This window comes from Amborella trichopoda, chromosome 7, assembly GCF_054954075.1.
Source record: "Amborella trichopoda isolate Santa Cruz 75 chromosome 7, AtrichopodaSantaCruz75HAP2 v2.0, whole genome shotgun sequence".
Taxonomy (NCBI): Eukaryota; Viridiplantae; Streptophyta; class Magnoliopsida; order Amborellales; family Amborellaceae; genus Amborella; species Amborella trichopoda.
The window spans coordinates 41373642-41445730 of NC_142342.1; the positions used below are offsets into that span (position 1 = coordinate 41373642).

The 72089-nt window shown below is 34.2% G+C and overlaps 4 protein-coding genes and 1 pseudogene across 7 annotated transcripts; 1 reads left to right on the forward strand and 4 right to left on the reverse strand.

The window, feature by feature from the left end:
* Window positions 1–13097: 13097 nt before the first annotated feature.
* On the reverse strand, window positions 13098–16398 carry LOC148781430 (uncharacterized; annotated as a pseudogene). Its single transcript, XR_016059991.1, has 2 exons — window positions 14334–16398; window positions 13098–14261 (listed from the first exon to the last, which is right to left on the reverse strand). The product of XR_016059991.1 is annotated as an uncharacterized LOC148781430 (transcript).
* Window positions 16399–24202: 7804 nt separating this feature from the next.
* LOC18422886 (rop guanine nucleotide exchange factor 7) lies at window positions 24203–28830 on the forward strand. Of its 3 annotated transcripts, none has more exons than XM_088871410.1 (8): window positions 24203–24610; window positions 25370–25698; window positions 25847–25963; window positions 26041–26195; window positions 26380–26454; window positions 26613–26894; window positions 26989–27321; window positions 28329–28830. In XM_088871410.1, exons 2-8 carry the CDS (start codon window positions 25404–25406, stop codon window positions 28506–28508), a joined length of 1437 nt encoding a protein of 478 aa, XP_088727536.1. In that variant the 5' UTR covers window positions 24203–24610; window positions 25370–25403; the 3' UTR covers window positions 28509–28830. The 3 variants fall into 3 exon arrangements, with proteins under 3 accessions (XP_088727536.1, XP_088727537.1, XP_088727535.1); XM_088871411.1 differs by lacking the exon at window positions 24203–24610 and adding an exon at window positions 24618–24760; XM_088871409.1 differs by lacking the exon at window positions 24203–24610 and adding an exon at window positions 24685–24873.
* Window positions 28831–33706: 4876 nt separating this feature from the next.
* Window positions 33707–40410, reverse strand: LOC18423026 (RNase P Rpr2/Rpp21 subunit domain protein). The gene is made up of 3 exons (XM_088871412.1): window positions 40222–40410; window positions 37434–37734; window positions 33707–34560 (listed from the first exon to the last, which is right to left on the reverse strand). Exons 2-3 carry the CDS (start codon window positions 37679–37681, stop codon window positions 34002–34004), a joined length of 807 nt encoding a protein of 268 aa, XP_088727538.1. The 5' UTR covers window positions 37682–37734; window positions 40222–40410; the 3' UTR covers window positions 33707–34001.
* Window positions 40411–46519: 6109 nt separating this feature from the next.
* Window positions 46520–49620, reverse strand: LOC18423027 (histone H3.2). The gene is made up of 2 exons (XM_006827586.2): window positions 49605–49620; window positions 46520–46938 (listed from the first exon to the last, which is right to left on the reverse strand). The coding sequence occupies exon 2, from the start codon at window positions 46928–46930 to the stop codon at window positions 46520–46522; it is 411 nt and encodes a 136-aa protein (XP_006827649.2). The 5' UTR covers window positions 46931–46938; window positions 49605–49620.
* Window positions 49621–54918: 5298 nt separating this feature from the next.
* On the reverse strand, window positions 54919–64431 carry CYP715A1 (cytochrome P450, family 715, subfamily A, polypeptide 1). The gene is made up of 4 exons (XM_011627759.3): window positions 64090–64431; window positions 60343–60572; window positions 57072–57680; window positions 54919–55557 (listed from the first exon to the last, which is right to left on the reverse strand). Exons 1-4 carry the CDS (start codon window positions 64364–64366, stop codon window positions 55132–55134), a joined length of 1542 nt encoding a protein of 513 aa, XP_011626061.2. The 5' UTR covers window positions 64367–64431; the 3' UTR covers window positions 54919–55131.
* Window positions 64432–72089: the final 7658 nt, after the last annotated feature.

The window sequence follows — 72089 nt, forward strand, 5'->3', positions numbered from 1 at the left end:
ATTTCATTCCTTAAAAATTTATATCCAAAATTCATCTTTAAAATAGATTTAGGAGAGATGACTCATTTAAATATATGAGTCTCCCGTTGAAAAATGATCATGTGAGCCAGTGGACTTATAAGAAAAGAATGAGCCCCACGGTCTAGATTGAATCTAGGCCGATCTGATGATCATAGATATTTGGTAGTGTTTGAATTTTAATTGTTTTTCTACAGATCCAAATCACTTGAAATTTTAAGATTGTGTTCTTCTCATCAATCTACATCTAATAAAATATAAAAAAATAATCCAAAAAAATAAATTGACCAAAAATACCCCCAAAATTTTATGGGGGTATTTTGGTTACCTTTTTCATGTAAAATATTTTTTTGATATGTTTTTGAAGATTCACCTAGTTTTGATGAATACATGCTTAAAATTTCAAGTGATTTGAATTTGTAAAATAAAAATAAAAAAAAACTTAAAATTCAAACACTATCAGACATCCATGATTCGTCAGATCGGCCTAGATTTAATCGAGACCATTGAGCTCTCTTGTGGGCCATGTTGTTTGATGGAAATTTAGGCCCTGCCCCCACCCCCGGCCCCGCCCCGGCCCCGGCCCCGAATAATGCAATATACTTTTGAGGTAATAATTTGAGGAATCAATCAGTGCTTTATCACTGATGATGACTCAATTACTTGAAAAATTATTGTTCTGTTTGGAATCTCTCTCTCATTCCGTGTCTTTAGCATTGAATTTGAAGTTACATTTTTCTATATCTAAATTTTTGAGTAATCCATCAACTTTTGAAATAGTGACTTGAAGAATCAATCAGTCTTTTGATTACATCTTATGCTTTTGTTTCATTGTTCGTGAAATTCCCCAATGTCTGGCCATTCATAGGACCCTTGTACCCATGGTTTTCAATGGAAATCCAACCCAATGCACTTTCGAAATTAATGACTAAGAAACATTCGGTGTTTTACAAGGACGTACTCTCTAATAATGACTCAATGACTTAGAGAGTAATCGGTATTTTGTAGGGAAATTATCACAAGTATACCTTAATGTATTATCGTGAAGCACAATTACGGTACGTATTAGTGTGAAGCACAATTACGGTACGGTAAGTATCGTAAAAACCCACTCATATTATACCGCAATCTAAGCGCTGTAAAAACTAACCCATGTTATACAGCCTTCAAAATCCCATAATCCTTTTATCATTCTGTTTATATTTATCGATTTCATCTCTCTAAATCTTTTTACTTTTATATCTTCTTTTTCTAAATCTTTTTATGTTTATCTCTTCTTTTTTTCTCTAATTCTTTTTAATATTTATCTATTATTTCTCTCTCTAATTTTTTTATCCATTCTTGGAAGAAAGACTAATGTGATCTGGCCGAGGGATATATTTTTTTATTTTTCTTGTTTTCACCACTTTTCGTTCGTTTTCTTTTCTCTAGGCAAAGATCACTTATAAGTACTCTTATTACAATAACTATTCTTTCAAAGAAAATAAAACTAACAAATTCAAGATCTTAAAAACTTTAATGCGACTAAACCAATTTTTTGTAAACAAATAAAATATCTACTATTCTAATATTTGAGAATATAAAGAAAATATAATTAAATAAAACAAAAAACAAAAACATAGCGTCCCATATTACTTCAACCGGGCTTATTACACCCCATACCGAATCACCACCATTTGATGGCATGGGATCAATGATCAAGCTTCAATTTCAATGAAAAAAGCAAGTTTAGGCCAAGCCCTCTAATTGAACTATCAGCTCTTTAGTCACAAATTTCAAACCCTTACGTGAATCCCCTTAACAACCTAGTTTGAAAGAATTACTTCTATTTTCCACTACAACCTTATAGTCTAAAACCTCAATGAGAGATGAGTAATCATGAGAGAGTTGAGAGATCCCCCATGAGAGAGATATCAAAGATGAGAGAGTAAGGTGTACCCCTTTGGTCTCTTGAGGAAGAAAGAGAAATTTTCTTAAGAAAGAGAGAGAAATTAAAATTGGGGCATGCCCCTCTGTAGGACATGAGAGAGAGATGTGAATTAGGTGTGAGAGATAATGTATAGAGATTTTGAGTAGAGACAATCTCTTTTTATAAGCTTTGAACAAGATTAAAATTTCTTAGGGTTTTTCTTGGCTTTCATGAGATTGAATATGGATGATTGATCTTTGGTGACTTGCAGGGTGAGAGATTTGAGTCATCCATTCTATAGATGAGTCATTAACATTATGATAGGTTTTAGAATATTTATCCTCCATTCTTAAACCCATTTTCCAATCAATAGAAATTAAATAAAATAATTGCATTCATAATGTAGTGCTTACCAAAATTATGCACAAGTCTTCTCATGCTTTCCCAAAAATCATTTGAAAGCTTCTTCAACGCAAAATCTTTCCAAAACACTTCAAAGTTTTCTTTTCAAGCCAAAGCTTGAACTAAAACAAGGAAATTTTTATTAGGGTAAGGTGTGCCACCGTAGGTGGTACTTAATGGGCCCCACCCACATGCAATAGTGGGCCCATTAACATATTGGGCCTCCCATGCAATATTAAATTAATTATATGATTTTTAAAAATCCATAAAATCAAATTTGAATATTTAAATCAATCTAAAATCAATATCTCTACTTTTATAAATCCAAATTTGACAAATAAAATATTCAGAGATCTAGAAAAATTCAAATAATGATTCTAAAAATCATATATCATTAAAACAAACATAATTAAATTCATTAGATGAGAAAATGATCCATATGGTCTAGGAATTAAATAAATAAATGCTGGGCACTCCACTTTTAATTGTGGACTATGGTCTACAATTGCTTTATCAAACCGACCCAGTATTTTCTACGACCCACAGTTCAAACAAGGGCTCATTAGTGGGTCACCAACGTCTGACCAATGAGTGAAGGGATCGTAATCCAAGTTTGTGGATTTCAAGTTCTCCCCTAGAGACGTACCAATGTCGCCTAGACCTGATGTGACCACAGCTCCTACGAGGCATATGGATATCTCTGGCACATGCATAAGCTTCACACTAAAAAGTCCCAAAAACTGAAACGGCTATCATTATGCATGTCGTATGATAGCTTGTGGATGAGGCTTTGACACCGTCTTTAAAGGTCACCATCATACACAAGGGCCACACAGTCCCTCGGCTCACTCGTCCAAACATACTCCGACCTCTTCAAGGGATGACCTATTAGAACCCTTATCGGATAGTTTTTTATACCTAGATAAAAAAAATAAACATAAAAAATTCCACATTGGTCTCTTCCAATCTCCCATATGTTTATCATAAATCCTTCATAAAAAATACTCCATACAAAATGAACCGTACTTCTTAATTAATTTGAAAATTCTAATATAGAAAGGTAACTGCGATTCTAAGTTGTGGAAATTGAGAGCATTTACAGTTTATAAGGAAAGAAAAGCACACCTCAGTTAGATGTATAATAGGTGCAAAACACATGACCATTTCATTAGGGAGAAAGTGGTGGTCAAGAAGGGGAAAAATGTGATCATAACTTGACAACTTGTAGACATGTTATTTACTATTGAAATAAAAGAGAACGTTGCTTATGTCTCGTCCCTTAATGAATTAGATGCTACCCTATGACATATGAGGTTATGACATATTAATTTCAAACGAATGGAAAGATTGAAAAATGACGGTATTCTTCAAAATTACAAGGGAGATTTATCGAAAGTGTGCGAATCTTGTGTGCAAGGAAAATTAATAAGGAAAAATACTACAAGGGTAAAAAACGCTACTAACATATTGAAAATCATTCATAGCAACATATATGGACCTATGAATGTGACCACTAAAAGTAGAAAAAGACATTTCATCACTTTTATAGATGACCACTTACGATATGGCCATGTGTACCTTATTCATACAAAAGCAAAAACCTTAGAAAAATTCAAAGAATATAAAGCCGAAGTAGAGAATCAAACTAACGTGAAAATCATAGTCCTTAGAACCGATAGAGGGGGTATATTTATCGGACCTTGTAAAAGAACTCTGCTTTGAAAATGGAATTATCCATAAAAAAACCATGTATTATACTCCTGAACAAAATGGTGTAACTGAGAGACGGAATAAGACCTTAGTTGAAATGGTAAGGAGTATGATGGGTCATGCAAATATCTCCTTAGGCTTTTGGGGAGAAGCCATGTTGACAGCATGCTACATCCTTAATCGGACTCCCACAAAAGCTGCCCCACTTACTCCTCACGAAATTTTCACAGGTTGTACTTCCTCCCTTGATTACCTGAGAGTTTTGGGTTGCTCAGCCCATGTCTTTATCCCACTCCAAAATAGAACTACATTGTAACTCAAGACTGTCAAATCCATTTTCATTGGTTACCCAAAGGGGTATCGATTCTACAACCTTGAAATATGAGTGGTTATTGAGAGCCACGATGCTCACTTCTTCGAGAAAGAATTCCTTAAAGCAAGGGTGAGTAGAAAACAAGTCAACTTCTTTGAGGTGGTGAAAACCAAGGATGTAGTTCGAGAACCTGAACCTTAAATGTAGTTTTAATATGGGAAATCTTTGTGATCGTCTTAAAATCTATTTTTATATTTATTTATGAAGTTTAAAACTTAAAAAATTGTGTAGATCGACATATTTATTAAAACTTGAAAATCTTGAAAAGTAACGGTCCAAAACTGCTTTATAAAAGGCATTATTTCCAAAACTTGAAATCTATTTTTTTCTCATATCCATGCATCTTGATATTGAGATGATCAATTTGAAGATATTTGAGCATCAAAACAACTTCTTTTTAAGGTAGGTTCAAATTTGATTGTTTAGAGCCTCGGGTCTATATAAACTTTTCCCTTTAATTAATAACTGCTCAAATCATATTTACATCGTACCTAAAACTTAAAAAAGGTAAAACTTTTACTATGTCTTTAGGATATGAAAACTATAGAATGAGACTATTTATCTTTGGTACAAAGTGGTCACAATTAATCTTGAACATTATATATGAAATTTGGTGGCTGCATTTATTCCATTGATTAAGCTCAAGTTTAAAAGAATTTTTTTCAAACTTTGTGACACAACTAAGCTATCAAATTTCACTTCGGATGGTTATAATTAATTATGATCTACTTGTACTAAAAGTAGATGATCTCATTGTATACAATTCTATAATATAATTTGTTACTATACCTCAAATACGACTTTTGAGGTGGGTGTGAGGCCCAAAAGAAAAATAAAACGAAAGAAAAAGACAACCACATATCACAATCCCCATATTCACCAACCTTAAGAAAAACAAAAAAAAATCTGCCATTAGTGCATCAAAAGACAACAAAAATCATTTACATAGCTAGCAATAAAATCAAATAATGGTTTGAATATTGAATCCATCCTCCTCTGAAACTATGAGGGGGCATTTTTTAGTCCAAAGGGCATCAATAGCCATTCATATAATCCTTCAGGATTATAAAATGTTGTTTTGTGAATATCTTCTTTTTCAAATTTTACTTGATGATACCTTAACTTGCAATAAAAATTTGAAAAAAACATTTTTTCTACAACTCTTTGTATCAACTCTTTTTTTATTGGGTAAAGGTCATTTAATGTCTATTGTTACTTGATTTAGAGGAATATAATTAATTATCATTCTATTTTTTTCTGTTTTTTCTTTTGAATGATTTCTTACAATAAAGGCTGCACAAGAATAATTTGATTGGGGTGGACTCATTAACCCCTTTTTTGTCAATTCTTTTATCTGAGTTTTCATCTCATCTTCATCCTCTTTATTGCATTTTATAGGATTACTATGAACTGGCATATTATGAAGAGTTGGTATATGGGTTTTAGGTGAATCTTTGTCCCAAAATTCCAGAAGATGTTCAACACAACATTTTTTAAGATTTCTGTGATTTCTCTAATATCAAGAAAATTTTAACTGGCTTCTAAGCTTGTTTGTTGAGGATTAATATATTGTATTTTGAGGAAATAGATCAGCCAAGGTGGAGTTAAAAAGATGACTCTAGAGGGCCATTAAAAGCTCGAAAGTCTGTAGGGCTTGAGGCCCGGATGAGTTGTTTTCACAGGTTGACTTGACGGACTTGGCCCTTGGGGGGGTTCGAGGGCGGTAGCCATCGAGGAAAAATTCAGATATATCCTTACATGGGATTCGATATATCTGGGACTTGATTTATATCCGCACAAAGGTATTTCGGTAATTTGTACTATCAATCTGAGACTCGATATATATTGTTGCGATTGGGAGTTCATCTAGGGTTAAAGGAAAAATATAGATCTCTTTGTAATTAGTTAAAAACAGAGAAACGTGAGGAAGAGAGCGAATTGTAACCTTATTTTTCATTGACAGTAAAGAAACTCTAATCTCCTGTAGATGTAGGCACGTTGCTGAACCTCGTATATCTTAGTGTTGCGGTTGGTTGTCTCTTTTTTTTGTGTTTGTTTATTCTTTCTTGTTTTTGTGGATTGCTTTTTCGTTTCTACACTCGTGCTCTTTATTTGCCAAATGCTTTCATATTTCTCATGTTCTTTTTCCAGCTTTTGAATATCTTTCATAGTTTTTATTAGAGAAAGGTTTCTATGTTTCCCCTACAGCATAGAAGTTCTATCCTCCTCCTACCATCCAACCGTCCAATTTTGATCAAGAGAGCCACTCAACGTTTGATCTTAGATCCAATGTCTCAAAGTATTTTATTTTTTGTTTTTTTTATGCAAATTGTATGGATATGAAATTTGGTACGTGCCATCTTCTCATTGGGACACACCTATAAAAAATATTAAAAATAATTATTCAATAAAATAAAATGACCAAAACTATCCCTTGAAAATTTTAGGGGTATTTTGGTCATTTTATTTTTATAAAAATAATTTTTTATATATATTTCACTAGTATGAGTTTAATAGAGGAATGAACATAAAACATTTGGTGTCAAAATATTTATAGAAAAAAATTAAAAATCAAATAGTGTAGAGACGTGATATTGTGATTGGGGCAATCGTAGCCCTCCATTCAAAATGGGCGGTTGGATAAAGGGGAGGATATAACTTCTATGTTGTAGGAGAAGTATAGAAAGCTTACATTTTTATTATAAAATGATTGCTTTGAATTTTATTTGTCCTTATTTTGAAAGTTGGTAGAATTCGAGGTACAATTTCCTTTTGTCATTCTATAATAAAAATTATTAGATCTCTCGACACATTGTAAGGGCTTATTTTATCTACTTATTTTATCTAGAGCTAAAGAGCCTCCTGTTAAAACTATTCCCTCCCTCATCGTCCAACCCATTGATTGCACTTGATGAACTAAATGATGATGCTTGTAACCATATCCATATGGCTCATATAGCTTTTTCCTAATGTACTCATTATCAACATTGATTTTGCTAATACTTTCTAGTCATATAATCATATAGTATTAACTAATGTTTGAATCTCTCTTAAGATTTTCATTAATGCATGGTTCCTATAAGCCATTTTTTATGGCCCATATGATCATCATAATACTATGACCGAGGGTTTAGCATAAGGTAGAACCCGTGTTTGCAAAATAGAATCGGAACGGTTAACTGGACATGGGCTCGGAAGCGATTTAACCGGCCTAACCGGTAAACTGGCCAATTTAACCGCTCTAATCAGGCAAGTCCCATGCGATAAAAAAATGTTAAAAAAATAAAAAAGATAAAAAAATAAATTCTATTAAAATATGAAAAGTATATAAAAAATGAGATTAAAACAAAACACACTCAAATGAAGTTGAAAATTAATAAAAAAATAAATAAATTTTAACGAATCGATTTATGCCAAAGGATATTTTTAAAATTTTCTGAAAAAGATGGAAAAATATAAAAGTATCATTGACCAAAATATTTTTTAATCTTTACCATAATGTAAAGGATATTAAAATAGGGTTAAAAAAATCGACTTGACCAACTCTTTTTTTTAAAGAAAATGAAGACAAAAATTAAATTATATATAATATAGGCCCTTTTTTTTGTCAATTAAGTACTAAATGGTGCATTGGTTAGTGGGTCTAATAATAGAGGACTTATTTCAAGTTCAATTCGGGTAGGTGATAATTTTTTTTAATCTACGATAACAATGATAACTTAAAAAGAAAAAATGCAAAACACTTAAAACTAAAAACACCTAGGGAGAACGCAAAACGCTTAACAAGAGCAAGATTCAAACCATGATTCACATGCAATTTAACTGTCAACCATCAAAACTAACCAATAAACCATTCTAATATATGTGATATAAATTTGAAGTAGTACCATATCTAAAGTTTAAAAATATTGGTTGATCACCAAAACCGCCCAAAACTGGAACCCGATCTAACTAGGCGGTTACCGGTTAGATCGGCCGATTTTGCAAACACTCATATCGAGGATTAATTTAAAACAAATACCAACAAAAGAAAAAAAAATAAAGTCATATGTGCTTTATTCGTGCCTATTAAAAAAAAGTAAGGGTGAGGTTTGAAGTAAGTTGTACCTCAAAACTATGCTGAAAATGCAGTTTCGGTGCCGCAAAGCCTTGTGATGATCTAACAATCTATTGTTGCTCCCAATTATGAATTTAAAGTAAAAACTGGAGATGATCAAGTAGATCTATAAACGTTTAAAAATATTGAAAAAAGACGGTACATATTACGCATTTGAAGATGAACTTAAGACTAGAAATCTCATTTTTTCATGTCTATGAATCTTGAAGTCGAGATGATCAATTTAACGATGTTCTCACATAGGTGAACCTTACTCGTACAGTATAAGATCAGTTTGGATAGGAGGAAATTAGGAATCTTAGATATTTGAAATCTAAGGAAATCTATAAATTTCAATATCAAGGAGTTTTGTCATGGATTCCTCAAATTTCTTGTTTGGATAAACTATACAAAATTCATTGATTCTTTGCAATCACTTCTATGTCCATTATTTGCTAACAAAACTTGATACAAATTTTTTTAAAAAAAATGTATATACCATCTCTCTCTAAAACTCAAAATTTGGGATAGTGTATCTATAAAAAATTTGAGATAGTTTCTCTCTCTAAAATTTGATATGGTTTGTCTCTCTAAAATTTAATCTACTTTCTATCTAAAATTTAGAATTTGAAATTATCTATCTAAAAATTTTGAGATAATTTATTTCTCTAAAATTTTTAGGTGCTTTACTCTCTAAAATGTAATATAGTTTCTCTTTCAAAAATTTTAATATGCTCTCGCTCTAAAACTTGAAACTTGAGATTGTTCGCCTCTTCAATAATTTTGAGATAGCTTATCTCTCTAAATAGTTTTAAGTAGTTTCTCTCTCTAAAATATGATGTAGTTTTTCTTTCAAATTTTAAGATACTTTCTCTTTGTAAAAGCTAAAATTGGAGATAATTTCTCTCTAAAAATTTTGCGATGGTTTCTTTTTCTTCAAATTTATATGTACTCTCTCTTTAAAAATTTATATAGTTACTCTCTTAAATTTTAAGATCCTTTCTCTCTCCAAAACTTCAAGTTTGAGATAGTTTTCTCTCTAAAATTTTGAAATAGTTTCTCTATTTAAAATTTGATATAGTGTCTCTCTAAATTTTGATATACTTTCTCTCTTTAATATTTAAAATTTGAGATACTTTCTCTATCTAAAACTTAAATTTTGAGATAGTTTCACCCTCTAAAAACTTCATATGCTTTCGCTATTTAAAATTTGATATAGTTAATCTTGTTAAAATTTGAATATACTTTCTCTCTCTAAAACATAAATTTTGCTATAGTTTCTCTCTCCAAAAACTTTGAGATAGTTTCTATCTCTGAAATTTTTTAGGTAGTTTATCTCTCTAAAATTTGATATAATTTTTAATTCTAAAATTTTAATATATTTTTTCTTTCTAAAATTCAAAATTCGAGATAGTTTTTCTCGAAAACTCAAAATTCGAGATAGTTTCTCTCTCTAAAAAACAATATTTTCTCTCTGTAAATTTTTTAGCCATCTCTTTCTAAAATTTATAATAGTTTCTCTCTAAAAGTTTAAGAATACTTTCTCTCTCTATACTTGTAATAATAATACTTTCTCTCTCTAAAACTTAAGATTTGATATACTTTCTCTCTCTAATACTTTTTGAGATAGTTTCTATTTCTAAAACTTTTTAGGTATTATTTCCAAAGTTTGATATAGTTTCTCTCTCTAAAAATTAAAATATTAGATTGTTTCTCTCTCTAAATTTTTTGAAATAGTTTATCTCTCTAAAAAATTGAGATAGTTTATCTCTCTAAAAATTTGCCTGTATTTTATTTCTCTAAAATGTTATAGTTTCTCTCTAAAACTTAAAATTTAAGATAGTTTCTCTCTCTAAATTTTTTAAATAGTTTATCTCTCCAAAGTTTTTGATACTTTCTCTCTCTAAAATTTTAAGATGCTTTCTCTCTCCAAAATTTTAACATACTTTCTCTCTAAAAGTTAAAATTTGAGATAGTTTCTCTCTCTAAAATTTTGAGATAGTTCATCACTCTATAAAAATTTGGTATTTTCTCTCTCTTTAAAATTTTAACAACTTTCTCTCTCTAAAATTTTAGCATATTTTCTCTCTCTAAAAGTTAAAATTTAAGATAATTTTTCTCTCTAAAAATTTTGAGATAGTTTTTCTCTTTAAAAATTTTAGGTACTTTCTCTCTCTAGAACTTTCATACCTGTCAAATGCTCCCTTTGTTTTGGGTTGAGGGAGCCAATGTGTGAAATCCATGGGCTTTGGAAACGCAAAAAAACAGATTTTGGTGTGGAAATGAAATCATAGAAAAGTAGGTTTTATTTTCATAATTGTGATTTTCTGGATTTTAGGTATCTTATTCATTAAACAATCCAAAAGGTGGATTTTGACAATATCCAAGATGTTAGGAATCCATGTCTTAAAATCCATGCACCCAAACGGCCCAAAAAATATTCAAAGATTTCTTTTTTCTTTTCAATAGAAAACCAAAGAAGCAAAATAATAGTGGAATGTACTTGCTACAGCTTCAATTAAAGGCCGATAGATGGTCAAATTTGCTATAAAATATAGCTAGAAAAAATCCCTAAAATTGGTGGAGTGTTGGTAAAGATCAAAGTAAAAACTTTCGAACTCAGCTCTGTATGACGACCTAAAATCGCCTTGTACTTAACGAACCAAGGAGCGTATTGGGTATGGTGATAGCTAAATCACCATACCCATATTTTTTTTCTTAAGATTAGGGTATTATGGAAAATAGAAAACCAACTTTCTTGCGAAGCAAGAAAGTGATATAGTGATGGAGGACATAATACCATCCTTTTGAGCCGTTTGGGAATTATGAGAATGGATCTCCAATATGGAGATGGGTCTCCAAGAGAGAGAGACATGACATCTGAGAGTGAGACAATATTCTTATGAGTTTTGAGTTGATTAACTTTCACTTCTAGATATTTAAAATCTCTCAATTGCTCTCGATGTTATTTTTCCGATAGGGGTATGATATTGCGGTGAGAAAAAAAATATTGAGCGACGATGTAGCTTGATCTGGAGAGCGGGTTTAGAAGGAAAGATCGGCGATAGTCTTTTACCGATATTTAGAGATAGGTATTATAACTTGTAACATCCTTTGAATTTTTGATGCGCATCTTAATTTAATTGTTTAGGGCCACGTCCTTATATAAACGTTTTCCTAAGACAAACTATTGAGTGCTAAGTGCGAGGGCTGAGTTTGCCTCGTTAGGGCTCTTTACACCACTTGTACTAAAAGTGAGATATTTAAGAGAATTTTTCTGGTTCCACAACTCTGAATACTGAGTGCTGAGTGCACCTCATTGGGACCCTTTAGACCCACTCGTACTAAAAGTTTGATATTTAAGAGAAATTTTCTGGTTCCACAACTCTTGAGAATCTAATGCTAAATGAGAGGATTGAATGGAAAGTCCCTAAATAAATGGGGAGGAATAGAGTAAAGATTAAAAATGTGACCACCATTCCCATTTATATGCGCTTCAAGAACTAGCTTTAATTTGCTTGTGTTATGGACCATTCGGTTTAGATCAGTTTTGTCGGAATTGGACCTCGGTTTAGACCAATGTTATCAAAGTTGGACCTATGCTAGAACTACGATGTGGCTTAAAATCAGTCCAACCCACAATCACTCCAGTTATACATTTTTCTCAATATAAAAATTGTAAAGTTTATTAAATTACCAAAATTAAAAAAATAGATTTTGAAGAGGTGACTCATTTCATGGACTCATAGAAACCGTGCCCATATTGAATAATGACAAAAACAAGAACATAATTTTGACAAATTTGATCTTTTATTTCTTGAAAAAATAAACCAAGGTATATTAATCGCGTTTTTATACAATATTTGACAATAAATGTTTCCATGCAATCCAAATAAGAAACATAGAAAGCAAGAATAAATCATGTAAAAAATTTGAAAAGAAATTTGAAAAAGAGGGAATTAAATTCAACTTTACCAAATCCAGATCGTCCAACCAAAAACCAACGATCAAACCAGTTCGATGGAATAAGGTTCCGGTCAATGATTCCTCTAGTTACAGCACCGATTGGGTCCAATTTTAATAGCTTTGGTTTATATAGCGAATTTGAAGAATTCCAAGTGAAGTATTTTGGATGAATCAATTCTTTTAGTAGCAAATGGCTTCGAGTGTTCCATGAAACGTTAAAAAAAAAATCCTTGTCAAGACAAAGAGAAAGGATCACCACACATTAACTACTGTATTTCATGAACGATCTTACGCTCAGTCGAATTTTTTTTTTTCTTGACAAAAAAGAAAAAAAACTATAAGAAATTTGTAATTCCTATAAAAGAGAATAAGAAATTCCAGATCCTCTTACTCAAGACATGCACTTGGACCATTAAAATCCAAAACCCAAAGTTCCTCTCTCTCTCTCTCTCTCTCTCTCTCTCTCTCTCTCTCTCTCTCTCTCTCTCTCTCTCTCTCTCTCTCTCTCTCTCTCTCTCTCTCTCTCTCTCTCTCTCTCTCTCTCTCTCTCTCTCTCTCTCTCTCTCTCTCTCTCTCTCTCTCTCCGTGCCATATAAAATTTCATTGAACATGAAAAGGACATACAAAACAAATACAAATGACATGAACATATTGGACAACAGACTTACATCCAAACAATACAAGCACCTATTAAGATTACACAACCAATACTACATTCTTACACACTTCTTCACACTCTAATATTCTAAAACTGGTTATGTAACTATAAACTCATCACCTATTTCTTCTGGGAAATAAATGTTGCAATCGCGTGATCAAAATCTCAGCGATGGAGTCCATGACTTTGAGAATTGCATTGTTCCATTTCCTTTTAATGACTAGAACTGAGCACCATCCTCCAAATCCAATCCCAAAGCCCAAGCCCGCACTAATCCAAAATTGCTGGACCTCTGGTGACCCGGTTCTCAAATCCCGAACATTGTTAGATATTGGTCTATCACACTTTTTAGGAAGAGAAGGACCACAAAGATGTTCGTTTCCATAGTATATTGAGGCATCATCGAATGTGCTCATGTGGCCAGTAAAAGGAATTGGACCAGACAAATTGTTGTAGGACAAGTTCAATGCGCCCAAGGCATTCATAGATGACATGCTCAGAGGAATGCCACCAGAGAATAGATTGTTCGAGAGGTCCATCGATTCTAGCTCTTGCAATTGATAAAATCTCTTGAGGAATCTTCCCAATCATGTGGTTTCCAGATAGGTTTAACACGCGCAAGCCTATCAATTTTGTCAATGATTCTGGAATTCTTCCCGAGAAATTATTTCTCGAAAGATCTATGCATGTCACAAGATAGAGAAATTTGGTGTATTCCATCATTGACCCTTTTGCCACTATATCAATGCTCACCATATAATAGAAGCTGTGATTGCGATCGTAATTGTAATCAGCCATCTTCTCTGTAACTTTCATTGCTGTGAAGTTTGTGAACATGTCAGGGATAGTGCCTGAGAGGCAATTTTCAGCAGCATCGAAAACTTGAAGCGAGTATAGACTTGACATAGTCTTAGGAATGGCCCCAATAAGCTTGTTAGATCTCAGAGAGAGAACACGAAGTGCGGTAAGACTTTGGCCAATCCATGATGGTAAATTTCCCACTAATTGATTGTCACCAAGATCCAAAACCTCTAGCTGGGTACAATGTTTAAATGACGATGGGATCTGGCCTGATAATGTATTGCCTCTCAACAATAATGTCCTCAAATTTTTCAAGTTTCCCATGGAAGTGGGAATAGGTCCCATCAATTTATTTTTATAAAGATGAAGAACCGTCAAACCCTCCATATTCCCTATGGAGTTGGGAATAAATCCTGAAATACTGTTATTGGAGAGATCCAAGATCGATAGATTTGGCACGACTTCTCCAAAATTTTCTGGAATACAACCAGAAATTTGATTGTTTGAGAGATCTAGTTGTTCTAAATTAGGAAGCTTGGCATAAGTCTCAGTTGTGTTCACCAGGTCATAGCATGCAACCTCTCGGATTGTCACTGTGCTCGTACAATGTTTCAAGAATCCTGGAAATAATTTCATGCTTTTGCAAATCTGACGGCGTAGATCAGTTGAGGAGCTGATATTTAACATTTCAAATTTTTGTCCAAAACCCAACCTAATATTTCCAGAAAAGTTACGGTAGTTGTATAGAAGTTGAAGTCCTTGAGGGTGAGACGCGGTGTGTATTAATTGGCCTTGAAATCTATTTGAACTTAAATCCATACTAAATATGGATTTAAGATTCCAAATCTCAGGAGGAAGAGATCCCATAAAATTGTTATAAGATAGGTCCAAATCAATAAGCATGAAAGGGTTTCCTATAGAGGGAGGGAGGGATTCTGTGAAGTGGTTTCTAGATAGATCCAAAGTATTAAGCATGGAAAGGTTTCCTATGGAGGGAGGGAGGGATCCTGTGAAGTTGTTTCTAGATAGATATAAGTGAGTCAGCTTGGAAAGGTTTCCTATGGAGGGAGGGAGGGATCCTGTGAAGTTGTTTCTAGATAGATATAAGTGAGTCAGCTTGGAAAGGTTTCCTATGGAGGGAGGGAGGGAGCCTGTGAAGTGGTTTTCAAATAGCAATAATTGAGTTAGCTTAGAAAGGTTTCCTATGGAGGGAGGGAGGGATCCTGTGAAGTTGTTTTCAGATAGATCCAAATCACTAAGCATGGAAAGGTTTCCTATGGAGGGAGGGAGGGATCCTGTGAAGTGGTTTCCAGATAGATCCAAATCACTAAGCATGGAAAGGTTTCCTATGGAGGGAGGGAGGGATCCTGTGAAGTTGTTTCTAGATAGATATAAGTGAGTCAGCTTGGAAAGGTTTTCTATGGAGGGAGGGAGGGATCTTGTGAAGTTGTTTGCAGATAAATCTAAGTAAGTCAGCTTGGAAAGGTTTCTTATGGAGGGAGGGAGGGATCCTGTGAAGTGGTTATTGTATAGAGACAATGTACTAAGCATGAAAAGGTTTCCAATGGAGGGAGGGAGGGATCCCTTGAGATTATTGCTATAGAGTTTAAGTTCTTGAAGCCTCGTCAGATTCTGAAGTTCAGCAGGAATAGGTCCTTGAAAGTAATTACGACTAAAGTCGAGGACTTGGAGGTTTTCCAGACTGGAAACCATTTGAATGGGGATTCCACCACTTACTTCATTTTCAGACAAATCAAGAAGTACTAATTTTTTGCATCTGGAAACAAAGGCTGGGAAATCTATCAAAGCATTGTGATATAGGTAGAGGTGAGTAAGAGACTCCATACCTGTAAACCTTGACCAGTCAGTAGAAGTCAAATTGTTCCTACCAAGGTCTAAATGCCATATCTTTTGCAGATTACCCAGCTGATAAGGGATGGGGCCACTAAGATCATTTCCACTTAGAGAAATGAAGCGAAGCTCAGTGAGATTGCCAATCTCTTCAGGTACCGACCCCGTAAACCGATTGTCTCCCAAATCCAAGAAACTGAGTTTCGAAAGGGAGCCGATACTCTTCGGGATTTTCCCTTGTAAAAAATAGTTCATGCTGAGATTCAGGCCGGTCAAATGGGGCAACAAGAAGAAGTTCAATTGATTGAGAGTCCCTTCCAAATCAAAATTTGGGAGGTTAACCTCGAGTACACTTCCGTCATCGTTGCATTTGATGCCAATCCAACTGCAATGGCTGGTGGAGTTGCTGGTTTTAAGAAACCATGAAACCAAAATGTGATTTTTCAGACTAGTTTTCCAGTTCAGCAATGCTTTAGCTTCTAAATCAACAGTTGACAAACCAGAGGATTGAATCGAAAAAGCTAAAATGAAGGGGAGGAAGAAGAAGAAAGATGGAGATCTCACCACCATTCTCATTTTCATGGCATGCAAAACTTCACTCAATTTGCTTGAGTAATTGCTTGAGATTGGGTTTGACATTTATAGAGTTTTGGTGGAGGAAGTGTGGACCACAGAATCAGTCTCTCTCAAGTAAGAGGTAATCATACTCTCTCCTGCCGCTAGAGGGTCTCATCGTCATTTGGTGAAAGACTTTGACGACCATTGCAATGCTTAGCTACAGGAGTCATTGGCTTTGGAAGTCTTGTTTTTCGTAGTCATTGGCTTTGGGTTTGGCTTTTTGTAGAAATAGGAGATGAAGTCTTACTTTTTGTCGTCCATTCCATTTTTTCTTATGATGCGACTTCTCCGTCTTTGCACCATCCCCAACTTCACGCAAACGTCTTTTTTCTCTCTCTCTTTAACAGTTTAACCTCATAAAGAATTTCTCACTCTCTCTCTCTCTTTATCTTTTCCCTCTCTCTCTAAGTTATAACGCAAACCCACGCAAACTCAACACAAAATTGGGGACAAAACGAAAGACCGGCGCGTGTAAATACTGCATATATATATATATATATGAACCATACTGTATATCCGCTAAAATCTAACGGTTTCGTAATTTATTTGGGGTAAAACAGGCAAGTAGAAAAAGTGAAAACTCATGGGAGTTAGAGGCGGTGCAAATTTAGTAGGAGGGATTGAGGGAAAGCAAATGGCAGCAAAATAAAAAAGAGGGAAACAATAAAGTTGATGGAAGGCTCCAACCCAAGAATTCATATCCTTTTTCCACGAGTCTATAAATTTGGAAACGGAGTCGTGAACTCAGCACAAGCTAATTCAATAGCATTTTCTTTGTAATAGGGTTTTTAATAATAGTAATAAGAATTTTATTTGTAAAAAAAATAATAGTAAGAAATTTAATGTTTTCTAGTAGTTTAAAAAGGTTTGGGAAGTATTTTGGTCATAAATATTTATTTTTATATTTTTTCATCCTTTTGTACATTTGGGCACAAATTAATTTTTCAAAATCGTACTATTTAAATCTCTTTTAAATGTATTTTGTTTCATTATATTTTAAAAATATTTTTCATATGTTTTGGAATTTTTAGATATTTGATTATTCTTTTTAAACCTTTTTGGACTGGTGTCCGATTAGGGCAAGTTAACCAGACCAATTGTGGATTACTCGAACCCGGTTCATGGCCAAGTTTTAAGGCCGGTTGGTGCGTGGGCCCAATTACAAGAACACTTTTTTCTTTAATAAAACTCTTAATTCATACGCTCACTCTTTCTCTTTCTACGACGCTTATTTTCATTTAAAACTACCCACTTTATTGAACTTGGCCCTCTATTCTCTTTCACTAAACCTCACCCACCCCTTTTATCTCTCTCTCTCTAAAGTCTAAACCGGTGTTAGAAACCATGACTCGGGGGTGGAACTAAACTATGGGCTAAGCCCCAGTAGCCAAGTATGAGTCGAACAGGGTCTCGCAAGGTTAAAAAGTATTAAAAATAAAATATAGAAAAAAAAATTCTCAAAAGTATGCTTAAAGTAAAACTAGACAAAACACGTCTAAATGAAATTACAAAAGTAGTAAAAAAAATCAATTTTGAAAAAATCAATTTTGAAAAAATCAACTTTTGTTAAGGGATATTTTAAAAATCATCGAAAACAAAAGTAAGAATATAAAAATAAACATTCATATCCAAAACACATTCCAATTTTTTGCCAACATTATAGAAAACACAGAGAGATATATTATGAATAAATTTTTTATTTATATAAATTTGAATTTTTTAATATCTCAATTTGGTGTAAATAGTTCTTAGAACTTTCTCAAAATCTATTTTTATATCTAATTATTAAATTTTAAACTCTAAAAATGGTTAAAATCAAGTAGATCTATAAACTTATGAAAATGTTGAAAATTGATGGTCTGGATAATATGTTGCAAAATGTACTATTTTTTAGACTCAATATTTTTTTTTTCATATTCATACATCTCGATGTCGAAATGATCAATTCGAGAGTTTTTCAACATAGAAACAATCTTTTCCGGTGAATTTTTGAGGTGCGTCTTTAATTCTATATTTTAAGGTTGCAATCTTATGGAAACTTTTTCCATTACAAATATGCAAATAGGCATAGATATGTTTCTATAAGTTTTTTAAATTCTCGAACTTCGTGACTCACATCAAGCTATTCAATTTGACATGAGTGAGAATGATTGTGACCTTCATATATAAAAAATAAATGGTCTCTTGTAGACAATCCCATTGAAAGTAAACAAAGAGAAATAAGTAAAATGTTTTTGTCTTTTTTTTACCTTTTTGGGAAACATGACCTTGAAAAAAAGATTTTCTACAAAGAGGACATTTATCTTTTATACATTGGAGACCGCAATCATTAGTGTCTCTTAAATTTCAAAATGAGCGGTTATAAGAGTGTTATTCAATAAACATAAAATTTAAAAAAAAAAAAAAAAAAATTTCGAGACTTCGCGACTCACCCCAAGTCATCCAATTTGACGTATTCCCAACCCATACCCTACCATTTCCCAACCCTACCTATTCCCCTTTTTTCTTCCAGGCGTCAATATGACCCATCCACAAGACTTCAGGATTTCTACACAACCAAACAAAAGCCTATGTTGCAATCACAAGACTTGCGATGTTACTCGTTCACCTGGTTTTCTAGAGACACAGAGGGATCAAATCATCACAAAGCACGAAGAGAGAAATAGAGGGAGAGAGTCATCAGTCATCACAAAAAGACGTTTTTCACATAAGTGAAAACTCATGGGAGCTTGAGGCAATGAAAATTCAGTAGGAAAGATTGAGAGAAAAACAAGTAGTTAAAAAAAAAAAAAACCTCTTCAAAACAACCTCTTCTAAAACCTAATTTTTTTTTTTTTTTGTTATTTTCGTTTACATATATCTTGATGTCAAGATGATTGAGAATATTTAGACATCAAAACAACCACTTCTAATGAATTACATTTATGCTAACCTTTTGTGGGTTTTTATTTTTTCACAAAATACCCCCTGGAAACTAGTTCTGAATTATTATTATTATTATTTTTGGAAAATTTTATGGTTGTATCCTCTACAATTCTATTATTAAAAATTCACTCTTGGTGGAAAATTTTATGCTTGTATCTTTCCCAATTTATGTTATTAAAAAATTCACACCTCGCCTCACCCCCAACTCAAAAAAAAGAAATAGCTTTTTTTACAGGCACACCCTTTTTCTGCCTTTTTTTTATTTATTTTTCAATTTGTTAGTACTTTGGATTTTTGAGATCCTAAATCACAAAGTTATTTTATGACTTTGGATCTTGAAAATCCAAAGTTAGGATTTTGTCTCAAACTTTATTTCTTTTTTTAATTTGATAGGTCCTAGAATCTTCAAGATTCAAAGTCACCCTGACTTTCATGTATATAGGACATAACTCCAGATTTTTAAAATCTGAAGTTATAGGTGACTTTGGTAGTGAAGGTCCGAAGTAATGGCAGAAATGGGGCATGATCCAAAGTCATAAAATGATTATCAATCATGAACCATTTCAAAATTTCAAATTCCAAATCCTCTCTCTCTCAATAACCTTTTAGGAATTTCAAGTTCCGAACTAGTTTAAGAAACATCTCGTTTCATAACTTGGAGTTTCAAAATGGGTAATAAACAATGTAATAAAAGGAGTCACAATAAAATATGAAATATTAGATATAGTTATTTTTATGTTTATACGATAGACATTGGGGTCCAAATTCTTTTGAGCTAGGCCAGTGCCCAGCCAGGACGCAATTTCTTTCCACAAGCAAAGCCCAACCCCAGCTCAAAATCCTTGGCTGAACCGAGCCCGGCCCGGACCAGCCCAGCCCAGCCCAGCCCAGCCATGCCAAGGTACTATGTAGAGTAGAACACTTAAGTGCCGAGCAATGGAGTGAGAGGTGGGGAAATGAGGTTCTTGCCAAACGGCACCTAAAACATGAAATCAATATGTGTGTATGAATTAGAAGGGAGCCTGATATTGTATGATGCTTGTATCATGTCATCTACACCATCCATTCTCACAATAGATGCTGGAGATTCCATTTGAGTGGACAATTGTATCCTTGAGTCAAAGAGCAGCTCATCTACAACGTGAGTAGTGAGTATGGATGGTGGGGATGACGTGTATCATATTTTCGCGTATTAAACACTCATAATACATTTTCCTTTAAAAAGAAAAATAGAAAGAAGAAAAACATGTTTATTTACTAATCTAGACTTAGTGACCACGTTTAGACCACTACGATTTGATATCCAAACTGCATCAATCTTACAAACTGCACCAAACCATGGTGGACCCATGTCCCACTCTGCCTAGTCATGACGATTACCGTTGTTGAGAACATTGAAATCAATATTATTATTATTTTTTTGATATGTTAACGGTGGGAATGGAGGGTAGGAAGTTATACGTAGTCGGTTTTTTCCCCTTTTTTTTTTTTTTTAGTATTTTTCATGGAAACGGAAGTTTCTAGGACAAAGATAGTGAGGAGACCAAGACTTAGGGATTCATGCACATAAAAAGTACCAACCATTATACTCCCCTAACATGCCCAAACTTTTATATTGCTTAGAAGGGCACAACCATTAAATAGAGTGCTGTATAGCGTACTCTCGAGGGAGCATACTATATGATTACTCTCTCGTGTATAAGACTTGTTGGGGGATGATTTTTTAGATATAAAATTTAGGGATCCACTTTATAATTAGAAAATTAATATTTTCTAATTAAAAAATAAATTTCGAGCCACTAAACATTTAGATCTGACCATACAACAATTAAATGGCCTTTGTTTATTCTAAGGACAATTTTTTTCAAGCACCGACAAGTGCAGTTGCATTCCCTTTTTTTATTTTTTCCTTTTTTCCTCCACTAGGTTGAGAAAGTTGTATCTTCAAATTTTAGGGTCCTAAAAATAAGTCGAAATTGGGTATGACCTTATGAATCGAATTAGATATGCTCCTGCAGGAGCATATAATGTTTTGCTTTTAATGTGAGACCTTTTGCTGCATAAAAGGGGTAATGGCAACATGGGAAGCATGATTCAAACACGACCCTTGGGAATATATTATCTAATCATATAAAGTCATACTAATAATATATAAAGGGTGTAGTTGGCATACGGATGCATCCGTAGCTGTAGAGGTAAGGTGTACCTTCAAATTTTGTCATCCAATATGATTTTGATGTAAAATGTTATTAGGATTATATCAAAATCTATTTTTATTTCTAATTATAAAATTTTAAATTTCAAAAATAGTTAAAATCAAGTAGTTCTTTAAACATATGAAAATAGACGGTGTAGATAATATTTTGTAAAATACACTATTTTTTTTACTTCAAATCTTTTTATTTTTCATAGTCATACATCTCGATGTCGAGATGATCAATCAAAGGGTTTTTCAACATTAAAACTATCTTTTTCGATAGACTTTTGAGGTGCATCCGTAGCTATAAAGGTAAGGTTGCAACCTTATATAAATTTTTTCCATATATATAAATCACAAACTTGCATAAATATATATTAGATATAATTAATCAATTAATCTTAGTTAAAAAGAGATCCATAAAATTTGAGTATATGTACTCATATTCCCAAAACGTTTTGTAATTATTGGGAATTCCAATGATTAGACACGTCTTCTCAAATAGGAATTTCCAACTAAGAGCCTGGGTCTCTCGATGTACTTATTTATTCTTTTTTTTTTTGTTAGGATACTTGAGTCCTAATTGGTTCATTTTTGATCCCGCAGGTGAAAATGTACAGTTGTTCCCACATGGGATTTGTTCAAAATCTTTCAAAGTTGTTTTTATTCATATCAAGGAATCAATTTGAAAAGATTATTCTAAGTTTTTCTTTTTGGTTTGAACTCCATCATTGCAGGTCTGAGGCCTGGATGAGAAATGGCGACGGTTGTGTTAGAGTAGCAGCCAACATAAATTTTTTGCTACATTCGTATCATGAATAGCCCGCCAAATAGTTAAATAAAGTTTGCATAATGATAATAATTCTAAATTCTTGTGCAGTTATGTCAATTTCCACTCTAAATGTGTTTGTAGCTCAAAATTGCCCTCAAAGCTCATCCTTAGATTGACTCTGGACTAGACATTTGGTGAGTAATTTGTTCTAGTTTTGTATAATTAAACTAAGATTTCTAGAACCCTACTCAATGTTTCCTTATTTTTATTTTTTATATGGAAGATTTTTAGAACTCAAATCAAATTATCTTTCGTGATATTTCTTTGGATGCAAAGTTCTTATGTGTTTTTCAATGCTAGACCATGTATTGTAGGTGGTCCGGCATGGCCTCACCTATTATTGAAATTTGACATTAGAGAGAGAAATTAGCAAGCCCATCATACGTGACCAAGCATTACCCAAACTGACCAAAAGCCCCTCTAGACCACCAATTAATAAATCACAAAAACCTTGGAAAAATATAAGAACCAAATGGAATAGGCGTATCCTCAGCTATGCTGTGAGAGACCAACTCCCATCGTTCTAGGAAAGTGCTACTCGGTGGAAAGATTTTATGTTCCTGCAAGATCATATTATGCATTCATTCTCTTGAGTAAAATACCATCTGGGATCATTCCCAGGACCTAAGTATCGTGGATGTAACCCTATCAAACTAATGATCTATCTTAAAATTAAAACAAGAATCATGCACTTTATATACACTTAAATGACCCTAGATAGCGTTTAGCCTAGGGATAAATATACAAAACTCTTCCACCGGAGCATAGAATTTTTTGAAAAATGTATTCCAAAACAATAAAAATTGAACATTAAATTACAAATTGGACCTAATTCGACATGAGATTGTTTTTTTTTTTTTGCTGCTTACATATCGTGTATAAGTGTTTTCCTTTTTTTATCTAAAATTGATCGCTAGGTTTGAAACCCTAATTCATTATCTAGTCCAATACCGAGTCAATTTTTTTTCCAAACGTTTTAGGTCCTTGGCATCAAAAGGATCATTGAGAGGCCATTAGAAGCTTGATAAGACCATTAGATGTCAGAATGGATGGCTTGGGGTGTGCCATAGGGTTTGATAATATTTTTATTTTGTACTGTAAGTCTAGTAGACACACCCACAACCACCCCATTTAAAATTTGAAGGACGATACTAATTGTGACGTTTTTGTACTAAAAGTAAGTAGTCTCTTCTTATAGACCTTTATTGTGAGAATGAATCTCTTATGCATGCTCCGGCGGGAGCACAAAATCTTTTGGCAAACGTACTTTTCCCACATACCAAGAGATTCAATGAACTTAAGGCACAAGGATATTAGTGCCATATACTAAAAAAACAAGGACAATGAGCTCTTCCCAAACGAATGAATGCTTACCCCTTTTCCCTCCTAAAATATTAAAAATCGGGTGTGGTTGTCTATAGAGGCTAGGCTCTAAACAATCAAATTCAGACTACCCTAAACTAGAGTCGAGAAATGTGGTTTTCTAACATAACTGGAGTCGAGAAATGTGGTTTTAATGTTACAAATCTTTATGATAGCGTTAATGCATATTTTCATTTTTATTTATAAAACTTTGGAAATCTTGAAAATTGACGGTTTAAAAATGCCTTATAAAATACACTATTTCCAAAACTCGAAATCGATTTTTTTTTCTCATGTCCATCTCGATGTTGAGATGATCAATTTCAGGATATTTGGGCATCAAAACAACCTCTTCTAGTGAAATTTTTGATGTAAGCTCTAATTTGATTGTTTAGATCCTCGGTTCTATATAAATTTTTCCATTTAAAAATTAAGAAGAATAAAAATAATGAAAAATATAGTTGATGAAATAGCATAGAATAACTGATCTTTTACTCGATATGAAAACCAAAAGCTCTGCAAATTAGACTGCAAAAGGCCCATGCTTTTCTCTCTGTCTATCTGCAAATTCATGGAATAAAAACTTCATTCTCTCTCTCTCTACAAAAGAAAGTCAAGCTCTCAAAAGAAATTCAAGCTCTCTAAACGGCTACTTCCCCTGTTTCAAGACCGTTGCCATCATCATCTCCAAGAGAAAGAAAGGGAGAGAAAAGTGTTGGAGAGAAGGAAAATCAGAGGGGAAAACAGAGGCCAACGGCTACATTTCATGTGTTTTTTAAACCATGAGCATGGAAGAAAAGATTAAAGTGAAAAAGTTGCAGGAGAAGCAAGGGAGAGCGAGAGGAAAAGCGTGACAGTGGTGGTAGTTCAAATTCAAAATCTGAAAGAAAAGGTATGGTAGCTTTATGCAATGGTGGAATTTCTAGAATTTGTTATCGGCTTTAATGATTTTAGAGAGAGAAAGGAGATTGGGTTTCGAAAATTTTGAGGGTTGAAGTTCTTGGGGTGTCTTAGAAGGAGAGGAGGTTGGGAAAGAAGAATTGTGGGTTGCCTCTCTCTCTCTCCGCAAATTTTGATTTACAAAAGTATTTGTAACCCAATTTGTATCTGCTAAGGAACAGAGCATGCAGGATTGAATTTTGAGCAAATGCCACGGTGATACATGCTTTAATTGAAAAATAATTTGCTCGTTTTATGCAGACTGATTTCTCTCAAGATAAAACGTTCAGTGTGTTAGCTTTAATGCCATTTCACAGCATCAATTCAACCATTCTACATTATTGCTTCTTTTCTTTTTTCTTTTTTTAGCTAATTCAGGTTGCTAATTTTCTAAGTTCAATTTTTCTCTTCTATATTTTAATGTAATATGAGTTTTTCTCAGCATGATCCTCTGCAATCTAGATAGGGAAAACAAAAGCAATGGGAAGAATTATAAAGTTCCCTTAAGAAAGAGATAAACCAAACATTAAACCATCATCAGTTTTGAAGTTCTAAAACACTATTTAGTCAATTAGACTCACAAGATTTGCCTGAATCTCTAGAGAGAGAAAACCCAACAATGACGGGACTGAGTTTGAACCTCAAAAAACTTTTTCACTCCATTCACAGGGACTAACACAACCCATGATTTTTTTTTTTGTTTTTTTTTCAGTTCCAGTAAATCGCACCAAGATCAAAGTTTTGAGATGGGCAATTTTTCAACATTAGTAGGCATCGAGGATCACATAGAAAGATCAGTTACAGATAGTGAATTTTCTACATTGAGCATTAGAACAATGGAATTCAGCAGGACGAGCTCTGAAACTTCAATATCTTCCGATACTAATTATGAAAATTCTACCCCCGAAGAGTCACCGCATTCTCTCCCCCTGGTCAGTAGGCCACAGACCCAAAGTCGAGGGGCATTAGTAAAATTGGGGATCAAAAGGCATACCCAAGTTCTAGATCATAAGTCAGAAGATCATGAAGCCAGTAAATCAGGTCTCTCTCTCTCCCTCAAAGCATAGATATATCCATGAGAAAGAGAGGTTTACAATTATCTTCCTAGTTTGGAATTTATTTTAAACAGGAAATTTCCATAACCAATTACTAATCTATGGCTAGTTATCTTTGTAACTATATATTTCAGGTCTTGATATCATGAAAGAAAAATTCTCAAAGCTGTTGTTGGGTGAGGATATGTCTGGGAGTGGAAAAGGGGTATCCACTGCAGTTGCAATCTCAAATGCCATTACAAATCTCTATGGTATGTACTCTCTCTCACTCTCTCTCTCTCTCTCTCTCTCTCTCTCTCTCTCTAACATAGTCCATTTGTTTCTGCAGCTACAATTTTTGGCCAGCTTTGGAAATTAGAACCTCTATCCCCTGGAAAGAAGTCAATGTGGAGGAGAGAGATGGAATGCCTTCTCTCAGTCTGTGAATACATAGTTGAGTTCATCCCTGCCTGGCAAACCTTCCTGGATGGGAGTAGGCAAGAGGTTCAGATAGATAACTCTTTTTCTTGCTTTGATTATAAACTACTCAGTTTCAGTTACAGCATCTGTCAATTTTGCTTATTTTTAGTATAAAAGACTTAAAAGAGTTTTAATACATAACTATCTGTCATGCTTGTTTTGATTAAAAATGACTGGAGTTTTGTGTTTGGGATGGTTGTGGTCTCAGGTGATGACAAGCAGACCAAGAACCGACATTTACATCAATCTTCCTGCATTACAAAAGCTCGATGCCATGCTACTCGTAAGATTTGCAGGCCCCCATCCTTCTCTCTCTCTATCTCTATGTCAAATGCTATTCGGGCCTGCCTTCCTTTCTTTTTTCTAAGGATGCAATAGAGCTGACCTCTCTCTCTCTCACTCTCTCTCTCTCTCTCTCTCTCTCTCTCTCTCTCTCCACAGGAAATCTTGGACAGTTTTAGCAGCAGTGCAGATTTCTGGTATGCAGACCAAGGACATGGCTCATCAGAGTCAGAGGATTCAGGGTGTTTTCAAAGGTTGGATGATAAGTGGTGGCTTCCTGTACCGTGTGTCCCTCGAAATGGTCTCTCTGATAAATCAAGGAAGCATTTGCAACACAAGCGCGAATGTGCAAACCAGATTCTCAAAGCAGCCATGGCCATAAACAGTAGTATTCTGGCTGAGATGGAGGTCCCAGAATCATACCTTGAAACTCTTCCTAAGGTCAACACCTCTCTCTCTCTCTCTCTCTCTCTCTCTCTCTCAAAAAAAAAAAAAAAAAAAAGAAAACACATGACCATGAAAATGTTTCATGCAGACTGGGAGAGCCAGTCTTGGCGATGCTATCCACCGGTACATAACTAATTCAGAGCAGTTCTCCTCAGACTATCTCTTAGACTGTCTTCATATATCATCAGAGCACGAAGCTCTCGAATTGGCTGATCGATTCGAGGCAGCAATCTATGTATGGAAACGAAAATGTGCGCACAATTCAAAATCCTCGTGGGATATGGTCAAAGACTTGATGGTGGATGGAGAGAAGATAGAAATGCTGGTGAAGAGAACTGAAAGCCTATTGTCAAACTTGAAGCTTAGGTTTCCTGAACTTTCTCAGACAACCTTGGACACGAGCAAAATACAATATAACAAGGTATGTAATGTCTTATTAGCTCACAAAAAAATGTCTTATTAGCTCACAACTTTGCTTAACCTTGTGTCAAGTTTTGCTAAATACATTATGATGAAAAGATTGGTTTAATTTGAGTTTCTTTTTTTTATACTGTTAACATTGTGTTAAAGGAAGAGTTTATGCATACTACAAAAAACCCCATAATTGTTGACATTGAACTTTTAAGGTGCGTTTTTATTTATTCAAGACGCAGCCCTGAGGCAAAGTTCGTTCAACAATTTTAACATCTTTCACAAAATATTCGGTTAACTTGCAACTTTTGAGGTCATCTGTTTTTTCTTTTTTTTGTATTAAACTATCCCTGAACCTAAGTTTTCTTAATCTCTTGCCATTAAAATATTAGGTTAATTTGTAATTTTTGAGATGGTTTTAGCTCATCTTTGAATATTTATGACCCTAACTCAGACTTTTCAGAGTATGAAAATGGTGGGACAACTACTTTTGAAGTTCTCGAAGAAATTTCAATTTTGTGCAACTTTTGGAAAAATTTGGCTAATTGGTAACTTTGACGCTTGGACTTTGTTCATCTGAAATTTCTCCATAGTTCAACTTAGACTATCAGAACATGTCAAGCATGGATAATTTGCAAATTTTGAGATGGTTCTTTTAACAAATTTGTACCCCTCTGAAGACCATGCTTATTTCAAGTGTGGTGCAAACCATTTTGTTGAGTTCTGGCAAAATATTGCCATTTTTCTGCAATTTTTACTTTTTGATTAATAACCAATTTTGATGGTGTAGTGTAGTTAAAAATCCCTCTAAAAAGGCATAGGGTGTGTTTGATTGTAACACTAAACGTGTTTAATTCTATTTTTGTCTCTGTCCACTATTGAAATCTCCTTATCTCAAAAATCTTACTGCTACAAAATCCGTTTGACCTAAATGATCAAAATATTGTTTTGCTAGGCAATAATACACCAGGATGATCAAAACAAACACAGGCTTACTTATCTATCTACATTGTGCAGGATATTGGACAATCAATACTGGAGAGCTACTCTAGAGTGTTGGAGAGTTTGGCATTCAACATTGTTGCAAGAATAGATGATGTGCTTCGTGTTGATGACTTGACAAGAAACCTTAACTCCTCAGAGCATTCGCCAATTAACAGAAGAGTTTCAAATGTGGGTCAATTTCAATTATCCTAAATATCCATAATTTGGTAGAGATATCTACTCAGATGAGAACAAATCAAACTGGAAAATGAGAAGTTATAATCAACACTTCATAGGAGTCCATGACGCAACCAGAAGATTTCTAGCAGTCATTGAATTGATGACACAATGAAAGGAGACATGGGTCGTGCTATCTCATCACCATGGTCAGTTCTTAACCTTTATCCCTGACACAGAGAACCCAGAGTATAGCAGTTGTATTTCTATATAGAAGTTGTAGTACATGACTACTGTGGGCTGTCTTCTCTTCCGATTTCGAGTTCTAGTAATGTGCAGAGAGGAATCTACATGATCATTGATGGATGTGCTCATCGTCTTAGTGCACAAGATACTAAAATCCATTAGTACCAATCAGCTCTTCAAAAATATATCATAGCATCAGTTAGAAGGATACCAGAGCTCATATAAGATACAAATACAAGCACATATTTTGCAAACTCCTACCTACTGAAATCTTCCTAGCAGAGAGTGATACACGTGCGTAAAGTCTACCGGCCAACTAGGGTCATACTATTACCCAGCTAGGTTAGTCATCTTAATTTATTAACTAGGGTGGCTAGGGCTAAGATGGCTATCTTTGTAACTGACGCCAAATACTGCTTCTTAACAAAGTAAGCAGTTCAGTTTATTCAACTTCTTATCAAAAAGAACACACAAAAAGTTAGAAAGGGTCTGATCAAATTAGTCATAGAGTTTTTGAAGCACAAAGAGTTGCCAAAAGGAAATAGAGGTCACGAATATTCACCAAAAGAGAATAATCATCAAGCTCTATGAAAAGGGACGTGTACCAGCCTAATTGGCATGGTAAAAGGGATGAATCAAAAATCCTGATTGTCAAACCAAAAAAAGAAAAAGGATATTTCAAGAACATAAGCAAACCAGCTTAACTCCTACCAATAATTCAACACTACAATCACATTTGACAATGTTGCTTCTAAAAGGTCAAGGAATATCACATAATGTGATTCTCCTAAGTGAAACAGCATCAAATATCACAGTCGACATAAACAAAATCATAAAACCCACAATAAAAATATAAAAAACGGATAGTGCATTTTATGCGAAGACAAAAAAAATACCTTGATTCCAACTCTCCCTCTTATAGTATTAATAAGTCAAATTTTAAACACAATCTACACAAAAACCATATACAAAAAATTTATGATAGCTCAGATTGGGGGATTGTTTGGGTCTGAGTAGACAGTTTGGCCAAAGAACAGGAAGATCTAAATGCTTCAATTTGTGACTGGCATTTTAGACGATCCCCATGATTTTCCTCCAAGCATTTCTTTAAAGCTTCAACATCACAAGGAGACATTTTCTTCAGACTGTTCATAGCATTTTCATCCATGATCAACCTGATTTCAACAAGAAATTTAAAAATATCAACGTATAGCAAGGGGAGTGACTTCATGACAGTTTTCCCTAATAACTGAAACTTCTCCTTCAAAAACCATGTTAGGCAAAGAAAAAATGGATTTTTTTTAAGATGCGCTCTTTACAATCTAATGAACAATCTAAAAACTTCAAAATGCCCCACAAAAAACGGATTCTTTTTAAGGCAATAAATGCAGACGGTCCATTTGATAGAACAGTTAGATCTAGACTAAGGGATTCTTTTCTTTTTTTGCCCCTAATTTTATACATGACCTCAACATCCTTTAATGAACAATTTTAAGAATAAAAATAAAAGAAAAAAAAATGATTTTGATCTATTATAGGTTCGCATCTAAATGTCCACATGCTTCATTTGGACCTTTTCTAGGCTAGAAAGTCAATTTTTTCCCTATCATTGGAATGAAGATATTGTGTGTTCAAAACTTGGGGTTATAGAAATTCATTTATATATATGGTTTTATTGAAGAAGAGGTTTCATTATATTACTAAGAAACCCTTTGAATAATAAATTCCCTATTGTAACCTACAATTAGCAAGAATCAACATATAAAAGTGGCATACATTTATAATGATCTCCTCATTTCTAGCTTACTTGGTAGAGTTTTGGTTCCCAAACACAAAATCCAACATAACTCATAACTTCATATCTTTGTGAAGAAATTTTTTCCAATGAAATATCCTTCCTCCTTTGGTTCAAATTATAGAAATATCAAATTCCAAAACACACAAGAAGAATGAGATGGAGAAAGGAACATATTTCTTATAACAATGCCGCAAAAAAATGAATCCTATCATGCCTTTAAAGCTTCCGAGAAAAGATCTGCATTTTCAAATACAATATTTTTCCCATTATCCTGAATTCCCAATAATTTGTGTATAAATGATCAATGGAAAATAGAGACTGAAATTCTTCAATGCAGATTCAATCTCTCCCTCTCCCCCTCTATTCAAAATGAAGGCAAGCAAACCAATCGTACTAATAGTATTGAATTTCCAGGAATAATATCTGAAATCTGTTTTCCCATCAAATTTGAGTTTGACCTTCAATTTCATGGGCAGAAACCAGGACAAAAATGAAAAGGCAAATTCTGAAAGTAACTAAGAGAACCAGTCAAGTTTAAGATTCAGGAGAATTGATTTTCATCTTCACATCATTAGCTAAAAGCCCAAAAACATATGATATGCATCAAAGAGAAAACCAACGAGTACGATATTAAAAAATAGCCCCAAATATATGATATTCATCAAAAAGAGCACAAAAATTATAAATAGAATACAGATTCGGTCTAATCCCGCATGGAAAAGTATCAGCAGACATCCAGAACAATCCGCACAATAAAATTCGAAGAGAGCGAGAGCGAGAGAGAGAGAGTGGGCTCACTGTTTTCTTCGATGAATTCGAGTGCAACCCAAACCTAGAAAGTAAAAGAAATCTACCCTCTTGACCTGCTCAGCAGATATCAATGCCCGAGGAAAAGAAAAAAAGTTGGAATGTCTGTTTAGGAAAACTGTTTCATGCGCCCTGGACTGTATTTCTACAATATGCGGTCCAGGTGTATGGATCATCCATTTTAAAGATGGATGCAAATGGGTGGTCCATCTAAAAACAAGTGTAACTAATGACCCAAATGTCTTTTTAATATAATTATTATTTTTAGTTTTCAAAAAAAAAATCATATTCATGATCTCCACGTTAAAGATTATATATTCTCTAAAATTAAGATCAGATTATATTTATTGCCCAGCCCGTATTTCTACAATATGCACGCTTTCTACATAGAAACCATATCCATCAATTCATGACACCGTTTATATGAGTCCATGTAGAAATGAGTCGCATCTTAAAAAGCTATTTTTGAGACAGATTTTGGGACTTAATTTTTAAAGAAATGTAATTTATAACATGGAGATCATGACAATGAAAAAATAAATAAATTTTAAAAATTAAAAATAATAATTCTATTCAAAAAACATTTAGACCGATAGTTTCAATTGTTTTTAGATGGACCACCTATTTACGTCCATCTTTAGATGGATGCTTTATACCTCAAGGATGCAAATGTAGAAATGTGGTCCCCGCAGCATGAAACAATTTTCTAACAGTTTAAATCTACCCTCAAATAATCATTTTGATCGTCATTCATCGTTATCAAAGCCTTTTCTCAATGGATTGGATCCTACACGAGGTTCTACTCAATTAAAGGCTGAGGTCCTATCTATTTCTCATTACTTTCAATCATGTTTTATTTCTCGTTACTTTCAATCATGCTCTTTTGAGCCTATCCCTATGTCTTTATTCGCTTTCCACTTGAAGTAATTCACATCTTAAGACTCGTAAGTCTACTTTACATATGGCTAGCCACCTAAGTCTACTTCTTTTCATCTTATCATTTATTGGTGTCACACCTAAATTCTCTCAAATATATTTATTTTGAATTCTATGTCTTGCCACTCTTTAGATATTAAAATTTTTCAAGGGTAATCTCGATCAAAATAAGCATGCAAATGTGGATTAATCTGTGCTATTCATTTTTTATACAAGGTCACAATTAGTATTAATCTCCTAATTATTAAAATGCGTCATAATTTTTCTAAAAAAATATTTTGGACTTTGTGCCTAACTAATAAAATAACCCCGACTATAGACAATGATGATTTGTGAAGTTTTTGTATAAAAAATAATTAGTTTTATCGCATATATTTCTATAATATAATTTTATTGTTAACCATGAAATTCTTATGCCAAAAAAACATAGCAAGGACAATATAGCGTCCACATGATATGAACGGTTGAAGGGTTCTGAGATTGAACCTAGTATTATCCGGGTGTCCAAAAAGAGTTTCATATTTTATTTTTATTTTAAAATAATAATTATATAGAATTTGGGATATAGATGTATTTTATATAATGCATAAAATAAAAGTAATAAAAAATATTTTAAAGCAAGATACCCCTAAAACAATTTAATGGTAGTTTGGTCAGCCTTTTTGTTCAAAATATTTTTTATTTTATTTGGCTTACCATAAAAACAAACATCTATAATAATATTTTGGGAAGATTAAAACTTTAACTATGGGATCCGCTTTAGAGTTTTTAAGTTAGATCGGTTTTGATTAGACTAAACTACTAACCGGTTTGGTGAACGATCACTGCAAAATTTGACATTTTATCTAACATCCTAGGGCGTGATTTTTTCAAGTAAAATACTTATTCCAATTGTTTCTTTTTAGATTGGTCCAGTCGTATCATCATCAACATCATCATCCTCAAAACATTTTCCCAATAATTTGAAAAACAAGAATACTAGTTTGTCATTCTACTCTATTAAAACCATACCAAATTTGGAAAACATGAATACTAATCTGTCGATCTGCTTTATTAAGAACCATACCTTCGGTGATACGGTCGCATCACATCTCCGATATTTAAAGTCCTAAAAATACTTCGAGTTTCACTCCAAGAAGCAACTGTGGACCATATAATCTCGGTAGTATCAAGTAGTAATATTATACGCCAGTGCGAACCAAGTTCATTCAATCCTTGCAAACGACCCACTTGCAACGATTTTCTGAAACGGAAATTTTGGGATTAGATTCAGATGAATATTTTCAAAATAAAAAGGCTCTTGAATGGAGAATTCGGTGCACCCTCGGATCAAAATCCCTGCCATTGAAGTTATTGTTTATTTCATTCAGAATCATATAAGAAAGAAAATTACAATTAAAGTTGAACCAAAATGGTTCAAGATTCCAACAGGAAACTGAAGATAGAATTTGGGGATCATAAAAAGAATTGTTGAATTACTCATTTGCTTTCTTTTATGGGAAAGCATCACCAGTCAATTATAAAATCTCAACTCCCCAACTTCCTCTTTGAAATTGATACACAAACAACAGTAAGTCAATAAGATGAAAGTGTAAAACAGAAAAGGGGAAAAATATTTGATCAGGTGGATGTTAAGAACAACATGCCCTAACAACTAAAACAAACTCAATAGAAATCCTCATTCCATCAAAAAGCAATAAATTATTTCACAAAATAAAACAAAACTCGACAAGCCATCTATCTCATCCCATAAATGGAATTGCCTTGCCAGCGGTTGCTAGCTCTTTCAGACTTGACCATGATTTCCTCCTCCGCTTCCGTGAATTTCCAGTCGAAGCATTCGATCCAGACCCACTCTCCATTGAGGAAACACAAACTGGTTTTCCTAATGGAGTTGCCATGGTCTTTAACATGGGAGAGTCGATAATGGCCTCAGCTCTCTCTACAAAGCCAGATTTCCCATCTGTTATCGGTTTCGTGCCAGCTTTTTTGACAGGGTTTTGCTGTGGTTCTCCAGTGCTGGGCTCTTTTACTCTCTCTTGATTTTGTTTTGCGTTGCTGGATTCTCTTTTGCTCTCTTGCATGTATTTGTCATTTCCCACCAAATTGACAATATTATCATCTGTTTTCAATATCCGTCCATATTTTTCTATTGGGTTTTCAGTACCCATTTCTCTTTCTATCTCATGATTGGGTATCCCACCCTCGATTTCTTCTTCTCCTTCTCTTCCTACCTCAAGATCAGGTCTTTGGGCAAAAAGTGCCTTCACGTGACCCCGAGGCGTTCCTCTTCTTATGTTCCTGTAGAAGCAAAAAGAACAAATGTATATGACATTGTTTTGTGGGGCAGAGCCAGGCTTGGCACGGCGCTTTTTGCTTCTATTTCTTTCTACTCGAACAGTGCAGTTAAAACCAGGCTGAAGAATGGTTTTGCATCTATGAAGACATCAAAAGAGGAAGGGAAAATTAGAAACACTTGAGATGGACACTTCTGAAAGGGGGGGAGAGAGAGAGAGAGAGAAACCCCAAGCATACAGAATCAAGGCCAGACAAAAATCCTAAAGTACATCCAAAATGTCATAATTAGATGGTAACAACATGACTAAAAACAAGCACTAACTATGGTCAGAACTAGCACATAAATAATAAATTCGTTATTGTAAAGGAAGACCAATCATAGGGATGTAGAAGTATGAAAATTAATGATAGGCTGTAAAACTAAGAAACAAATTCATTATGCAGAGCAGTGAAATTTGTTCATAAACTAAATAAAATATTTTACATAAACCCTCTTTCAAGGCTGCACAAAGCTTTGATGTTTGCATAACCTTCCATCACTGAATCCTTACTGAACTTCTAAGTTCTATCCACTCTCCACAAGACCAAATCAACTATTCTCAACCTCCCCTTGCACCTCATATGTGTGCCTGTGTGTTTATGGCTGTCCCTGAAACCCAAGTGGTGCTAGGCCACTATTTCTCCACCTTTGTGCTCTCCCATCCCAAACCTTCGCAAGAATAATAGCCCACAGATTATTTCAAGATCAGTGTAACTCATGAAGATTTAGACCTCAAAATTAAAAATTATGACCAAAATTTGGAGGAATGGAGCAAAACTCATCCAGTTGATCAACCAAACCTTTAAAGGAAATGGAAGAATGTTGAACAGAACAAAGTCCACCCAACAAAACTCGCCAAAATTTAATAAAAAATTTAAGAACGAATTTTGGTAATCAATGTTTTTGAATAATCCTTCAACTTGTACCAACATTTATAGATATTTATATACTATTAAGAAGTATACAATAATCTTCATGACTATGATCTATAGACATAAGGCCACCACCATTCAAATAACCATGTAGCTCACATATCGATCTTAAGCTTAGAAAGTGATACTATCAAGGTAATTGAGAAATTCCCGGAGCACTACTCTTAAAACCAACATTTATTGATTTAATTCTAACAGGGATGCACAATTAACAAGGAGAATATTTGCATCAAAGATAGAAATCGGGCTTGGGTCAAGGCGGTGGTAGCTGGGGTTTTCATAAGACTAGGTGTCAAGTTCCATGCCTATGTAACCTTATATATATATATATATATATATATATATATATATATATATATAGGACGCGGTTAGCATGTGGCCAAGCCTGCACATGTACAAATGTGGGCTTAGCAATAAAGATATTTTTTAAATATAATTTGATCCTAATTTTTAGAGAATATATAATTTTTAACATGGAGATGATGAATATGAAAAAATAAATAAATTTTGAAAACTAAAAATAATAATTATATTAAGAAAACATTTGGACTGTTAGTTACAATTGTTTTTAGATGGACCACCTATTTGCATCCATCTTTAAGATGGATGCTTTATACCTCTGGACTGTATATTGAACAAATGCGGTCCAGCCCGCTGAAACAATTGTTCATATATATATATATATATACACGCATCAAAGGTGATTCATGTATAAAGATGTGCTTGACTATTGGATGGTGTTTTCAATCCAATAACAAAGACAAAATTAACCACAAGAAACCAGTAATCTAAAAATTAAAAATAAAGGACACTGAGAACACAACTCTCAGAGACCAAACGATAGGTTACCTAATGAAAAGACAACAATTTGCAACAAAGAGATTATCAATACAATGCAGCATCAGGCATATCCAAAATCAAAATAAAACAATAACCATTGATTTCAAAGTCACCATGCAGTTGAATTTACTAAAAACAGCAATTAAATTGACCCCTGTATTCATTAGGGCCATTTCTGTACTTTAACATCTTTTATATATTAAGATGAAAGATCGTGTAATCTAGAGCTACACAAAACTTTCCAAGTCTTTCCTTGATAGTAAGGCACCTCTTCTTGAATCCTCCTTGCGAGCTTAATTCTTCACCTATGTGATGCATTCCACGGCACATCCTAGAGATCAAATGTTTACTTTAATGATCTAATATAGTATCGGAGTAGATTTATTGAGTTTCAATTTTGTCTGTTGGTGATCAAACTAGTGTTTCTGGGCAGTCCAGCACTTACTTTCCTGGCTTTCTTCTTCTTTTAGTGCAGGTTTTCTTTGATTATTGTGCTATTAAACTCCAGTTGTGCTTAATAATGGCAGCTGGGAATAAAATATCATTTGTTGTGCCCTGCATACTCAAGGGGAGAAACAATTTCCTCTAGTCATCCATCATGGTTAACCTTTTTAGAGGGTAGAGATTTGTTTGAGATAGTTGATGGGTCTACATCTAGGCCTGTTGATGTGAAAGGTACCTCAAAATGAAGAACTGAATGGCAATATCAAACCTGAAGTCTCCTCTCAGTTAAGTACAACACTACCCCTAATGAACCATAATGAAAAAAATACACCGGAAGCACAATACTAAATTACATTTTTCATTTCCCAAATTACCCTATTGTTTACATTCCGCGTATCTTTTAAGAAAGATCGCCACATGCTTTTTAAGAGTGGTGCATCTACCCAGAATAAGCGGATAGCAAAGAGGGGCAACCATCACTAACAATTCCATAGTTACTTCATACTGATGAAACCAGATAGAAAAGATAATCCAATACTTAAAAGACAAGAAACTAAGCAATTCAATAAATTAAATTCTCTACAACGAAATAAAGGTAATATAACGGATAAATGCCCCACCTTTGGCAAGAAAAGAAAGTTGATTCAATAGGTGGTATCCCAAGGGCCTTTTCATGAGCAGCCAATCTATGTCCTAAGAGAGCGCCCAGAGAAGGTACAGAAGCTTTTCCAGAAAACCATGTAGCCAATCTGTGCAAATGTTGAATTCTCTTCAGAGAATTTAGGTTATGAGTCCCACTAATGTTTGAAGCCTTTTTTCCCTTAATTTCTTCTCTAATTGTTCTTGCATGTGATCCATTCTTACCCATCTCACCAAAATCACAGAGATAGCATTTGAGAGAAAACCAAGAAACCAGTACTCCTACAGAACAATGGAAACATCGAGAGACAATACATTAAAGAGAGCATAAAAATATTAAATACGCAGAAAGGAAGAAAAATGTTATGCCCGTCACTCCAAGGTAATTAATACACAGAGAAACAGGGTAAAGATAAAGAGAATCCACATTTGTAGATTTTTCTTAATATCTTGGATCTCCAAGCATGCATAAAGGGTGAGTGTATAAGGATCTAGAGAAAAGTACACACTCAATCAAAAAGTTCATCAACACTAGCATGGAACTAGTTCCAGTTCTATGAGATAGACGCATTATACAGGTAAACAAGTACTGACTTGGTATGTGAAGAGTTAGGAGATTTATGGTCCCATAGTTTCCCTAAATGAGTAATTCATTTAGCGTAAATAGTCAAGATTGAATTATTTAGAGCCTCGAGTATAGAGCTCTAGAGCAGTTCCTCGAGTTTAACTACGCGCATGTGCAACCTCTAGAACGGTTCCTCCTTAGTTGGATCCTCCTATAGAGCTATTTACAGTTAGGGAGAGAACCACCTACAGTTATACTACTCTTTGCCAAGATGGTGTGGATATTCTTCCTAGGCTTATTGCTTTTCCACTGGGTGATGTCAAGCTTGGTTTTAAACTTCAGTACAAGTGGGGTTTGGAATCCTTCTAGCCAAAAGATATCTCGCTCTAGAGGTTGCACATGAGCATAGTTAAACTTTGGGCGGATTTCAAAAACTGTAGCTAAATTTAAGTAAACAGCAAGTACACTGAGACATTGAATTACAGGCAACAAGAGAAGAGAGAGAGAGAGAGAGAGAGAGAGAGAAGGTGTGCAAAGTGGACAAGGCAGCCTCTTTAGTTTATCACCACAACGACGTGTGTGTGTGTGTGTGTGTGTGTGTGTGTGTGTGTGTGAGAGAGAGAGAGAGAGAGAGAGATGTTTCAATAATCTTATCACAAATAAAAAGAAGAAATTGCTTCTTTTCTTTTATGTTTTCCATTTACAATATAGTATAGAACAGATTACAATAATTGAGGGCATGCTAAAGATAAAAACCAGTCATCAACATAAATTTTCTTTCTTTATTGATAATGGTTCTTGTATTAAAAGATTAAATTAAATAAATCCAAACAACATAACCCATATAGTACAGAGATTGTATTCTTTTTCTTTTTAATATGGCAAATGACAAAACACCCACAAAAAACCTGCTTAAAAAGACAAATAAGCCTGCTTAAAGTTAACAATAATAAAGTTGTCATTCAAATAATGTAGCAACAAATAAATAAATAAATAAAAATATATAATGCCTCAAAACTTAGAAACCTCCTTTTAATAACATAAAAATCAAGACTAAACACATATAGTTTATGAACATCTAATAACACATGTAATTGTTGATAATACTAACAGCTAGCAAGGCATCTAGTCAAGAATAAATATATGTAGCTTATGAACATCTAATAACATAAAAATCAGCATAAAATTAAATAAAAAAGGTAGACCCTCCTTTCATAACATAAAAATCAGTATTAACATTTTTACTCTCTTACGAAGCAAACGAATAAAAATTCTAATATGAATATAGGAAATAACCAGATATGCTAGATTAGAAACAAATAACTAATACCTTCAAGAACATACACTACCAAATGAATTATATTTCAGCTCGCTGACACAAATCAGTTACAAGAAGTAACAAGTACTTCCGAGCACGTACTACAAATTCACAATTATGTGTTTCTAACTGCAACTTGGCTTCATAGCATGAAATCCATTTTCTATTCATTGTTAATAACACGCATGCAAACTCAAATGTAGCCGCCACTTGCTTATGACAATTAGCAAGAACGGTGACCAAAACACCGGAATGCATGAATTCATGTAGTTGTTCTTTCTTTTCCTTTTTTTTTTTAACATAAATTCATATAGTTGTTCTTTGTAAATTGAATCATTTAAAGGAGTGCATATGACAAATTAAGAAATGAAAACATGGCATCAATATCCAACAAAGATACATAACTATATCAAACTGTTTGTTAGCAGAAATGAAAACAGGGCATCAATATCCAACAAAGATACATAACTATGTCACTATCAAACTGCTTATTACAATATCATAATCAGAAAGCATATCAGCAGAAAAGAAATGGTAAATAATTCATATTCTAATAAAGAGAAAAGTATTCAAATAGTAACTTCGAAATTCATGGGAAATTTACTCATGAAGCATTTGAGTAGAATCTAAAAAAAAAAAAAAATCTCGAATGGCTTTTATGCGACAACAATAAATAGCAAGAAATTAAAAAAAAATAAAAATAAAAAAATAAAAAAAGGGAAACATCCAACAAAAAAAAACCAGCACGAAATTTAAAAAAAAAAAAAATGACAAATTTCTACAGAGAAAATTGCTTCTATAGAACAACAAACCCCACTATAAAAACTTAAAAATGGTTTCTACACAGCAACAAAAGACTAGCAAAAATAAATAAAAGAAAACCAACCAGAAAAAAACCTTAACTTGTTGAAGAAGATGAAAGCTTCCAAATGTATCCTCGCTTGAAGCAGATGAGGTTTGGTGAGAAGGCAGGAGAGAGGGGCGAGGGCATATGACAAGACAGGAGGGAGACGGGGTGAGGGACGCAGAGAAGGCAGGAGAGAGAGGAGCGAGGGTTTTGTGAAGCGGCAAGTGGTTTCTTATTTTATTTTTATTTTTTTGGAAATTTATGTCCTGACCTGTATATTATACAATTGAAATGAAATTACCGAAAAATAGGTCGTTATTAGATAGAATCCGTATTTTGTAAAAAAATCAAGATTTTAATCTTGTAAAAAAAAAAATTTCTTTAATAGCATTTCATAGTATTTCTTCCTTCATATTTTTTTAATCTTGATATTATACTTGTAAATTCATAAATAGCTAATTAAGAATTAATAACTTACCTAATAATCAAAGTGTTCAATTGAATAAATAAAAATGTGAGTAATCTCATGTACACCTTTTATGAAAGAAGAATATTATTATTTGTGATTTAAATCTAATTTTATTATTAATTTCTCAGTTGTAAATTTTATTTTATATTTATAATTGGAAATTCTAATTTATAGTTATAATTATGATATTTAATTTATATTGACAATTTTAAACTTATTCATTATATAATTTTAATAATTTGATGTTTGACATTATTTTTATAAAAAATTTATAATATTTCGAATAAATATTTGAAAATGACATAAAAATAAATAAATATTAACGTTCTACATAAAATTTATAGCTTTCTAATCGAATAGTGGAGAAGAACATGAAGATAACATTTATAACATGAGTGCATAATTTTTTTTAAAAAAATGTGTTGTTTTATTTTAATTTGTGAAATATTTTATCAAAATGAGAGTATCATTTTTAATACCAAATTATAAATTTTAATTTATTTTAGATTTAAGTAAAAGTATAATAGATATAACAAGATGTCTTAATTTTGTTACATAAAAGTGGGCAAGAGCATGTTATATTCACAAATTTAATTACTATATAAAAATTAATAATGAATCAATTTGACAATAAAAATTAATAATGAATCCGATTTTAAGATGAATTTCTTGTTTGCCACCTAGTCACAAACCTACTCATATTTTTTATATAAAAAATTCCCCAAGGGGCTACGCAAAAACTAGACCATTTCGGTTGTGTTTGTTGCAGCTTTTTTTTAAAAAAAAAAAAAATTAATTACTAAGTTTCCTAGAATTCAGAAAGAAAGTAAAAATTCATCGAGAAAGGGACTAAAATCGTAGTGGTAGCTGCATATCTTAATTATCGCTTTTGGTTTCCATTCCCTAACCCATATCCTAATTACCGTTATTTGGTTTTCATTCCCACCGCTAACACCACCCATACTTTCAAAAGGCTAACTCCTAATCCATTTGATTCCATTCCCTACCCCATATCCTAATTACCATTTTTTGTTTCCATTCTCCCCGCTAACACCACCCATACTTTCAAAAGGCTAACTTGTAATCTATTTGAAAAATTCGATAGGTGCTCGTCTTCCCCACTCGATTATCATCATAACAAATGGCGATGGTATTTTCACCTATTTGGTATTTGGGAAAGGTGAAAACTACTTGTCTTAACTATTTTGTTAGACCATGTTTATGTTTGCCTTTTAAAAATTTAGAAATTCTTATAATAACCTGAAAATCCATTTTCACCACTAATTATGAAATCTAATATTCTAAAAATAGTGCAATTGGAGGAAATTCATTAGCATTTCAAAATCTTGAAAACATATGGTCTATATAATGTGTTACAAGCAATGGTTTAAAAAACGGAACGATGACCCAAATCGGGCATCCAAAAAACCGATCCGGATCGGCAAATCGGCGATTCGAATCGGGAATCGGGTGAATCGGTCAGAATAAAGCTTAAAAAAAATCCGAAAAAATTATTAAAATTCATTATAAATATTGTTTTTTAGGAATTCAATAAGAAATGAGGGTACTCCAATAAGAATTTTCATGTTTTTGAATGAATATGCGAATATTGATATGTTATTTCCTTGCATGAACCGCCATTCAGCATTTAATTTACATCACACAAAAGGATAAACATAGAATTATCATGGAATAAGTATATCAACATACATGGACTACAATAAAGCATAAAATTAGTACCATATGATCTAAAAATAAAATGATAGACGATGTTATTGTTCTTCTTGGTCACGTTGGTGCCATTGATTGAATTCGTTTAACAATTCATTGATTCGATCTAAAAACGAATCATCGATATTAGCAGGCATCTGACTATTCCCAAATCCCTGAGTGTTAGTGTTTTGTTGTGTTCCCAATCTAAAATCCCCGAAGCTTGTCCATCCTTCATGCTTACCTACACTATCGTGCTCATCCCTACACTGTTGCTGTTGGGACTCGATATGTGAATAATATGGTTGGGATAGGGTGGCCTCATAATCATCATCTCTCTCATTTTCTCTTTGAATAATATGGATTAAAAAAAAAATTAACAAATTTTCAAAAAATCGATCATGGATTAAAAAAAAAAAATCACAAATTTTCAAAAAATTCTATCATGGATTACAAAAAAAAATTCAATCATGGATTAAAAAAAAAATTCATTAATTTTCAAAAAATTCTATCATGGATTACAAAAAAAAATTCGATCATGGATTAAAAAAAAAACATCACAAATTTTCAAAAAATTCAATCATGAATTACAAAAAATTCGATCATGGATTACAAAAAATTCGATCATAGATTACATAAAATTCAATCATGGATTACATAAAATTCGATCATGGGTTACATAAAATTAGATCATGGATTACAAAAAAAAAAAAAAAACATAAAAAAAAAAAATTCCATCATGGATTACAAAAAAAGAAAAAAACAATTCGATCATGGATTACAAAAAATTCAATCATGGATTACAAAAAATTCTATCATGGGTTACAAAAACAAAAAAAAAACAAAAAATTCGATCATGGATTACAAAAAAAAAAACAAACATTTCGATCATGGATTACAAAAAATTTGATTATGGATTACAAAAAATTCTATCATGGATTACAAAAAATTTGATCATGGATTACATAAAATTCAATCATGGATTACAAAAAAAAACAAACAAAAAAAACAAAAAATTCGATCGTGGATTACAAAAAAAGAAAAAAACAATTCGATCATGGATTACAAAAAATTCAATCATGGATTACAAAAAACTCTATCATGGGTTACAAAAAAAACAAAAAACAAAAAATTCGATCATGGATTACAAAAAAAAAAACAAACATTTCGATCATGGATTACAAAAAAAAAACAAACAATTCGATCATGGATTACAAAACATTCGATCATGGATTACAAAAAATTCTATCATAGGTTACAAAAAAAAAAAAAAAAACAAAAAATTCAATCATGGATTACAAGAAAAAAAAAACAAACATTTCGATCATAGATTACAAAAAATTTGATCATGGATTACAAAAAATTCTATCATGGGTTACAAAAAAAAAAAAAAACAAAAAATTCGATCATGGATTACAAAAAAAGAAAAAAAAAGAATTGGATCATGGATTACAAAAAAATCGATCAAGTATTACAAAAAAATCAATCATGGATTACCGAAAAAAAAAAAAAAAAAAAAAATCCATACGGGACTCGCCGATTCACTGTACAGGACTCGCCGATTCCGTATAGTGAATCGGCGAGTCACTGTGCAAAATCGTCCAGTTCTCTCTAGAACCAGACGATTTCCATTTTTTTCGCCGATTTGATCCGTCCATGGCGATTCCTCGGTGTTTTTTTAAACACTGGTTACAAGACACCTTCTAAGACTTGAAATCTTTTTTCTTTTCTTTTTATTTTCACAAGTCTCAAGATCAAAATGATCAATTGAAGAGCCTCCCATCATCAAAACAACATTTTTCAATGTGTTTCTAAAGCGTGCCTTTTACAATATAAAATTGATACCTTAAATAGATTTTTTTCAAAGCAGAATCATAAATAGCTTTTCGATAAAATTACTTGAAGGGAAAAGTTTATATAACGTTGCAACCTTAATATGCAGAATTACAGATGCATTTAAAAAATCCATAGGAGAATGTTGTTTCGATGTTGAAAAACCTTCTAATTAATCATCTCGACATCGAAACGTATGAATATAAAAATTAAAAAATCGACTATGAGTCCCAACAATAGTGCGTCTTGCAACCCATTATCTATACGGTCTATTTTCAAGATTTTCATATGTTTATAAATGTACTTGATTTTAACTATTTTTAGATTTTTAAATTTTATAATTAAATATGAAAATAGATTTTCAGATAATCATAAGAATATTTTACACTGAAATAACATGATATAATAAAATTTGAAAGTGCATCTTAATTGGATTGTTTAAGGGTACAACCTCATAGAAACCCCACCATTACTTGAATGGGATAGTAATAGAATAGGAAGAGAGATCGATCGATCCAAGTCCTAATGACAAAGTTTAGAGGTTTGTCCTATTTTAATTGCTTAATGCTAACGCCTTACACAACACACACCCTCTCTTTTATGCAACCTTAATGGTGGTAACTCTCCATTGTACCCTTTCCTACCTAGAAATAGTTGCAGGTCCCTCAACTTCCAGGTAATGATAATTTTTCCTATTGCATCAAATGAAGAGAGTCTCGAATCCTTGCAACTTCATAGAAAATAAACCCAGATGTATACTACAAAGGCAAAAGTGGATCCATGAAGAAACAATCCAAAATCTCCCATGAGGAGAAAATATTTAAAGAATGAGAAGAGATTTAAAACCACTTAAGGAAGATCTAATGCTTGAAGAGGCTGAGAGTTTCAAATGGGGCAAACTGATAATGGATTGTCGACCAATAGTTATACATAGGAATTGAGGATCCTTAGCTCTCAAATCCATCTTATGGAAATCTGCAATGGACATAACGCAGTGTCATGATAGGGTTAGGGTTAGGCTTGAGCCTGGCCAGTCCAACCAAGGCTAGACTGGCCCAACACAAGCTCGTGCTAACGCTAACTATTACCCCCACACCTCAAATTTATATCATAATCATTATAACTTTTTTTCCAATTAATTTGGATCAGCTACCTCCTAAATGTGTTTTTAATATCTAAAATTCCCATGTTGGGCCTTTTTTTCTGTAATCTCCTTTCCAAACTATCCTAAATCTAACTCCATGCCAACAAAGCTACAAATCCAACACTACCATGACAAAAAAGGACAGCTTTTACAACTCCAAGTTGAAGACTAGTTTGTTATGACTTGTTAGCTCTTTTTTCTTAAGAAAATAGTTTCATGCAAGCTGGACTGCATTTCTACAATATGTGGTCTCAAGGTATAAAAACGTCCATCTTAAAAATGGATGTAAATAAGTGGTCTATCTAAAAACAATTGAAAATAATGATCCAAATGTATTTATAATCAAAATATTATTTATAATTTTCAAAATTTATTTATTTATCCACATTCATGATCTCCATATTAAAAATTACATGTCCTTAAAAGTTAAGTCCAAAATTCCATCTCAAAAATAAATATTTAAGAGGCAACTGACTTTTACATGGACTAAAAAAGCACATTTTTTTCTTTAAAAGGTGTTGTTTGTATGAAGTATCAACATTAAGAAATCATAATAAGACACCTATAAATTTTGTCGGAAAATAAAATGAATACAACAGCCCAAAAAATCTATTTTTACCAGTAATTATGAAATTTAAAATAATAGAGATCAAACGACTCTTCAAATACTTAAATATCTTGAAAATGGATAGTCAATATAATATATTACAAGCAACACTAGTTTTAGCACTTCAGTCTTCTTTTTTTCATATTCAAATAGCTCCAAGTCGAGATGATCATTTTGAAGGATTTTACAATGTTTAGAACAACCTTTTTCTGATGGGTTTTCAAGGCACGCCATACTTCCATAGTATAAGGTCAACAATAAGGTCATCACTCGTACTCATTCATATCTGACAGTTCAGTGATAATTATCATAATTCAACTCTCTCTCTCTCTCTTTCTCTCTCTCTCTCTCTCTCTCTCTCTCTCTCTCGTTCTTAGATATGAGAAAAGTACAAAAGTAGTCTGGAAAAAGAAGGATCGTGACATTCCATATACAAAAGTATTTGTTAACGACTAACAGAGATTCCAATCCTTTAGGAAACATAGATCCTGTCACCAAACCCTAGACAAAAGGAGAGACAATGGTAACACAAACCCTAGATCAAAGGAGGATGAACCCTTGCTTGATTCAGAGATCATGCCCTCTCGCCTCTGATCCTACGAGCTAGCTGAATATCCTTGGGCATACTTGTGACCCTCTTGGCATGAATGGCACAGAGATTAGTGTCCTCAAAGAGACCAACTAAATAAGCCTCAGCAGCCTCTTGCAGGGCTGCAACCGCACTGCTCTGGAACCTCAGATCAGTCTTAAAATCCTGAGCAATTTCACGAACAAGCCTCTGGAAAGGGAGCTTCCTGATCAGAAGCTCGATGCTCTTCTGATACTTCCTGATCTCCCGGAGAGCAACAGTTCCAAGCCTGAACCTGTGAGGTTTCTTCACACCACCAGTGGCTAGAGCTGATTTGCGAGCCGCTTTGGTGGCGAGTTGCTTTCGAAGAGCCTTTCCACCTATTGACTTTCGAGCTGTTTGCTTGGTGCGAGCCATGGAAATGGATCAAAGGATAGGGAAACAACCAGATAAAGGAGGAGACTAATGGGGTAAAGAGAGTGATAGGGGATTTAGATTAGGGCAAAAGACAACGAAACCTAAAATTAGGGTTAGGGCAAAGATTAACCAGGGCAAGGAGGAGCGAGCAATTAAGAATTAGGGCTTGCAGGCAGAGACAAAGAGCGAAATGTGAGCGTGAATTTAAAGCTTGGAAGGGGTGGTATTTGTAGAGCGATGGCGGGATTGTGCTTTCTGAAATGGGTTTTAACTTCGCGGGAGTAGATCTGGACCGTTGGTTTTTTGTGCACATCAACGGTTGAGAATTCGGGGTTGGTGAGCACACGGATCGTCATCCGGAATAGCGGACAGGACTTTGCTTCTTTTGTTTCTTGACGTCATCTTTTTCCAATGCTATGTGATTACTGTAGATTTGTTACTCTAGTCTATAGTGTTTATCTTCTCTCTTAGGGTAATTATTTTTTGGTAAATTTATCTCCATATCCACATTAATGCTCATTATACCTTCTGTGAGCGTCATTTAACGAAGAATTTCAAGAAAGAATGCAAACACATAACTTTATTAGAGCATGTAGAGCATATATGCAGCAAGAGTATTTTGATAAGATGATGGAAATTAGATCACTTTCTGAGGACGCATTCAAGTTGTTCATGGAAGTGTCACTAAATCGTTCGGTCACATCACAGTTTAAAGGTAATTGATATGACCAAGTAACAACTAATGTGGCTGAGTCATATAATAAGTGGATTCTAGAAGCATGAAATATGTCAATTCTCCAGTGTATTGACTTGATTAGGAGACAAATCATGGAACTAATGGCCACTCACAGTTTGAAAGTTGAAACCTGGAGTACAATACTTACCCCGAAAGCACTAAACGAATTAAAAAAAAATCATTAAGGAATCTCTTTCTGTGAGGGCAACTGTGGCATCAAATGGAGCAGTGTATGAAACAAGGGGTGATCGCATAAATTATATAATAAATATTATTGCATGAGAATGTAAATGCTGGGGTTGACAAATAACAGGTTTTCCTTGTAAGCATGCTTGTAAAGCCCTTCAAGTAATGAATAACGACCCTATTGACTATTGTCAATAATATTTCATAGTTAGAAAATTTCGTGAAACATATTCTGTAGCTATCATGTCAGTTACCTTGATCGATTTGTCTGTGTGTAGGTTATGTTGACAGCTTCCTCCAGAAGAAGTAAGAGTGCTTCCACCTCACTCAAAACGTCCCCTGGCCGACCTAAAAAGAAGTGCATCGAGTCACAAGAAGTACCAATGCGACCTATGCACTATAGTCATTGTAAAGGAGCTGATCATAACAGGGTAACATGTAAAGCACCCACTTGAAGGCATGTGCATGTCTTTTTTTTTTGATTGAGGACGAAATTTGGTCAACTGCCAAAAAAGCCTATCAAATTAAAACTCCTTCAACACACTCGAGCATGTCTCCTATATTTAGTCGGTACAACGATATTTACCGACGCATCTCAAGGGTCCACGCTTACAAGTTACCTACAATTGTTTCGAGATCTCGATGAGGTTGGGAAGTATGCATGAGGTGCAGCAGTACTTGCCTTTATGTATCGTTCATTGTCTAAGATTGTGGACGGGGACACACATTTTAGTGGTCCGCAACACTACTACAGGTAATACTTCTACTTTTTTTTACATATTTACATATTTGTGTCAATATTTATATATTTGCAATCTTTTTGCTTAAAAAACTAATACTTTTATTTTTTTTTGTGGAGTGTTGGATTTATGAGCATTTTCTAGCTATAGGCACCAAACCTAAAACTATCACCATAGAAATGCCTAGAGCTTGTAAGTGGAATAAACATCCACGTTGTAAAGACCCATCAGCAACATTTGAGGACATCTCAATTGATATAGTTAGCGTTATGTTTTTATTGTAAGTGACATGGTTTGTGTTAAGACATCTCAATTGATAGTGTTTAATACAAAGACCCATTAACGGTGTTGTGTTATATTATTGTTGTAGGTGAATTGGCAACCATATGACGAGTACACCCCACTAGATACACTCAGTAAAGAGAATGCGTTATCCCGATCATATCTGATAAGTTTTCACATTGCAGAGTATTATATGTCGGATCATATGCTACGACAATTTGGGAAGTCGCAAGTTATTCCTGTGGGGCCTCCCAAGTGGGAGAGGTGGGAAAAGGGGGGCTTATACCCCACTAGTTGGGGTGATGAGTTGGCTAGCGAGATAAATGACTGGCGGCAATGAGAACGCAATGCTGTCAAGGCAGCCACATATAAATATGGTGAAATGCCTACAAAGGATTATATGGCCTGGTACAACATGTTCACTCGTAGATATGGAAATACTCCATTGTGCCCCCCTCACAGTCGTAATTAAATGTCCCTCCCTCTCAGGCCATGATGACGAGAGAAGATTGATATATTATTTTATTAATATATTTTAGTTTTTATTGATTTAAATTAATTATCTATTCAAAGCAGTTATTTATATTATTTTTATTATCAACTTGCAGTGATTAACCTGTATAGAGATGTTACAAGCAGCACTTGGTGGTGAAGTATTAGCAGGGGAATCGAGAAGTTTGGTACAGGCGACCCACGATTTGTTAGTGCAACACACTCCTATAGATCATGTCGAGGAGATGGTGAAGGGAGATGGTGGATGTGAGGGCGAGGAGACAGATGGTGGAGATGACAACAACGAGAGCGAGACTGATGAGGAAGATGAGAGGAGAACGAAGAGAAAAAATGATAAGGAAAGCGAGATCGAGATTGATGAGGAAAATGAAATGAGAACAAAGAGCAAAAATGATAAGGGCAAAGGTAATGTAAGTTGGCCAAAGAAATGGTTGAGGGCAAGAAAGTGAATGCCGATGTATTTTTTTGGAACAAAGGTAAATTTAAAAGTATGAACCTTTTTTGAGATAGAAGTTGAGTATCGAGATTGAAACTGATGTTATGTTATTTTTGTACAATTGAAGCTACTCTATCATAGTAGCCAATTTATGAAATGTTCAGTCTTTTTGTTGTAATTATATTAATGGAATCAATACATTTTTAAGTTCTTTCTATTGTCATTATGTTGATGGAATCAATACCTTTTTAAGTTATTTTTGTTGTCATTATGTTAATGGAAACTGCTTTGAAACTTGGTCAAGCATATGCCAATGTATTCTTTATGAATGAGTTTATAACGATTGATATGATTGCATAAGCATTTCATCTTCGCATAAGCATATGCAAATGTATTATTTATTGGATTATTGCATAAACACTTCAACTTCATCTTGATCAAGTTTTATTGCCTTTTGGCCTTTGCATTTGAGCACATAACAACCTCAACTGTGGTGGTCTCTCCTGTTAGAGTGGTAATAGTTACATCTGAATGGCTTCATTAGCCCCTTGCCATGACTTTTCCCTGGCTTGGTAAGAATTATATTTTACTCTTGTTCCTTTGATTATCTCTCTTGTTTCTATTTTTCTTTTTTCCTGTGTTGTGTAGTGGTTGCAGAGGACGAGGAGAAAGGCTCTCTTGGCTGCTCTAGAGAAGATCAAAGAAGGTTATATTCGTGTATATAGAGTTTTCATCATGTTTTTTACTTTAATGAGTTCATGTTTTTTTCTTTTTCCTAATTAAGGGGGAAACTTGTGAATTAAGGGAGCATATATATCTATTATGTGTTAAAAAGATTGCATGCTGATTTCTAGTTGGAAGCTACGAACAAATCTTAAAGGCATGCTATGATTGTGGCATGAAAATCCAGTGACTGTGCATTATTTTGTAACACATGATGGACCTATCAAATGGTGTCTGAATTGCTTAAAATTACCACCATTAGAAAGGTCTATGAGTCTATTTGAATCTTCATGTTTGGGTTCAATTGAAATTCAGAATAATTTGAAAGTTATAATTCATTTTATGCACCTATGTCACTGTTGACAGACTATATAAATTTTCAGAAGTATCACTATAGTTGCATTGAGGTTTTGTATGACTAAATGAAGTCCAAATGACTCATAACTATAACCATTTGATATTTTAACCTTATCCAAATTCTGTATAATATAAGAGTTGTGTTTCAAAGTATGTGGATATGTTACTGTTGACAGATTGCAGAAAACTCATAATTTTTGTTCCTGTTTTCATAAGTTTTAAATGATCGAATGGAGTTCAATTTCCTTCAAACTACTGTCATTTGAAAGTTTTATGTGTCCTTTTGAATTCACATGTTGAAAGAATTTTGAAATTATTTCTAAATCAAGAGTTATACATCAAATTATGAGAATATGTCACTGATGATCAAACTCAGCAATTTCAAGAACTATTGCTTCTGTTACCTTTGACGGACGAAATGGGGTGCAAATGCTCTCAAATTACTATAACATGAAAGCTAAGAATGTTAACTTCAAAGTTTGTTTAGGAATTATATTGAAATTCCATATAAAATTGATGTTTATATCCTTGTTTATGAAACATACCCCAATATGACATTTCAGAATCTCAAGATTCTATGTTAACCCTGAATTGGTCATGCTCAATTAAGCTTCATACTTTCTATGATTGAGGGAGGCTCATACCAACTTTGAAAGAGCAATTGAAATGAAGTAAATTTCCCTCATAAGTTGGATGTTATGTCTCACCTTGCACATGCATATTTTTGACAAGAATTACAATGAATTCTTAGTTGTTGCGCAGATCATACATCTGCTATGCACAGATATGTTGAATGTGGATTGATTCTTTTGCAAGATGATTGAAGTTCTGTTATAAGATACTGAAATGACACAATAGAGAGAGAGAGAGACAAAGATTTTGCACAATAGAGGTACTCTAGAGAGAGAAAGATGAAGATTTCATACAATAGAGGTATTTTAGAGAGAGAAATTTCACACAACACAGATGTTTTCTAGAGAGATAAAGAAGGTTGCTTGGTGAAAGAAAACCAGTATTTATAGCAAACAAAGAATGAAGGAACAAACCAAGAGCTTGGAGCATTTTTTATGGATCCGGCATTTATGAAATGCTCTTCGGCAAAACTGAAAATCACTCCGGCATTTTATGAAATCACTCCGGCATTTTATGAAATCACTCCGAAGATTAATTCACTGTAAAAAAGCAGTCCGGCACTTGTAAAAAGCACTCCGGCAAAATTAAAACTCACTCCAGCGTTTCTTGAATCCACTCTGGAGATTGATTCACTATTAATAGCCAGTCCGAAATCTAAAAAAGACACATCGGCAAAATTAAGACGCACTCCGGCTTTTTTTTAATGCACTCTGGAGAATGTTCACTGTTAAATAAGCACTCCGGCATCTGTAAAATGAACTTCGACAACATTAGAAAGCACTCTGGCATTTGCTGAAGGCACTCTGGAGATTAGTTCACTGTAAAAAAGCAGTCCGGCATCTGTAAAAAGCACTCCGGCAAAACTAAAAGGCACTCCGGCCTTTCTTGAACCCACTCCGGAGATTGATTTACAATTAATAGCCAGTCCGGAATCTAAAAAACGCGCACCGACAAAACTAAGAAGCACTCCAGCATTTTCTGAATGCACTCCGAAAAATATTCACTGTTAAATAAGCACTCTGGCATCTGTAAAATGAACTCCGGCAACATTAGAAAGCACTCCCGCATTTGATGAAGGCACTCCGAAGATTAGTTCACTGTAAAAAGCACTCTGACAATACTAAAAGGCACTCTAGCCTTTCTTGAACCCACTTCAGAGATTGATTCACTGTTAATAGCCAGTCCGGAATCTAAAAAACGCGCAGCGGCAAAACTAAGAAGCACTCAGGCGTTTTCTGAATGCACTCTGGAGAATGTTCACTTTTAAATAAGCACTCTGGCATATGTAAAATGCACTCCAGCAAAACTAGAAAGCACTCCGGCGGTTATTCATTGTTAATATGCAGTTCGGCATTTGTAAAACTCACTCTGGCATATTTAGAAAATACATCGGCATTTCATGAGCTCACTACAGCGAATTGTTTACTGTATAATAGTGCACTCTGACACTTGTGAAGATTCTCCATAGAATACTTCACTATTAAATAGGCAGTCCGGCATCTGTAAAACGCACTCCGACATATTTGGAAAGGACTCCGACAATTGATGAACTTGCTTCGGCGAATAGTTGACTAAAATTGACAATCTGGCACATGTGGAAATCACTCCGGCAAAAGCCACTCCGGCGCTTCATTCATATCAGTCTGGCACTTCGCTTCCTGGACGAAATGCCAATCCGGCAATTCACTCTCTCAGTCCGGGGAATAGCTCACTAGAATCACGGGCACTCCGGCATATGAGGAAAGCAGACTGGCCGTTTGCTTCCTGGAATCCCAACCACTCAGGCATTTGTCTGCCTTGGTCCGGCGAAAGCGTCATTGGAATCGTGGGTTATCCGGCATGTGAAGAACATCGAACCGGTAGTTTCTTCCCTAGAAATTTTTCAGTCTGGCTATTCATCATATCACTTCGGCAATATGTTTCTTGGATACACAGGCGCTTCAGTCTAGCGTTTTAGATATTCGATCCGGCATATGGTTTTCTCATAAGCACTCCGGCGAATAATAACCGCGGTCCGGTGTTAATGAAAGTTGGGGTCCGCCTGCAAGATTTGATCGTACGTTCAAGGTACGGGAAGGGATATTTTTGGCAAAAAAAAAACTTTTTTCAGTTGGGGGGGATTTAGTATGGAAAGTTGGTTTTTTAAAAAAAGATTAGGGTGTGGGTGGAAGGTCTAAAAGCTCATTTTATTTTGAGGGGGTATTAGTAATTTTCCCTAAGAATTATGCCTATGCCGATTCAGGATTTGGTTCATGTTTTTGAGTCAATGCTTACATCCAATTACCCCCTCTAGGGGGCTGACTCAGAGTTAACACTGAGTCGACTGAACCTAGGTCTCAGTCTAGACTATGGAAGTAGACAGCTCATGTTTGGTTTCGTGCAATAGACCTGGATTCAATTCTGCTGGATATAGGTATACCTCAAAACAAAGTTGGGTGGAGACAATTCTACGTTTGGGACACAACCAGTTTGTACTAATTTCATTATCTCTGTTCACTTTGGTGCCTTATTATGTTTATAAATGATTCATCTTTTAAAAATTTGAATAAACATGGATATGAAAAATAAGCATATTCAATCCCTCCCCTTTTCCTTCTCTCTCTTGATCACCTGCACATTGTTGGCATAATGGTCCTTTAAAATCTAAATTCAAGATTATAAATTTAATCTTCCTATGTCAATCCTCGCTTATGCCAAATTTAGCTGACTCAACATAACCTTACTGAAAGTTCATCCAAATTTGTAAAACTGAGATGAGTGAAGCACTTATTAAATATATCTCAAAATTGTATTCTCTTGAGATACTTCTAGGAAATACAGAGGCCAAATTTGACTTGCCTTTAGGCTAGGGATTTGATTTTAACCACGTGAAATAAATTTGAGCATAAGCAATTGAGTTTTTTTTTTTTCTTTTTTTTTTCAGTTACATAACAATGGTTCAAACTTTGCTGGACAGAGCATCCCCTCTTTTATGCTCCAAATCATTCATTTATTGTATCCAAAATTAGGGATAATTATAGAAGTCAAATCTCACTATTGATCGCCCGTAGGAAGAGTGGTACAAATGTAGACCCATGTCTAAAACTTGTTGAGATACAAATATAGAGTGAATGGACGTATTTGAGCTCGACTGTGACCAAAAATCGAACTCCTTTGTTACCTCGGTCAACACCACCGAGGCAGTTTTGCAAATATAAACTCAATAAGTAAATTTGAGTAGGAAATCTTGAATAAAACCAAATCAAAATAATCATAAAGTTACTGCTAAACACATGAATATCTCCAGTTCTCTCACCCACACAAAAATTCTCAATTCTTCGTAATTCGAATCCAAAACTGCTTAACCTCTACTAAAGTTGGTTTGAAGCACTAGTCAATCTGGTTTAATTCCAACATATGCAGCATTTATATTCTCAAACACTTATTTTCAATGATATTACAATGAAAGAGCCCATCATAAGGCTTTGGCAGCTTGGCTCAGTGGTTAGGGGCATTAGGATACGATGCTAATATCCTACATTGAAACTCCTCAAAGAACACTAGCAACAAAAAAGAAAAACAATAAGGAAGAAAACCTAAAACCTAAAATTACATCTCACAAGGGATGAAGGATGAGGGGCACCCCATGAGAAGGCCTAAGGGACAACATTATTGTGGGAGAATGACAATAATATGGGGAAATTGATAGAGAAAACCTACTTAAAATCATTGCCAATACCACCTTATACTCCATCATAAAGAGATTTTGACCTACACACATTCTACTCCCAAAACCAAAGGGTATGTACCCTGTTCTATGTTTGCAAGCCTCCTGAACCCCTTCTCTAAATCTCTGAGGCTTGAACTCATTCACATCCTCACCCCATAGTCTAGGGTCATGGTGCAAAGCTACAATGTCGACCCATATGTTGGTCCCTTTGGGAACCATTTTGTCACCTATTTGGATGTCTTCTCTTGCTTGTCTTTGGACGTTTGGTCCTGAAGGGTACAGCCTCATCACCTCCTTCATCACCCAACCCATCTGATAGGGGGAAAAACAAAAAAGGAAGTTAGTAATTTGACAAGTCTCTTATATTTGTACTATGCAAATAGAGAGTAAAATATATAAGGAAATTTGTTTAAATACGCATCAAAGATGGGTCACTCATCAATCTACCTTATCTTTTGATTTAATTTTAAAATGGAAAATTGTTTCATAAGGTAGGGACTGCATTTCTACATTTGCGGTCCCCGAGATATAAAACATCCATCTTAAAAATTGACTCAAATAGGTGGTCCATCTAAAAATAATTGAAACTAACAGTCCAAATGCTTTCTTAATAGAATTATTTTTTAAAATTTTAAATTTTTTTTTTCATATTCATGATCTTGATATTAGAGATTACATGTACTTAAAAATTATGTCAAAAAATCCATCCCAAAAATAGATATTTAGGAGGTGACTCATTTCTACATGGACTCCGAGAAACCGTGTCCTTTTAAAATACCCACATGATGTGATTTGGGATAGATGCAAAAGTACATAATGATAAATAGTTCAACTCATACGAGTATTTTGATAAATTTTCCAAATATATACAATAAAGCATGCATATAATGTGTTCCCATCGGAGCGCAATGTACATCTGCTCATTAGGCAAATACTCACTTAGGAGAGCTTTCTATATCTAAATTTTAGAATCCATTTCATAATGACTAAGTAAGGATTTCCCTAAAAAGTGAAAAAAGGATTTGAGTTCTAAAATACTTAGATTTGACCTTATATTTCTAGCAAATGTGTAGGCATACATTTTTCCTTTTTGCTTTTCTTTCCAAGTTGGTCACTAGATGGAGGAGGTTAGATCCCCAAAATCTTGGGACTGAAAAATACTCCTAAGTAGGATTTTGCCTGAGGCAAGTGAATCTAGGACATGTTCCCGTGAGAGCACATAATCATTTGGCTAGACTAAATTTTGGCATGATATATATATATATATATATATATATATATATATATATATATATATATATATATATATATATATATATATATATATATATATATATATTGATAATTCAGTGGGAAAAATAGCCCTTACCCGTTTTTTCAAATAGTTTAGGAGTTAAGTTTCTTGAAGGTGTTAGTCGGGTGATATCAATGAGAATGGAATTCACAACATGGTGACTAGGGTGTGGGGTTGCTACCACAACAGCGCCAGCCCCTTTCACATGTTGATATCTTAGCCATCAATTTAAATGATTAACCAGTTCATCAACAACTCATATAATGGAATGATTTAAAGCTTTGGGCTTTTTTTGTGACTTAGAATGAGAGAAATCTTTTAGGAATAAAAAACAGCAAATGACTTTCCTACCATTAGTCTCCACCTCCACAATGCAGAATGTAAAATTCAAACTACCGCCTAAATTTTTAATTTAAGCAACCAAACTTGAATTTGACAAATGAATCAAGCCACCCACTTCAATAGAAAAATTTGCAACAAATTGTCTTAATTTAATACTAAGGCCTTTACTTTTCTTTAAGTTGAACATTACCTTTTTGAGCTTTGGGAGCATGTTTGAATCTAGGGTTTCTCCCTTGGTGGCTTCCATGACCTCCTCCCTTAGCTCTTTCTGCCATTCCACATGTGAAGCCAGGAGCATAAGAGTCCAACTAAGAGCTAGAGATGTGGTCTCATGACCAGCAAAGAAGAATGTCTTGCACTCATCAACAAGCTCTTGGCTAGTAAACCTCCTCTCCTTCTCACTTGTGCCATCCCTCAGCAAGAGGCCAAGCAAGTCTGTTCTCTGGATATCAGTGTTAGAGCGGCGATCATTTACGAGCTTTAGGAAACTAGAGTCGACTTGTTTGCTCAAGAGGAATAGTTGTACGGCCTTTCTGAGGTTCCTGAGGTGCAGGATCCCGTTGTAGGGGACGCCAACAGGGCGTTGGCTCTTGAAGAGAATCTGTTGAATTGCTCTGAGCATTTTGAAGATATCTTTGCCATTCTCATAACTGACACCAAAGCTAGCCCTTGCTATGATCTCGGCAGCTGATCTTGTTATCTCGCTTTCAACGTCGATTTCTGTGGTGCCAGAATCTACCAGCTTGCTCCAGGCATCCAACATTTTATTTGTTGAGTCCACCATTATATCTATCATTGCCTGGTAATGAGCAAAACATAGTTATATCTTAGGCTCGATTAGGGGGTAGAATTTTAGCAATAGTACTATTATTTCCATACAACCCATTAAAAACAGTAGTTGGCATCCCAACTTGAACTGCATTATTCACAGAGCAAAAACAAGGTGTTTCATTGATAAATGCTTTTATCAAGATTGCCATAAAAGTAAGAATATCTATTTCTTGATATGATGACAAACATGCTCAAATAAGGCCTAAAGCAATTCCAACAATTTTCAGGGTTCGAGTGACTCGGCCTCGACCGCCAAGGTGAGATTCTGGGTCCAACTCTCCTTCTTAATTACCATTAAAAATTAATGCTGGTTTGCTAATTTTCACATCATATGTTTGCATTTTATTTTTTGGCTTTTTTGAAATGTTTTCTAGTTATAAACCATTTTTTTTCAATAATCCATCCTCTGTGTATTTTTTTTTCATTTTTTTGTAGACTTTTATTCATTTTTATTACTTATTTTAGTTTTTGGTAATTTTAATTATTTTTAGTAATGTTTAGAATTTTTTTAGACTTACCCTGTAACTTGGCTTAGGTGAAGGCCGAGTTTGAGGTCCTAGTCGAGTTATAGATCCTTACCAAATTTAAAGGGCGACATTAAGTTAATAGAAGTAAACATTGTTTTGAATATATTGAATTTTGGTGTTGGAATATTTGTGAAGTATATAAGGATCCAGGATTTAAGGACTCTAGTCGAACCCATCTTAAGAATCTCATCCGACTCTTAAGAATTTCGTCCGATCCTTAGGGTTAGCCCTGCACCTTGTCATGGCTGAGTAGAGCATGTGTCAGCCGTTAAAAATTTCCGGATGAGGTTTCTATAGAGCCTAAGCTTTATGAAAACACAATAAAGCCTCCCCTCAAATTCCTCTGGAAAGCACTTTCAGCAAAATAAATCTCCATGATAACTTTAAAATTAATTTCCAACAACAACAATAAAATTTTAAACTAAAAAAACGGTACAAATCTTGCGGATATGTGAATACTTGTTTTTTAGGTGAAATGGATGGGCTATATAGTTTCTATACATATTATTTTTATATCTTAAAATCTTTTTTTTTTTTTACAATCATAATATTCAAGTCGAGATGATCATGTAAAGGTTTTTCAATGCTTAAATTGTAATTTTGGATGAGTTATAAGGTGAGGATTTACTTACTTGGATCGGGCTGCAACCGCATCAAACCATTTTCCTTTCCTTTTCAAAATTGAAATGTGACATCTAATTTGCGTAAGCATGGATAGATGGGTCCCCTTATTATTAGCTTGGATTGTGGTGGGACCCACCAGTACATTTCGTTTAGTTAGTGGAGATCATAATAACATGTTTAATGCCAAATGCTTATACAATGCCTTTTTGCCATTTAGCCATGGAATTTCAGTTTATTTTTTAATTGGAAAAAGTTTATACATCCAAGGCTCTAAACAATCAAAGTAGAGCCTAATTCAAAAATTTAACTAGAGTTTTGGATGAAAATGTCTCTAATAGTTAAATACGTGAAAATCAATTTAATATATATATATATATATATATATATATATATATTTTTTTTCAATATCGCCAAATTGACATCTACTTATAAAAATATATATATATATATATATATATATATATATATATATATATATATATATATATATATATATATATATATATATATATATATATATATATATATATATATATATAAAACTTTAAATTAATTTTTGTGTGTTTGATTGTGAGAGGGAATTTTATCCAAGGTGATCGAAAAAATTCACTTAAAGTTTTGTGTAATTTTCCTTGACAAAAAAACTGAAATGATTATTTTCTCTCCTGCTAGATGAAAATGTAGAAAATGTTTCCTCAAACCTTGGGAAGTATTTTAGGATATTATATTGGGGATGTGACCTACTCAACCTATCAAAAATATATATATATATTTTCTTTGGAACTATATGGACTCAACGTCTCCACATAGACCGTCCAGTCTTTGAACGGTCAGATAGATATAGGCATTTAGATATTGAAAATCCTTTTTTAGAAAAAAAAAAAAACTCTGTTGCTTCTAAAGTGGATATCCAAATTTGAGATCATGAAGATCCTCCTAAATAGTTCATGTGTCCAAAGGACTAAATGTGAATTTTGCTCTCCAAAGCGTAGAATATGCACTCAAAAAAAAAAAAAGTACAAGAGTTTAACTATTTAACATCTCATCCATTTCTTTTTATTTGATTCTAGAGAGCCCGTCAACGACATAATCATGAATTATAATAGTTGACAATTTAGTTGTGGTTTGATAAAGTCTTATGTTAAATAGTTAATATAGGTGCTGTTTGACAGTTTTCCCTCTAGGAATTTTCCTATTTTATTTTCTTGTTCTTCCTTGTATGCATGGACTATAAAGTACCTTAAAATATTCATAGATCATATGTACAAGAGGACTACAGACTTTAAAAATAAATAAATACATAAATAAATATGAACAAATATATATATATAAAGGCAAAAAAGGTAGTTTGTAATGGACAATGACATTTATTTATACTGATACATACCTTTAAATCTCCACTAATACTTTAAAAAAGACTAACTCCTAAACTATTTGAAAGAGCGCGTAGGACCTGTCTACCTTAAAAAAAAAACATACCTTTAAATTGCCACTAGAGAAGAAAGGGGCAACTGTTTGTCTATGGTGAGCCCATTCTTCTCCTTCAACCATGAGCAGTCCCTTCCCAAACATGGCCTTCCTGTCATGCTTAAAAACTGAAGGTTTTCCCCACCCTTTGCCACCCATTGATGAATTCATGAGTTTCACAAACTCAGGGTCAGCTACATAAAGAAATGGCTCAGTTCCAAGCCAGTATACAAAGGTATCCCCTACAATCACAAAATACATGCCATATTAGACAAAATACATGAACATATGTATGATTTGGCACAATTACCCTTTGGTAGGGTTGTAAATATATGATTTGTATTCTCTTCATTTTTTTATTAATGAAAATGGGTAGGGATCTTCTCCCTCACTAACTTACCCAAAAACAAGAATTTTTTTTGAAGTTAAAAAAGAAAAAGAAAAAAAAAATAAATACAAACAAAAGTAGATGCATACATATGTATGATGTGTGAACATGCATGTGTTGATCTATATATTCATCCTTATCAAGAAGTTGGGTGTTTCAATCAATTGAAAAGGATAAGCGATATGGAAGCAGATGCCCTTGCTAAAGAATAAAGGAGAGCGGATCGGCTAGTCAACCTGGGCCGGGTTTGGGTTTGGGCCCAACACGAAGGGTCTGGGCCTATTTGACCTGGACCCAACCTGACCTGACATGGGTCCTTTTGTGATCCATCCCTTTCATTGTTGGGTAGGGTTGGGTCACCGTCGAGCTATATACATACAAATAAATGCTTATGTTTATATTATTTACAAACTATAGAATATATATAATAGAATTTGCATAATTTTTATGTATACTGGACCTAGTGGATCAGGTAGGGTCGGGCGAGGTCCAACTTGGACCTAGTTGGATGGGGTCCGGGAAAGGGTCAATCTGGACTTGCCCCGACCCCTTTACGGTCTAACTAAAGAAGGGCATCAAAGGAATCACTTGATAGCATTTTTTAACAAAAATTGATAGATTTTTTGTAGATGCTCAGTTATGTACATCACATTGACAAGATCAATTAAATACATTAAAAAAGAAAAGAAAAGAAAAGAAACATGACAAGATCAATTAAATACATTAAAAAAGAAAAGAAACATGCACATAGAAACACACGAAAAACCCTTCCACCCAAGCATAAAAGGAGCAACTTTGAAGGTGGAAAACTTGGTATCTATAAAAGCCGAGGGTTGCATAAATAAGGATATGCATATGCGAAGGAATATATGTATTCAAGCACATTACAATAACATGCATTCTTAGTAAATTATTGTTGGTTTTATACAATTTCATTGTTACCCTATTCTTAAATATTCGGCAGTACTTCCCCTTATACGGGATAGTGCCAGAAGAATAATCCAAGAATACTGCTAGTATCAGTCGGACTCTTATAGGAATCAAATCATGTTTTGAAGGTTATATCCAAGAATAGAAACGCTCCTAATATCAATCGGACTCTCGTAGGAATCGGAGCAGCTGTCGGAGATTATACATAGTGACAATGTATGTCGGATCTCACCGAGGTTGTTGATACATCACGGTGGACGAAAACTCTCAAACAACTGGGACCAAAATCAAAGGATCTGGAGGCACGAGATACTCTGGCTTTTTTCAAAGTGTTAAATGCTTGTGTCTCAATAAAATTTCGAAGTGGGTCCCATCAAGGATACTCCCAGGATACAACCAGATCATAATACAATTCCTTAGTCCCAAAGTTGCATGCTCATGATATCCGTGCAAAACCATAGTCGTAGAAATACTGATATTTTTTTCCAATCAATATGATACTACAAAGATTAATCGGAAACATACTTCTCTTACTACAACATATATCATAATATGAACTTCGATTGAATATGATGAATAAAAGCTCTGAATAGAATTTTAATGGATGCTACAAGAAAACATAGTATCACAAAATACTAGATATTTACCATAATTAGAAGGGTGAACTTGTGCTTGTAATGCCCCTGTTATCCTAAACTTAACAGTAGAAAAAAGAAGCAAGCCACAAACAAGTATGTACTATCCTCAAACTTTTGGAGGAATGAACGCATCAGGAAGTGGTTTTAGAGAGAGAGTATGTTCTCTTTAGAGAGAGAGATATATCTTCAAAAGAGCATCGTACATCAAAAAAATTTATGGAAAAAGACAAGACACCATAAATAGCAACAGGTGAAGAAGAGTGACACTTCATCGATGATATATCAAGGAGACAGTAACAGATGGTCCTAAAATGCCACTTGCAAGGGTCGCATATAAGAGAAGGGCACCTCATGCTTTTAGGACATGGTTTTGGTCGCTCTGAGACCATCTTGCATATAGCTTCCACAAGCAATCACGGCACAAACTACAGCACCAGCTTCCAGTAGGGGTTCTCTCTCTCTCTCTTTCTCTCTCTCTCTCTCTCTCTCGCCTCTCTTTCTCTCTCTATAATTCGTATGGGTTCTTTCTCCTCTCTCTCTCTCTCTACGAAAGGGCGAGCTAGGTTCGAACGTGACACTGGGAAACCCCACCGCCAATTTGAGAAAAAAAAAAAACTAAATGGGCCGGGCCTCAATAGACCAGCAGAGGCATTTTCGGGCTTATCAAAGAAACCCGGCCAATTGAGCAGATTTCGGCCTTTTCAACCCGTCCTGGACCGGTCTGTTAGTAATATACACCTACAATGGCTTGGTCCAGCCCGGCCACCGGCCCATTAACCGTCCCGCTGGAGGCCTGTTATCCGGGCCTGCGCCCGCAGGAAGCTCTACATGCTTTTGAGTGTGAAATGTGGTGAGAACGAGAAAAGATTTTTCAACAACGCGGTGGTCCAACATGACCACAAAGAGCCAAGTAAAATAATAGTTAAATAAAGTTGTTGCGAAACAATTCAGCAAAAAACTAACAAGCAACTGAATAAGGTTGTTTGAAAATCAATTCAGCAAAAAGCTAACAATTATAAATGGGATTTTATAATAGAAAACCAATAACTTTAGATGTCCAGTTTGGAACTTGGTGATCCAGTTGTGGTTTTTCTTCTTGAATGAGGTCAATGGTGGAAAATTTTTTTAATTTTGAAAGTCATGCACAGACTATTCTGACCTATCCCCACGAGCAAAGGAAAAATAACCATTCTAGGTTTCTAACTTGCCTTCTATTACTAATTCAATCTAATGGTTGATAAGATCCACCTGCTATGTCTTCACAAAAAGAGAAAGAGAGGAACCATGAGAGAGAGAGAGAGAGAGAGGAATAATGGAATACCTGAATTATTGACACTCAAAGATTGGGCATGTGGCATGCATTTCATAACATTAAAGTTCAAATAATTTAGACAACTGATTTAGAATGCCATGGTGGTGGAGAAACTGCCTAATAATTCAAAGTTGCCCCAGGAATAATATATGGATATAGATGACTACTACTCAAATAATATATGGATATAGATGACTACTACTCAAATAATATACGGATATAGATGACTGATCATGAAAGTTTAGAAGCATATCAGGTGCATGCAAGTGAATCAGAACTTGGTGGGTTCGCCTCAGGCTTGCCCGGAACTCTGCAGGCTGCCTAAGTTTGGAACCAGAAGGATGGGAACCGGCTGCTGATTCCTAGTTAAAAAAATTATTTTAAGGAACCCACAGGCGAACCCAACGGGGTCTTTCAGTTCAGACTCGGGTTCAGGCTCTGGACCTAGCGAAACCTGACCTGAGTCCTTGTTTCAGAGCACGAGCACTTACCATAGGATTTTCTCCATTGAGCAAAGTAAGGGAAGGCCCTTGCATGGATGTCATGGTTTATAAGTGAATTGGGTGCCAAAGGGGCCCTCTTTCTCATCTCATTGATGTTTCCAAAAGGGAATTTGGGTGGTGGCCCTTTGAAACCCTTCTTCTCAAGCCTTCTCTTCATTTTCATGGGAGAAAGCCAGCATAACCATACCAAATTCAAGAGGAAAAAGCATAACATAAGAACCATGGCCATGGCAAACGGCAAGTGTTGAAGACAAGAGAAACCCATGTTTTGACAGCTCAAAACTTTTGAAAAGTCGTGGTTTTTTGTGATCTTGGGGTGCTTTATATAGTTGCAAAAAGAGGTCTATTATGTTTTGAATATAATTTACATGTGAATATGTTTTGTTGTTATTGACTTTGTCTATAGAAGAATATTGATAAAGAGAAATGTAATTGACCGCCGGCATTATCAGCCTCCAAAAAAGCTCAAGAAAACGCTATAAAATCATCAACTATGTGTCTCCAAAATGAGAAACCCTAATTTCTTTAGCATTCCCAAAATAATCCCCATTTGACTAAGTTGGCCACCTTAGAGATCATGTAGAAAATATCAACCCAAAAAGGGATGTCTAAGTGTGTGTTACTTTAACAAATTTCTATGTGAATTTCACTTGAAAAGCCTTTGTTGAAAGTAATAATTCAAGGCCCAACTTTGACATTTATATAAAATAATGCCGGCTATTAGAGAAAAATCAAACCATCGGTACAAATGGCAATCCCCTTTAAGAGTAAATTAGGGCTGTTTATGGGCCGAGTCCGAGCACAGCCGCCCCAGGTCCCAAACTCATAGGCTTGGCTCAGACCAGAAGCTCAGTAGCTTATACTTAAAAATTTCTAGGTTGGGTTTGGGTGGGCTAGTATTAGCCCCGCCAATGTTCACAACATTGAACCGGAATGGTTAATCGGATATGGGGCAGAAGCGGTTTAACCGGCCTAACCGGTAAATTGGCCGATTCAATCATTCTAACCGGTCAAGTCCCGGGAGACCAAAAAATTGTTAAAAAAATTTTCAAAAAAAAATGCAGAAAAAAATCTACTAAAATATGACAAGCATATAAAAGAATTATTAAAACAAAAGACACTCAAAGGAAGTTGAAAATTAATGAAAAAATGGATTTTAAAAGTGCATATTAATGACCAAAGTAATTTTTAACATGTAAAAAATATTAAAAAACGTATTACAAATCAAATTCATTATTGCTGTGATTTTATAAATATTTTTTTTGAATTTTTATTTTTAAAATATCGGCTGATCACCAAAACCTCTCGAAACCGGAACTGACAAGGAGCCGGTTCCGATCTAACTGGGCGGTTGCCGATTAATCATGCGGTTTTTCAAACAATGAGCCTGCCCCAACCCAATAAAATTTCGATCATGCCGACCATGGACCGGCCTGGCCCATCCTGAATGTGGGCTCAAACCGAAAACCACGGGTCTTGCCGGGCTCATATTTTGAACATTTTTAATAGCAGTGGAGGGTATTTTAGTCATTTGTGCAACATAATGGGTGTCCTGAAAATATTGGTTTCATATTGAAAACTCATTCTTATGAGCTGGCATTGGTCAAATCCTAAAGAATGCGGAGTAGCCACGGCAGCTACGGATGGACGGCATAGATCTCGTTTATGCGTTGAAGAAATGATCACGATAACGCCCTGGCTCGAAGACCATGCCACAACTGTCAACGTTTTCGAAAAAACTGCACGTAACGAACCTTTTGGTCTTAGAATTCCACATGTGTCTTAGATTTCAATCTCTCTCTCTCTCTCTCTCTCTAGGGGTCCAAACGGATCGGTTCCGACACGGATCCGGACCAAAAAATGATACGGGACCGGACCCGGATCCGAAACAAAAAATATAACATGGGATTTGAAACCGACTTAAAAATTAAAATATCTATAAATTTAATTGTGTTGATATATCATATATTGAGACACAAAAAATATTATCGGACTCAGAGCAGAAATGTGTTTGGGTCAAAAATTTGGACCCAAACCAACCCGCCAAATCCATTTTTTGGACTGATGCCCGGACATAGATCGAGTCTACCACTCGATTCCAGGTTGGGTCCAAGTCCATTCCACTCTATCTCTCTCATCTTAGACTTCAGTCTCTCTCTTGTGTAAACAAATAATAATCGATAACTTTCGATATTATTTATCTTCGTTACAAAGAGGTCACAATTAGTGATAGTCCAATGGGATGGCTTCAGAGGCTAGAGTCCAATGGGATGGCTTGAGATGCTACATTAAATTCAAGTATTGACTTAGTGTGAGAACTTGGGTAGTTAGTTGTTAAGCAAGCAACAAAACCCTCTCCTTGGCTGCTTAGACTTTTGACCATAAAGTCATATTGTCGAACTTTTTGCCTTTTTATGAAGAAAAGAGAGATTTTATAAGAATAAACAATCCAATTAAGGCGGACTTCCAAATTTTATAATAACTAATTTTGGTGGAAACCTTTTTTTTGAGGATTATCTCAAAATCTATTTTTTATATCTAATTATAAAACTTTAAACTCCAAAAATATTAAAATCAAGCAGATTTATAACGATATGAAAATCTTAAAAATGGACGGTCTAGATAATATATTGCGAGATGCACTATTTTTGAGATTCAAAATCTTTTTTTTCTTTCATAGTCATACATATTGAAATCGAGATGATAAATTAGAGGTTTTTTCAACAGGAAAACAATATTTTTCAATGGATTTTTGAGGTCCAACTGTAATTCTACATTTTAATTCAAAATCTAGGCCTTTAAAAATTTAAAATCAAATTCTCCTCATTTAAAATTGTTCAATGATAAGTTCATTTACAAAAAAAAATGAGACCTATATTTAGTCATCTGATCTACATTCATCGAGTTAAAAAAATAATTTTCAAGCAGTCTTTCAAGTTTCTTTAAGTACGGCTTGATATATGCACCAACCGTAACATTGCTAGATATGGTGATCCAAAATCACAGCAACTCGTATATTATTGGGAATGCTACTGATGTTAATATTGATATTAATGAGTTTCTTTATTGGGATTCTTATTTTGTAGGATTAGAAAGGAAACTAAATTTTAGAGGAAATAACTATATTTATTAGTGGGATAAGGATTTCTATTTATTATATATATATATAGGACAAACCAAAAAAATGCCTACAGATGAATTGCTACAGTGTTTCGCCATTGCCACGGCCATGCTATGTCCGTGGCGGTTTATTGCAGTTCTGTATAATTTTTTGACCGTAACAGGTCTAGTGTGTCCATGACGGTAGCACCACAGACATGCCAAGTTCGTGACGGTCAAAAAACGCACACGACCTGATTTTTTCTAATAGTGATGCACCTATGGGCGAAAACATTGTTCATTTTTGCCCATAAGTGTTGTGTAGATGGGTGGTATACCCTTTTGGTGTGTCCTATTTGAGTTAAGTATGAGCAATATGGACTTCCCTCTAGAGAGAGAAAATGACATTCCTGTGTAGAGAAGAAGGAGCCTCTAAAGAGAGAAGTGATATTCTAGTGACGTAAGCAATTTGCATGTGCCTTGCGTCGATAGGATGTTTGTTTATTGTCGAGAAGTGGTTCCATAGAGAATTTGGGTGGTTTCCCCTTTTAGAGAGAAATGGTTTCCCATTGCTCTCACATCTCTATTAGGTGTGTTCGATAATAGTTGTTAGAAGTAAAGAAAATAAAGAAAAACATGTGATGTCCGTTGGGAGAGTGGTTTCACGAGTTGTTTGGCTAGGTATTGTTGATGGTTATTAAAATACCTTTCATATCCAGAAATCTATGATGTATTATCATCGGTATCATCGATTTCAATTTGCCATGTACCTGGATATAGTCACATCTATGACGAACTACATAAAGTCTCGGTGTTCTTTTTGTGTTATTTCCTTTCTACTTTTGTTTTTCATGCTTTTTGTTTACTCATTGCCAGTTATACTTTTATTACTCTTTATTTGCAAAAAGATAAACATGTTTGGTTTTAGAGTTTTTGCGCACAATAAACTTGTCGAACTGGAGAAAGAGAGAGAGGAGAGGATAATTTTTAGATTCCTCATGCAAAAAAAAAATCTAGCTAGAGAGAGAAAGGACAGTGATTTCATGCAATAGTTGTATCATAGTATAATGTAACCACACTTCTAAAAAACCATGTTTGCGGTATTTGTAAGACCCAAAATTTTGTACACACACTCTCTTCATCTTAATAATCAATCTAAAATAAAAAACAAAATTTTACTCCATATATGGTCAAAATGAGTTCTCTCTAACAATGAATCTAGACTGTCCATTTGATGAATTTTAAGATCTAGGCCTTTATGAATTTAAAATTATTTTATATAATATTATTAATCTAATGATAATAAAATTATCTAAAAAACTTGGAAATAAAAAAGATCATTCTAAGGTCTGGATCTAAGCATCTCACAAAAATGGACGGTCTATATTAATTTAGCTAAAAAAATGCTTTTTAAGTTGCGTTTTTTTTTAAAAAAAAAATTATGAATTTTCATTAACATAAAAAAGAGTATTTATTTTAAAATTTAGATCAAACAAATGGCTTTATTAGAGTTTACAAGAGAGAATGTTACGAGATTCCAAGAGTCACATTGCGACTAGATTGTGTGGCTATAGAGAGAGAGAGAAAGAGAGAGAATAGATTCTAAAAATGATGACAGATTCCAAGAATGTTATGTTGAAACTAGATTCAGAAATTTTTGGTGGATAAGGAGCTTCCCAAACGTGGGCGGCAGGTCTCACTCAAAGAAAAAAGAGAAAAGAATGTGAGCTCAAAGTAAAGTTTGAAAAACTAGTCCAAGTATGCAACCCTTTGCATTTTTCATTCATAATTTTTAGAAAAAAAAAAGATTTAGTGAGAGAAAGCAACGAAAATGAAGTAACGAAATGATTTAGTAACGAAATGAAGTAAACTTTCTCATCCGTGACGTTCCCACTTCTCACACATTTGACATGTTGGCCCACATGATAAAATTTGTAATCCTTTTTTCAGTTAAGCAAGAAAACTGATCCAAAAATTAAAATATATATGTATTTAACTATAATAAATATATTTCATATATTGGGATCCAAAAAATATTATCGAATCTAAACACGAATAGTGTTTAGGTCCAAGATCTGGTCTAGGATCCGACCCGTCGAGTCTAATTTTTAAACAAATACCCGAACCTGGAAGAGATCTACCCCTCGAGTCCTGAGCTATGTCCTTGTCCAAGTCCATTGCCACCCCTGACTCTCTTGTCTTAGAATTCAATCTCTGTCTCTCATGGTACGCATGCAGACAATAAAGATTGGCACTGGTCATAATATATACTTATTAATGTGTAATAAGAACAAAGATGGGTCTCTAGGTGGTTGTTACGCAGCAAAAGCCTCTATAAGGTTGTTGGCTGCTTAGAATTTCAACAGGAAAAAGTCCTAAGTTCATGTTTTTCTCCTCTAAATGAAGCTAAGATAGAGATTTTATGCAATGATTATAGGAAAAAGTTTATAGAAAGTCGAAACATTAAAATGTAGAATTAAGTTGTACCTCAAAAATCCATCGAAAAATGTTGCTTTGATGTTTTCGATCGAAAAATCCATCGAAAAATTTTATGCACCTCAATTTCAATCTCAATCCCATATAATATGAGAGTATCTCAATGCCGTGTAATATGGATGAATCTCAATCTCTCATATTATGTGAGGTTGATATTGAAATTGATATTTGATAAGTTTTCTAAATTAATAGAAATACAAAAAGATTAAGACTCTTGGATTTATCTCTTAATCTTTTAAGATATATGTAATATCAATAGAATGTTTCTTATTTAGTATGAACTCCTAATTTTATATATATGGGATGCAAGTGTAGAGAATTTTTGTGTGTCCTATTTGAGTCACCATATGAGAATGGTAGTTCATCTGGAGAGTGGGAGCTAGAGCCTCTTATGCATAATATGTAATTTCCTCTTAAAGAGAAGAAAACTTCATTTGGACAGAAACATTGTGATGGTATTTCTTTTAAACCCCTGAGGATTGAGAGGTTTGTTTCTTATAGAGAAACCCATAGAGATTTTGGGTTGTTCCCTTTTAGTAAAAGAGAAAATGAGAAACGTTTGTTTCTTGTAGAGAAGCGCTTTCCATACAGATTTTGAGTTGTTCCTTTTTAGTAACATAAAAAATCAGTTTCTCATTGCTCTCGCGTCTCTACCTGGTGTTGTCGATATTACCAGAAGTAAAGAAAATGAATGGAGAGCTGTTTAAAAGAGTTTTCTCGATTTGATATTTTTGTGGAGGTTTGTTCCAAAATCTTTGATGTAACTTTCATCGGAAAAATAGATTTCACTTAAATTGCAGTTTGCCGTGCCCGTGGATGTAACGTTTATGGCGTGAACCATATAAATCTTTGTGTTCTTATATTATATGTTTTATGATTTATTTCTTATACTTTATTTGCCAAAAATTAACCCATCAGATTTAGGGCTTTTGCGCACAATAAGTAGTATCATAACACAAAAAGTGGTATCAAGGCACAACATATATCTAGTCATCACATTAATCAGATGACCTACATTCATCTAATTAAAAAAATATTTTTAGAGTTGTCTTTCAAGTTTCCAAGTTTCTTTAAGTACAACTTGATACATGCACTGTAACATTACTAGATATGGTGATCCAAAATCACATCCATAAGCAACTCGTATAAATGGTACTAATATTAATATTGGTATTGAGGAGTTTTCATATTTATTGGGATTAGGATGTAAAGGGAAACTAAATTTTATAGAAAATAAATATATTCCCCAATGGGATAAGAATTTGTATTTTGAGAAGATTGACCCTTGTAGACATTGGATGAGGGAGAAAGAGGCCGGTGCACCTTCTTTGGGTTATGGTATGGAAAAGATAGATTCCCCTCTAGAGAGAGAAAATGGCTTCCTAGATAGAGGAGGATGAGCATTTGAAGGGGCCTTTAGAAAGATAAGTGATTTTCTAGTGACAGAAACAATTTGCCCGTACCTTGCGTAGATAAAGATGTTTGTTTTTTTGTAGACAAGTGGTTCTTATAAAAAATTTGGGTGGTATCCCTTATGTAGAGAGAAACAGTTTCTTATTGCTCACAGATCTCTATCAGGTATTTTTGATATTGGTTGCCATAAATAAAAAGAATGGAGAACAGCATGGGATGTCGCCCGGAAGAGTAGTTTCAAGAGTTGTTTGGTTATGTACTGCCCATAGTTAGTAAGATACATTTTTTATCCCAAAATTTGAGATGTACTCTTATGAGTATTATCGATTTCAATTTACATAGTCATATCTATGACGAACCACGTAAAGTCTCAGTGTTCCTTTTGTGTTATTTCTTTCTTGTTTATATTTTTCATGCTTTTCGTTTACTCGTTATTGGTTCTATTTTTTCGCTCTCTATTTGTCAAAAAAAAAATCAACTTATTATATTTTAGAACTTCTATACACAACTAACTTTCTAACTAGAGAGAGGAGAGAGGAGAAAATTTTAGCTTCCTCACACAACAAAACATGTTGAGCTAGAGAGAGAAAGAGAGAGGACACTAAATTCCAAAAGATGGTATTAAAAAAATGTTATGTTGCAACTAGATTTATTTTTTTGAGAGAGAGAGTGTCATATTGTGACTAAATTGTCTAGAGAGAGAGAGTAGATTCCAAATATGAGAACAGATTCCAAGAATGCTATGTTGCAACTAGATTAAAAAATGGTCGGTAGATAAGAAGCGTCCCAAACGTGGGCGGCAGGGCTCACACAAAAAATTGAGAAAAATGTGACCTCAAAAGTGAAGTACACAAACCCTGTCCAACCATGTAACCCTTTTGCCTTTTGCATTCCGACCAAATCCATTTAGCAAAAAGCGAGAAAGCATGCGGGAAAGGTTCTATACGTACTCTACTGTACAAAAGATATATACTTCTCCC

Coding starts and splice junctions, on each gene's coding strand:
- LOC18422886 (XM_088871409.1), top strand. Junction 26,455..26,612: donor AGCTCGATGCCATGCTACTC/GTAAGATTTGCA, acceptor CTCTCTCCACAG/GAAATCTTGGACAGTTTTAG. Junction 26,895..26,988: donor ACCTTGAAACTCTTCCTAAG/GTCAACACCTCT, acceptor TGTTTCATGCAG/ACTGGGAGAGCCAGTCTTGG.
- LOC18423026 (XM_088871412.1), bottom strand. CDS start 37,681: ATGGGTAAGAATGGATCACATGCAAGAACAATTAGAGAAGAAATTAAG. Junction 34,561..37,433: donor ACTTTCTTTTCTTGCCAAAG/GTGGGGCATTTA, acceptor TTGCTTCTACAG/GAACATAAGAAGAGGAACGC.
- LOC18423027 (XM_006827586.2), bottom strand. CDS start 46,930: ATGGCTCGCACCAAGCAAACAGCTCGAAAGTCAATAGGTGGAAAGGCT.
- CYP715A1 (XM_011627759.3), bottom strand. CDS start 64,366: ATGGGTTTCTCTTGTCTTCAACACTTGCCGTTTGCCATGGCCATGGTT. Junction 60,573..64,089: donor TCAATGGAGAAAATCCTATG/GTAAGTGCTCGT, acceptor TTGTGATTGTAG/GGGATACCTTTGTATACTGG. Junction 57,681..60,342: donor TCTCTAGTGGCAATTTAAAG/GTATGTTTTTTT, acceptor GCTCATTACCAG/GCAATGATAGATATAATGGT.